The sequence below is a fragment of the Lithobates pipiens genome, unplaced genomic scaffold (assembly GCF_037356315.1).
Source record: "Lithobates pipiens isolate NorthernLeopardFrog02 unplaced genomic scaffold, aLitPip1_a1.2 Scaffold_13, whole genome shotgun sequence".
In the NCBI taxonomy this organism is placed as follows: Eukaryota; Metazoa; Chordata; class Amphibia; order Anura; family Ranidae; genus Lithobates; species Lithobates pipiens.
Genome location: NW_027507718.1, coordinates 268353183 through 268425271, shown reverse-complemented (window position 1 = coordinate 268425271; position 72089 = coordinate 268353183). Strand labels below are relative to the sequence as shown.

The 72089-nt window shown below is 39.9% G+C and overlaps 1 protein-coding gene across 1 annotated transcript; it reads left to right on the top strand.

Moving 5' to 3' along the window:
• The first annotated feature begins 32443 nt into the window (after nucleotides 1-32443).
• On the top strand, nucleotides 32444-66051 carry LOC143974840 (NADP-dependent alcohol dehydrogenase). Its single transcript, XM_077476594.1, has 9 exons — nucleotides 32444-32591; nucleotides 36764-36865; nucleotides 47644-47782; nucleotides 50203-50290; nucleotides 54835-55051; nucleotides 58943-59203; nucleotides 60586-60721; nucleotides 63278-63413; nucleotides 65141-66051. The coding sequence occupies exons 1-9, from the start codon at nucleotides 32574-32576 to the stop codon at nucleotides 65163-65165; spliced, it is 1122 nt and encodes a 373-aa protein (XP_077332720.1). The 5' UTR covers nucleotides 32444-32573; the 3' UTR covers nucleotides 65166-66051.
• Nucleotides 66052-72089: the final 6038 nt, after the last annotated feature.

Here is a 72089-nt window from a genome sequence, read left to right as displayed (position 1 = left end):
GCTAATTCCTGCAATAAAACTAGAGTATATGGCAGAGGTTGCAGTGTGGTGGCACCAGCACCAGTGCCTAAGGCCCAATTTTTCTGCCCCTGTTTAACAGGGGCGTTTAAGTACAATTTTTGATGCAATGCTTTGCAGCAGGGCTAATTCCTGCAATAAAACTAGAGTATATGGCAGAGGTTGCAGTGTGGTGGCACCAGCACCAGTGCCTAAGGCCCAATTTTTCTGCCCCTGTTTAACAGGGGCGTTTAATTACAATTTTTGATGCAATGCTTTGCAGCAGGGCTAATTCCTGCAATAAAACTAGAGTATATGGCAGAGGTTGCAGTGTGGTGGCACCAGCACCAGTGCCTAAGGCCCAATTTTTCTGCCCCTGTTTAACAGGGGCGTTTAAGTACAATTTTTGATGCAATGCTTTGCAGCAGGGCTAATTCCTGCAATAAAACTAGAGTATATGGGAGAGGTTGCAGTGTGGTGGCACCAGCAGCAGTGCCTAAGGCCAAATTTTTCTGCCCCTGTTTAACAGGGACATGTAATTACAATTCTTGATATAATATTTCACAGGAGGGCCCCTTCCTGTGCCCACCCAGAGTAACGGTGAGGACTTATAGTGTTGTGGCACCAGCACCACAACCACCAAAGGTAAATTTTTCTACCACTGTTCAACAATGGCATGTAATTACAATTCTTGATATAATCGTTCACAGCAGGGCGCTCCAGCGCCCACCAAGAGTCACTTTGAGGGCTTACAATGTTGTGGCAAAACCAACACCTTGTTCCGCCATTTCTGCAGAGCATATAGGGCAGGCCCCTACTTTCAAACATCCAATTTACAAACATCTCCTACTTGCAAACGGAAGGCGACAACAGCAAGTGAGATGAAAAAAGATGGACGACAAAACAAATTATACTGGGGTGATAACCCTTCCCTATGTTTTCCAAAAAGCTTAAAAATAGTTTTTTTTGACTGGAGCTACACTTTAAAAATGTACCAGTTGAAAATTACAAACAGATTCAACTTAACACAACAAACCTACACAGTCCCTGTCTTGTTTGCACCGCCTGTATACTGCTGTTCTGAGTATATAGGGCCTGGGGGCCACACGCATTTCCTTTTTTTAATATGGGTACAGGGTTCCCCTTAATATGCGTACAAGACCCAAATAGGCTGGTAATGGGCAGGGAGGGCTACCCATGCCATTTTTCTCAATGATTTTCAACCATATTGCAACCATATCGCAAGCAGTTTTAAATGGTGTTATTTCCGTTTAATGTCATTTTGTGCAGGGACTGTTCTAAACACGGGAAACACGTGGCACTTCACAGGCATACTACAGACACCCCCCAGGCACCATATTTAAAGGAATATTTCACTTTTTTTTCACTTTAATCGTCATTAAAATCAGTGCTCCCGCCAAAACGGCCATTTTTAAAAACATTTTAGGCATTGAACCATGTCCCCTGGGGCAAGAGCCAGGTCCCCAAACCTTTTTTAGGACAGTATCTTGCATATTAGCTGTTAAAATTAGCACTTTTCATTTCAAACGTTCGAGTCCCATAGACTTCAATGGGGTTCTAAAGTTCGTTCGAATTTGGGGTCCGTTCGAAAGTTCTGGTGCGAACCGAACCGGGGGGTGTTCGGCTCATCCCTATTTGTGTCTCTCTTTCTGGCATGCCTTGTTAAAGGCCTTTTTCAAAGTAGTTTTGGTGTAACCTATTTCTAGTAGTCTAGAGTTAAGTAGATTGGATTCCTTTTTAAAAATCTCTTCATCTATAGGTAAATATTGTGAATATGGTATACTTCTTATTAATGGTTGGGGTGGGCCCCGGATGGATGAAGTATAGTATTCCCTGAAGTAGGTTTACTATATAATGACGTTCTCAGTGTTCCACCCTTCTCTTTAAATATGATTAAATCAAGAAATGCTATTGATCTTAAATCATGTTCCTTAGTAAATCTAAAATTATATCTGTTAATTGCCAACCTATCCATAAAAGTTAGGAGTTTCCCTTCACTCGAGTGCCATACCATAAAGATATCATCTATGTACCTGTACCAGCAAAAAATGCTGGACAGGTACATAGATAAGGACTCATGCACGAACAATGCACGCTCCTAATCATTTACCCAGACTTGGTGACTCAGAGATATGACCTTTCAGGGTAGACTTGCCATCTCCTCACTCAACTTACAATACACATAAGTAGAAACACATCCCCCAATAGTTTGCTAGGAGACAAAGGTGTGTTAATAAGCACAATTGTCAGGAAAGGCTCCACCCACTAATGGCACTGTCTGACATGTGGCGTGCAGTACTTATGTCCACCAACGGGTGTCTCCTGGCAGTCTGGAACTGTCAGGGGAGCTTTCCCCTGCTGGTGGTAATATGTGATCTTTGGGCCGCAGTATTGGTGTCCACCAGCGGGTGGTTCCTGGCAGTGTGGAGCTGACATCATCTCCTGCGATCACGCATCACCTGAGCCTGATTGCAGGAGATGTGTATAAATACCCGGCAAGCACACACACACACCTTGCCTTGGTATCTTCCTTGTGCCCTGACCTGAACCTGAGAGCTCTGTACCTGTATCTGAACCTGATCCTGATCCTGTCTGTATACCTGAACCCTGCACCTGAACCTTGTCCCTCCTGTGATCCTGTTACCCTTGCCCTGCAGCCTTATCCATCCTCTCCTTGTCCTGTTTGTTCCCTGTCCCCATCTGCTGACCTCCCGTTGATGACCCTGGCTTGGCTACGTTTATGATTCCAGTATTCCCCATTTGTATATATGTATATATCAGTCTGATTATTATTATCATTTGTGGGTCTCTGTATTTGGTTGGTTGTGCACTGTTTTGTATTGGAGGAGGTTGTGTTTTTATGTTTCACTTATCTTAATAAATCATAATATTTTCCCTTACATACTTCTGGGTTCCTCTGTTGCTGTCCACGCAGTTCTGGTCACACCTGATACGTCTCAGGGCTGGGTTCAGCCCTTTCTTCTCTAAAAAGCTGGCCGCTCAGCTGTCAGCTAATTGCCAGCTCCCATCTCTATTCACAGTTACTCAGCTGTTGTTCATATACTGCTCGTCAGCCCTGTCTACTTAAGCTGTCCAGTTCAGAGGGTCTCTGTCAGGTCACCTGAGACCAGGTGACAGATGCACTCCATAGGAGTTGGAAGTGCACCGCTAGGTAGTGGACCTTAGGACTGACTGCTGTGGATTGTACCCAGGGAGATTCAGGACACAGGTCTACAGGATCACTAACACACATCCCAATGGGAGCTGGAGCATAGATTCCGCAGGGCACGGAGTCTAAGAGCCAGCGAGTGTTCGCCAGAGCCTCCAGTGGTAAGGATGGACTTCGCTGCAGTCTGGCTCCAGGTCGCGGCCCCTAGGGTCTCACAGCTCACTCTCACAGTAGACTATAGGAGAAGGAAGCAGCAGGCTGGAACGACAAGGATAGTAAGGGGATAAGGCCGAGGTCAGGGCAACTAGCAGACAGGAACAACAGAGTACACGTCAAAGGTTCAGGGTCACAGGCAGACAAGGATGGTCGGGAACATGCCAAAAGGTCAGGGTCACAAGCAGACAGGAATCGTTGAGAACACGCCAAGGTCGGTAACAGAGACAAACATAAAGCACATGGCAAGCGGGAACCAGGAAGCCAAACACACAATGAATACACAATGGATGATCAGCACCGCTGGCTTGCAGTGCACAGGTTAATATAGGGTTCCCTGATAGGGCCTGGGGTGGAGGCATGCTTAGAGGAGAGGTTATAAAAACCACCAGGTGGAAGTGGCTGGCCTCTTAGTCAGAACACATGAGGGGAGGTAAGCAGAGGAAGATCACTGCATAATCATGACAGTACCCTCCCTCTTACGAGGCCTCCCCCTCCCCCACCTGGGTCCAGGCTTAAAGGTAAACTCCAGATGGAACCTCCTCAACAGACGAGGAGCAAAGACCTCAGATGCAGTGATCCAAGACCTCTTCTCAGGGCCTAACCCTTTCCAATGTACGAGGTACTGAAGAATACCTTTATGGAGCCGGGAATCCAAAACTTGACTAACCTCATATTTTAGATTTTCCTCAGAGACCGGAACCGAGGTAGGGAGAGGACGAGAGGACTTGAGGACTAAAGGCTTTTTAGGAATGGGTAAGGGCATGAGACGATCAGGAGTCTGAGCAGGGTCCCCCAGACCCTTAAAGATGAGCTGGACATCCAGCACAGGACCACCAGACTGGGCAGAGGTCAGTGGATCCCTGAGGTCAGGTTGGTTAGAAGGTGGCATGTCACAAGAGTCAAGCTGGATAGCTGAAACACAAACAGAATGCAGAGAGCCCTGAGAAAAACATTGAAAACCCCACCTGGCTGAATGAGGCAGTCTATCCAAAGGATGGATTGAGCCTCTTAAACGGGTTTGAACGGACATAGTAGCAGTAGGGTGAGGCCAGGTTACAGACGGTCCTGTACAAGAAGCAGGAAGCTCATTGGGCATGGGCTGGACTGGCATAACTGGTGCAGAGGCCGACTGAATGGTATTGACAGGTGTAGCGACCATCTCAATCGCATCCCATGGAATAGCGACTGTGGAATTTGTAGACACGTTAGCCTGGCTGTGCGTCCAAGGGAGATTAGGGACAGGCAAAGGTAAATGGCCATGCAAACTGGAGTGAATGATCGACTCAGGTTCACAGGTGGGCCCCTCATCCAGAGTACCACATGACCCAAAGAGTGCACCAGTCCGACTATTGCAGGACACATCCCAGAGATCGCTATATACAGCGGGAAGAGCAGAAGATACGGGGATGGTGGCAACAGGAAGTTTCTCTTTTGGGGTGCCCTTGAGTAGGCAGGAAGAGGAACAGGAGGAACCCCAAGCTAGGATCTGTCCAGCAGACCAGTCAATGTGTGGAGAATGGAGCCGTAACCAAGGAAGACCTAATATGATAGGAGATGAAGCCTTAGGTAAGACAAGGAAGGATATCCACTCCTGGTGGAGTGTCCCTACTGACATCTTAACAGGAAGGGTCTGGAAGCGTACAGGGCCCCCTGGGAGAACAGTGCCATCAATCGCCAAGACCACCAATGGCGTTGTAAGGGGCAAAAGGGTAAGTCTCATGGAGGATGCAGTTTCCCAATCCATGAAATTGGCAGAGGCTCCGGAATCCAGATGTGCTGAGACCGAATGAGAGGAAGCACCGACATGAAGCAACACAGAAAGGAGAAGACGGGAAGGTGAAGGTGATATTTCAGGGTCCAATACTCCACCTTCCAGATGTATTATCCCTGAGCGTTTTTCCAGACGAAGAGAACAAGTGTCATGGAAATGACCTTTGGCCCCACAATAGAGGCATAGGCCCAGAGTTCTGCACCTAGCACGTTCTTTGGGAGATAAGTTTGTCCGGCCCAAATGCATAGGTTCCTCAGCAGGCAGGGAGTGCTCCTCGGATCGAAGAGAAGGGACTGGGAGCTCAGGCTGCCTAAAGAACAGGGAATGCTGGCGTCTTTTTTGCAGGGCCCCCTCCTGAAAGCGAATATCGATTTGGTTACACAAGGTGATGACACTGTCTAGATCAGCAGGAAGGGATCTTCCTGCTAATTCACCCTTCACTCTATCAGAGAGGCCATGTAAAAAGGTTGCAACCAAGTCCTCATTATTCCAGCTCAATTCAGCTGTGAGGATACGGAACTGAAGAGCATACTGTCCCACAGAAGCGGACTCTTGACAGAGACGTAAAAGGGCGCTAGCCATTGAGGAGACACGACACGGTTCCTTGAAGATATTCCGAAAAAGTTTCAAGAAATCAGACAGGCTAGAAACCACTGGATCATTCAGTTCCCACAGAGGGGCAGCCCAAGCTAGCGCCTCGCCGGACAGGAGGGATATAATATATGCCAATTTCACCCGATCGGACAGGAAGTTTTGGGGCTGAAGTTCAAAATATATTGTGCACTGGCTAAGGAATCTCCTGCAAGCCTTGGAGTCCCCAGAGAAACAGGCCAGAGCTGGTAGTTGTAATGAATGTGTGACTACGACTGATGCGATAGGTGCAGCAGCAGATAGCGGTGGAGGTTGTTGAACCGGGGGTCCTAATGAGGCCTAAACCTGTTCAAAATGGGATGCCAAATCCTGAAGGAATCACATCATCTGGGTCTGATGCGATTCTTGGGTCTCAAGTCTGCGAACTAAGCCCTGCAATGGATCATCTGCAGGTAGCGGCACATCAGCTGGGTCCATGGCTGACCAAACTGTCAGGTCTCCTGAGACCAGGTGACAGATGCACTCCGTAGGAGTCGGAAGTGCACCGCTAGGTAGTAGACCTTAGGAATGACTGCTGCGGATTGTACCCAGGGAGATTCAGAACACAGGTCTACAGGATCACTAACACACATCCCAATGGGAGCTGGAGCATAGATTCCCTAGGGCACGGAGTCTAAGAGCCAGCGAGTGTTCGCCAGAGCCTCCAGTGGTGAGGATGGACTTCGCTGCAGTCTGGCTCCAGGTCGCGGCCCCTAGGGTCTCACAGCTCATGCTCACAGTAGACTACAGGAGAAGGAAGCATCAGGCTGGAACGACAAGGATAGTAAGGGGATAAGGCCGAGGTCAGGGCAACTAGCAGACAGGAACAACAGAGTACACGTCAAAGGTTCAGGGTCACAGGCAGACAAGGATGGTCGGGGACATGCCAAAAGGTCAGGGTCACAAGCAGACAGATATCGTTGAGAACACGCCAAGGTCAGTAACAGAGACAAACATAGAGCACACGGCAAGCAGGAACCAGGAAGCCAAACACACAATGAATACACAATGGATGATAAGCATCGCTGGCTTGCAGTGCACAGGTTAATATAGGGTTCCCTGATAGGGCCTGGGGTGGAGCCATGCTTAGAGGAGATGTTATAAAAACCACCAGGTGGAAGTGGCTGGCCTCTTAGTCAGAACACATGAGGGGAGGTAAGCAAACAGAGGAAGATCACTGCATAACCATGACAGTCTCTGCCTTCGCCTTGGTCAACATCACAAGAAACATCTCCTGCATTTCTGTTTAAAGACTGGCTTTGCTGATATTCCTTCTGGCTCCAGATCCTGCTTGCTGTTCCACTACTTTGATCCCTGACTTCTTGCTTGGCTGACTATCCTTTCCAGTTACTGAACTCTGGCTATGTTTTGACTATGTTTGTTCTTTTTACTTTTATTATTAAAAAAGGGTGATTTAACTGTACTTCTGTCTCAGTCTGATTTCATGGTTTCTGACAGTAGGTGAAGGCCATGAATTTCTTTAATCCACCTGCCTCTTCTCTGCTGCCCAAAACAACCCCACATAAACTTCCCCTAGCCACTGTTACCTCTTCCCTGCTATATTCAACCCTCCTCTCCAGTCTGCTTCACCCCTTACCTAGAGTCCTGCAGCTATCTACAGAACTTCAGTAACTAAGCTGAAGAAGAAATGGAAGTTCCTTCCAACTCATTTGATCCTGCCAGTAACCCAACCTGGCTCCTCACCAGCCAATTTGCTCCAGCCTGCTTCTGCACTGACTGACCTGCTCCAGTCTACCTCTGATGATACTGAACCTAACCCTGACAACCTTCTGCCTTTGTCCTAGCCTGAAGTTCCGGTGCCAGTGTCCCAGCCTGAAGTTCTAGTGCCAGTATCCCAGCCTGAAGTTCCGGTGCCAGTGTCCCGGCTTGAAATTTCGGTGCCAGTGTCCCAGCATGAAGTTCCAGTGCCCGTTTCCCATACTGACATTCCAGTGCCCATGCCCCAGCCTGCTGGGCCGATGCCTGTTACCCGGTCTGTGGAGCCGGTGTCCGTTGCTCAGCCTGTGGGGCCGGAGCCCATTGCTCAGCCTGTGAGGCCGGTGCCCATTACTCAGCCTGTGGAGCTGGTGCCCGCTACCCATTCTGCTGAACTGGTGCCCGTCACCCAGTTTGTTAAACCAGTACCCGTCATCCAACTTGCTGAGCCGGTGCCCATCACCCAGCTTGCTGAGCCGGTGCTCGTTACCCAGCTTTTGGGGCCAGTTCCCATTACCCAGTCAGATGACCCTGAGCCTGCTGCCCTGCCAGATGACCCAGAGCCTGCTGCCCTGCCAGATGACCTGGAGCCTGCTACCCTGCAAGATGACCCAAAGCCTGCTGTCCTATCAGATGACCCAGAGCCTGCTGTCCTGCTAGATGACCCAGAGCCTGCTACCCAGCCTGATGTGCCCTTTGTCTGCTGCCCAGCCTGATGTGCCTCTATCTGCTGCCCAGCCTGATGTGCCTCTGCCTGCTGCCCAGGCTAATTTGCCTGCTGCCCAGTCTGATGAGCCCACTGATGTGCTTACTGCCCAGCCTAACGTGCCTCTGTCTGCTGTCCATTCTGACACACCTCTGTCTGCTGCCCAGCCTGACATGCCTCTGTCTTCTGCCCAGCCTGACGCGCCGCTGTCTGCTGCCCAGTCTGACATGCCTCTGTGTTCTGCCCAGCCCGACGTTCCTATGTCTGCTGCCCAGCCTGACGTGCCCCTGTCTGCTGCCCAGCCTAATGTGCCTGCTGCCCAGCCTGATGAGCCCACTGTCCAATTTGATGTGCTTACTGCCCAGCCTGACGTGCCTCTGTCTGCGGCCCAGTCTGACTCACCTCTATCTGCTGCCCAGCCTGATGTGCCTCTGCCTGCTGCCCAGGCTAATTTGCCTGCTGCCCAGTCTGATGAGCCCACTGATGTGCTTACTGCCCAGCCTAACGTGCCTCTGTCTGCTGCCCATTCTGACACACCTCTGTCTGCTGCCCAGCCTGACATGCCTCTGTCTTCTGCCCAGCCTGACGCGCCTCTGTCTGCTGCCCAGTCTGACATGCCTCTGTGTTCTGCCCAGCCCGACGTTCCTATGTCTGCTGCCCAGCCTGACGTGCCCCTGTCTGCTGCCCAGCCTAATGTGCCTGCTGCCCAGCCTGATGAGCCCACTGTCCAATTTGATGTGCTTACTGCCCAGCCTGACGTGCCTCTGTCTGCGGCCCAGTCTGACTCACCTCTGTCTGCTTCCCAGCCTGACATGCCTCTGTCTTCTTCCTAGCCTGATGTGCCTCTGTCTGCTGCCCAGCTTGACGTGCCTCTGTCTTCTGCCCAGCCTGACATGCCTCTATCTGCTGCCCAGCCTGACATGCCTCTGTCTGCTGCCCAGCCTGACGTGCCTCTGTCTGCTGCCCAGCCTGACGTGCCTCTCTCTAATGCCCAGGCTGATGTGCCTGCTGCCCAGCCTGATGTGCCTGCTGCCCAGTCTGATGTCCCTTCTGCCCAGCTCGATGTGCCCGTGCCTGTTGCCCAGCTTGACGTGTCTGTTACCCAATTCGATGTGCCTGCTGTCCAGCTCAATGTGCCTGTGCCTGCTGCCCAGCTTGATGTGTCTGCTGCCAGCTCGATGTGCTTGCTGCCCAGCTTGATGTGCCTATTATTTTGCAATTAATTTATTGGCTGTTGTTGCTCCAAAGTAATTTTCTTGTCACCTTGGGTGCCAAAGTTCAATTTCTTGACATCCGATGTGACTTGGGACAGAGACGTCCAAATATTGGAATTTGTCTTCAATGGGGGGGAAGTTTGTAGTTTTTTTCTGGAATTTAGGAGTCTCTAGAGGTGACTGTGCTCGAGGGGGGGCTATATCTGGGAGACCCCCCTTTGGCAGAGCCCCCCTCGAGGGCATTATTCTCATCAAGTAAATCCATAAGATCTTTCAGAGCCATGAAATCTCTTACTGTGAACCCTTTCCATTGTAAACGCTCTATAGTCTCTTGTGTTTTCTTCTTCCTTTCTTCATCATACATGTATTTGTAAGTTAATCCCCTGGCGAAGAGGTTGAGGGCCTTTACCACCTCAAAAGTATCAGCCCGTGCAACTGGGCAAAAACTCAGACCAAGGCCAAGGACCTCAATCTCCATCTGAGAAAGCATACGGGGGGATAAATTGATCACCTGCAACTGGATATCTACTTGCTTTTGTATGCATATCGGTCCAGATTGTGGGGGGCACCCTTGTTGGGTGGATCTTGAACCGGGGAAAACAATTGAAAATCCTTCTCTTTAGTGCTTTTAGGGATAGTCCCCAAATTAGAGGGGGTGTTAGGGTGTATCAATGCTAATGGCTCAGATCACATTTCTAGACCAAAGCTATTGGCTACTAGCCTGAACGTAGTCCCGTCCTAATGAAATAACTTCATCACGTTAGGTACTATCGGATTTTCTTACAACTTTGTCCGACCGTGTGTGCATGCAACAGTTTCAGACAAAATCTGTCGAACAAAATCCGTCCGAACAAAATCAGACGGATTTGGTTGTCAGAATGTCCGACCGTGTGTACAAGGGCAAAGACATGTTTTGTTTTTGAAATTCAATAATTTCATTATCGAGGTCCTTGATATCCCTGTTATAATGTTCAGAGAATTCATCATCTTTGCCGTACATTCCTGCAGATTAGCTTCCCACTGTAGTTTGAACTTGTTTTTAATCTCCCAGAGATTTGGTAATACCTGAATCTTCAGGTCCTGTGGATTCAGCTCTTCCTTGATATGCCTTTCCAAAAATTTGACCTGCCAAAATAAATTTGATTTTCATTCTAATGCCAGTCTGAGTTTGTGTATCAAGACCTCAATTTCGAATTCAATGCCATGATTATCCCCAATATTCTTTATGAATTTTGGACATTAGTCCACCTTATGTATTCTGATCCTGTATAGTCTGTCATATCATCCGAAATGTTAGAGTCAATAAAACCAAAAATCACTTATATCAATAATCAAACTAATTTATTATAATTTTGTCCCCAGCCTACCACCAAGCTTGATGGTGGGAGTTAAAGGGGCGTCTTCCATCTGATTAGGTACATATAAAGGAATGGAGTTGGCTATGGGGGTACCTCATCCTGTAACTTATATCATATACATTATAAAAAAAGTTGTGCTAAAAACACTAATTCTCGTAGACCCCTGTAGCACACTGCTCTGCGCTCCTGGGTGTCTAACTACAATATTAACTCAATGTGTCATCTTTCAAACAGCTGCTGCTTTAAAAAACAAGAATATATCATAAATACATAAAACATGAAACAAAAACTAGAAAGTCCACTTTTTATGTATAGCAGCGCATGCACATTTTTTTCAGAATATGCGTAAGAGTTCAGTTCAGTGTTCAGAAGATAGGGTGCTTTATTCAGTCGACTTGCGTTTGTGATTAAAACCCAGCTTCCACCATACAGATCACCACTTGTGGTACCAAGGACGACCCCTTATGGGAATGCACTCACCAAACGTATGAAACCAATAAGCCTTCAGAATGCCATTACAGCTCTCTCCTTTTACCACCAGTTATCTCCTTTGTGGGAAACGGCTTTCACATATAGGAAACAAAAATGCCCAGACATAGCATAATACTGTATAACAATATTTATTATGTAAAAGCAAAATCCATATATGCGTACCAAGTAAAAAACTGTTTAAGCGTTTAAAATACTGTGCCTTATTCCGCTGTGTTGAATCCGTCCGAGGAGAACCGACCGTTTATAACGTGCACCTAAAAGTATGTGCTTCCGTATTTCCTCGGATCGTTGGAACGCAGGGATTGAGGCGCACTTGTCACTTCCGATATAGTTACGCCCTGACGCGTTTCGTCATTTCCGACTTCATCTGAGGGCGTAGCTGTAGATACCGGAAGTGTTCTTTTATTACCATCACCAACCAATCAAAACTCAATGCAACATGATCTGCGGGGCACCACACCAATCGTCAGCCACCCATAGGATTTAACTATACCTCAGGTAGCCACGAACGGTGCAGACCCATCGCAGAATGCAGTAATCTGTAGACTCATCTGCATCGTGCTTAGAACAATATGCATAAAGTACAATGTTACAATAATAAATACACACTGCATAAAACATCGAATCACAAAACAATCGTGATCAAGGATAATTGAGAACTATTAATAAAGGTGCAATAAGTTACCGTATGCAGTTATCCATGTACCATTGTATATTTATCCCCATACAGATACAATCCGAACGGTTAATATAATAGATCATCTTCTGCGGGAACCGAAGACCATTCCCCAATCACTATTAAAATTCTCAACTAATTGTTACGCAAATATATTCCTATGTGTAAATCTTCAGGGCAAACATGAATCAAATTAGGTAGATCGATATTTTCGCGGTACCATACACGTCCGATCCGCACGAACGGATCCGATTTCTTTTTTTTCACTAATATTATTTCTTTATTTCAAAAGAAAAATTATGACACTTACTACTGATGATTGATCATCTAGAAGCTTAAGGATCCAATGTACGTTGCGAAAATATACATACACAAAATTATATATATTTTTATATATATTTTTTTTAAAAACTATATATATGTTTAAAAGATGTATACTTTTAGAAAAGATATTTTTATAAACGATATTTTTAAAAAAGATATTTAAAAAAAAAAAAAAAAAAAAAGGTATTTTTAAGAAAAGGTATTTTTAAAAAATTACACGAACAACTATGTCAGAGATCTGTATATATTTAGGCTTGACCAAAAAAGTAATAAATTATAAATTATATATATCTAAAAATTATAAAAGATGTGTATATTAAAAAATGTATCTATTAAAAAATATATATATATATAAAAAAATTCTCTACATATATATATAAAGTGTGTAAACAGCAGGCACCGACCGTGCATGCAGTTATTAATAAATATGGTCTTTGTAGCTTGTTTGAAATTAATTGGTACTAAGATGAAATGAGATAAAATGCGACTTCAATGTGTGATTTTAAGTATCACTTATAAAACAATTAATATCAAGTTCTATGTTTAAGCCTTTTGGACTGAGAGTGTCTGTGGAATATATCCAATGAGTTTCACGTTTGGATAATTCACGTACTAAATTCATACCCCTCCAGTGTGGTTTAACTTGTTCAAGTCCCCAAAATAGAAGGCCGGTAGCATCCCTATTATGTTTCAGCTTAAAATGTAATGAAACATTGTGATCCTTATAACCAATTTTTATATTGTATATGTGTTCTGCTATTCTAACTCTTAGTTTCCTTTTGGTTCTGCCGATGTATAATAAACCACATGGGCACATTAATGCATATACCACATGCGTACTATTACAAGTAATAAACTGCTTAATCGGGAAACTACGATTATTGGACGGTGAGCTAAAATTGTCCAAGGATCTAATTGGTTTTGCTACCTCACGACACGCCTTACATTTACGGCAAGCGAAAAAACCGTTTCTGTCCCAAAAAGTGGGAGGAGGTTTTGGAGGGTCAATGACTTTTTTTACGATTTTATCGCCAAAATTTGGAGCCTTTCTGTATAAAAACTGGGGATGATCGGGTAATACGGAATGCATTTTTTTAGGGAAGAAAGTTCTCACTAATAAGGAAGAAAAATATCTTCTTCCTGTGAGTAATAGGATACCTACATTATACACCCTGCCCAAAATACACAAAAATCCGATAAATCCACCAGCTAGGCCTATAGTAAATAGTATTGGCTCAGTGTCATCAAGACTGGGCCAATATTTAGACACGTTTTTACAAAAAAGCGTGGTGAGTACAAGATCATATTTGAGGGACACAAAAAGTTTTTTACATTTTTTACATAAAGTAGATTTGAAAGATAGAGGTGAAGTTTTAATGGTGACATCGGATGTAGCATCACTTTACTCAGTAATACAGCACGATGATGCTCTTTTAGCATTGAATTGGGCACTGAGTAAAAGGGAAGATCTTCCACATATTCAAAAAATATTTTTAAGGAATGTATTAGATTTTTGCCTAGGGCATAATTATTTTTGGTACGATGGAGTGTTTTATTTGCAGAAAAGAGGGGTTGCAATGGGAGCAAAATTTGCACCCAGTATTGCCAATCTATTCATGGCGGAATGGGAGGACAAAGTAATTTTTAATGACCCTCCGTCAGAATTAATCTTTTATAAAAGATTCATTGATGATTTGTTTTTAATTTGGGAGGGGAATGTTGAGCAATTAAATTTATTTATTAACAAGTTGAACAACAATAACCGTAACATTAGTTTGTCCTCAGAATGGAATAGGAATGAGATAAATTTTCTGGATGTAACAATCTACAGAAAAGGGGATAAATTGGAAACTAAAGTGTTTTTTAAAAATACAGATCGTAATAGCTATCTACCCATTTCCAGTGGCCACCATCCCCAGTGGCTACGTAACATACCAAAAGGACAAATAACTCGCGTACGGAGGAATTGCTCAGAATTTGAGAATTATATCAAGCAGGCCAATGTCTTAGCTGAAAGGTTTTCTATAAAGGGGTATGACTATCAGGAATTACAGAAAGTGATTCAGGAAGTCGGTAATATGCCCAGAGCACTTTGTTTGGTTGATAAAAGAAAGGAAGAATCGTGTGCAGATGGTGAGAGTATTACAAAGGTGAAATTTGACAAAGAATGGGGTTTTATTTCCAACTTTCACTCACAGTATAAAGAAGTAGAAACTATTTTCAAACGACATTGGCATGTTCTGTTATTAGATAAAAAAATGCATTCCGTATTACCCGATCATCCCCAGTTTTTATACAGAAAGGCTCCAAATTTTGGCGATAAAATCGTAAAAAAAGTCATTGACCCTCCAAAACCTCCTCCCACTTTTTGGGACAGAAACGGTTTTTTCGCTTGCCGTAAATGTAAGGCGTGTCGTGAGGTAGCAAAACCAATTAGATCCTTGGACAATTTTAGCTCACCGTCCAATAATCGTAGTTTCCCGATTAAGCAGTTTATTACTTGTAATAGTACGCATGTGGTATATGCATTAATGTGCCCATGTGGTTTATTATACATCGGCAGAACCAAAAGGAAACTAAGAGTTAGAATAGCAAAACACATATACAATATAAAAATTGGTTATAAGGATCACAATGTTTCATTTCATTTTAAGCTGAAACATAATAGGGATGCTACCGGCCTTCTATTTTGGGGACTTGAACAAGTTAAACCACACTGGAGGGGTATGAATTTAGTACGTGAATTATCCAAACGTGAAACTCATTGGATATATTCCACAGACACTCTCAGTCCAAAAGGCTTAAACATAGAACTTGATATTAATTGTTTTATAAGTGATACTTAAAATCACACATTGAAGTCGCATTTTATCTCATTTCATCTTAGTACCAATTAATTTCAAACAAGCTACAAAGACCATATTTATTAATAACTGCATGCACGGTCGGTGCCTGCTGTTTACACACTTTATATATATATGTAGAGAATTTTTTTATATATATATATATATATTTTTTAATAGATACATTTTTTAATATACACATCTTTTATAATTTTTATATATATATAATTTATAATTTATTACTTTTTTGGTCAAGCCTAAATATATACAGATCTCTGACATAGTTGTTCGTGTAATTTTTTTAAAATACCTTTTCTTAAAAATACCTTTTTTTTTTTTTTTTAATATCTTTTTTAAAAATACCGTTTATAAAAATATCTTTTCTAAAAGTATACATCTTTTAAACATATATATAGTTTTTAAAAAATATATATATAAAAATATATATAATTTTGTGTATGTATATTTTCGCAACGTACATTGGATCCTTAAGCTTCTAGATGATCAATCATCAGTAGTAAGTGTCATAATTTTTCTTTTGAAATAAAGAAATAATATTAGTGAAAAAAAAGAAATCGGATCCGTTCGTGCGGATCGGACGTGTATGGTACCGCGAAAATATCGATCTACCTAATTTGATTCATGTTTGCCCTGAAGATTTACACATAAGAATATATTTGCGTAACAATCAGTTGAGAATTTTAATAGTGATTGGGGAATGGTCTTCGGTTCCCGCAGAAGATGATCTATTATATTAACCGTTCGGATTGTATCTGTATGGGGATAAATATACAATGGTACATGGATAACTGCATACGGTAACTTATTGCACCTTTATTAATAGTTCTCAATTATCCTTGATCACGATCGTTTTGTGATTCGATGTTTTATGCAGTGTGTATTTATTATTGTAACATTGTACTTTATGCATATTGTTCTAAGCACGATGCAGATGAGTCTACAGATTACTGCATTCTGCGATGGGTCTGCACCGTTCGTGGCTACCTGAGGTATAGTTAAATCCTATGGGTGGCTGACGATTGGTGTGGTGCCCCGCAGATCATGTTGCATTGAGTTTTGATTGGTTGGTGATGGTAATAAAAGAACACTTCCGGTATCTACAGCTACGCCCTCAGATGAAGTCGGAAATGACGAAACGCGTCAGAGCGTAACTATACCGGAAGTGACAAGTGCGCCTCAATCCCTGCGTTCCAACGATCCGAGGAAATACGGAAGCACATACTTTTAGGTGCACGTTATAAACGGTCGGTTCTCCTCGGACGGATTCAACACAGCGGAATAAGGCACAGTATTTTAAACGCGTAAACAGTTTTTTACTTGGTACGCATATATGGATTTTGCTTTTACATAATAAATATTGTTATACAGTATTATGCTATGTCTGGGCATTTTTGTTTCCTATATGTGAAAGCCGTTTCCCACAAAGGAGATAACTGGTGGTAAAAGGAGAGAGCTGTAATGGCATTCTGAAGGCTTATTGGTTTCATACGTTTGGTGAGTGCATTCCCATAAGGGGTCCTCCTTGGTACCACAAGTGGTGATCTGTATGGTGGAAGCTGGGTTTTAATCACAAACGCAAGTCGACTGAATAAAGCACCCTATCTTCTGAACACTGAACTGAACTCTTACGCATATTCTGAAAAAAATGTGCATGCGCTGCTATACATAAAAAGTGGACTTTCTAGTTTTTGTTTCATGTTTTATGTATTTATGATATATTCTTGTTTTTTAAAGCAGCAGCTGTTTGAAAGATGACACATTGAGTTAATATTGTAGTTAGACACCCAGGAGCGCAGAGCAGTGTGCTACAGGGGTCGGCGAGAATTAGTGTTTTTAGCACAACTTTTTTTATATTGTTTTACTATTTTCTCTGCTGCTATGGATGTTATACAATTTTTAAGGAATAGGAGCATCGACATACAGTCTTTGTTCACTAGTTTAGAGCCAATAAGCACGGTAACCAATTATAATGGAGCAATGTCTGCACTGGGTAATATATTGGAAAAACAGGTACGCACCTGGTGGGATATTTGTATCCTTGAACAATATGCTAAAGAAAACATAATTTTAAGGAGTTTAAGGTGGGATGTAGCCCCACTGGATGGTCTAGTAGATATAGACTCCAATCAGGAGTGGCTAGACTTTTTTAACGGTGTTGGTTTTAAATTGCAACAGCTGGTTTTACAGCGTAAAAAGCGCAAAATGATAAATATTGAAAACAAAATTAGGGACTTACATGAACAATTAGAACCAATTAAAGATTCTCAGGAAATTAAGGATTTTAATGATAGAGTACAAACGAGATTAGAAAAGGTAGACAGAGATACACAAAAAAAGAAAATAAAAAAATATTATAGGGATTTAAATGATTTTAAGATAAATGTAATATACGCTTGGCAGCAACAAACTGATGGCTCTGACCGTGGATGTGAGGGAGTGGATTTGCCACCCCCTCTTCCACGACCAGGTAACCAGGCCAGCAGAGCAGGATTAATCAATTCACAAACTATTGTGAGGGACGTGAATGTTCGGAATGATTCATTTTTGAACTCTCCTGCTCATTCCTCTACGCCGTTTAAACAAACAAAGAAAAAGGCTAAGGGAAAAAGAGATGAAACTAACCAACGTTTTTTTGAAAATCCTCCTGGGGCAGTACCCCCGATATCTAATTATGGACCACATGGTGATACCCCATACGGATCCTACAATGTCCCCGTTTATAATAGATTCCAACCGCTTCAAACACATAATCAGGGAAACTTTCCCCCACAGCGCCCTTTTTTAGGGAGAGGGAGAGGGAGTCACTGGAGGGGTCGTGGGTTCCATCCGCACAGGGGAAAACCACCATACCATCAGTACACACACAACCATCAAAGTGGGATGGAATATTTGAGACCCCCGACTTATCACCCCCAGAAAGAGGACCCAATGCTAAACAGCAGAGGTCCACCTATGCGAAAGGAAGGAAATCTAGGGGTTGCAGGGCTGGTCACAGGGTCCAACAAAAGAAGGAGGGAGTCAGAGTAGAAGGTATCTTTAATCTAACACAAGTAGACTTGTCTCATAAGGAACGAAATATTTTAAATTTAGGCTTGAAATGTGGTATAAAAAAAACGATGAATAAATTTAATGTATTTGTGGACGTACACAAATACATTCGTAAATTAAACATAAAAAAACATTTTATAGGGAGCCAACCACGGGTAGGACCACCGGTTGCGTATATGAATAAACCAATTAATAGTGGTTTAAAAAATAAATCCCTTTTTAATCCCTCTAATTTATCTAATCACCACGTAGAGGTCTTTAAAGGTCTAGTCTTGAATGACCTGGAAAAGTTAAAACCAATTAGATTACCGCAACATCGTCATATAAGCGATGGCATTGAGATGTTGGAAAAACGGAAGGATATTATTATTCGTCCAGCGGATAAAGGGGGGGGTGTTGTTATTCTCACCAAAGAATTCTACCATAATCAGATCACAGAGATGTTGTCTGATGATCTAACATATGCAAAGTTAGATTCTGATCCAACAAGAGCTTATCAAAACCAGTTGGAAAATTTGGTTAGGTCTGCAGTAGGGAAGAAAGTTCTCACTAATAAGGAAGAAAAATATCTTCTTCCTGTGAGTAATAGGATACCTACATTATACACCCTGCCCAAAATACACAAAAATCCGATAAATCCACCAGCTAGGCCTATAGTAAATAGTATTGGCTCAGTGTCATCAAGACTGGGCCAATATTTAGACACGTTTTTACAAAAAAGCATGGTGAGTACAAGATCATATTTGAGGGACACAAAAAGTTTTTTAAATTTTTTACATAAAGTAGATTTGAAAGATAGAGGTGAAGTTTTAATGGTGACATCGGATGTAGCATCACTTTACTCAGTAATACAGCACGATGATGCTCTTTTAGCATTGAATTGGGCACTGAGTAAAAGGGAAGATCTTCCACATATTCAAAAAATATTTTTAAGGAATGTATTAGATTTTTGCCTAGGGCATAATTATTTTTGGTACGATGGAGTGTTTTATTTGCAGAAAAGAGGGGTTGCAATGGGAGCAAAATTTGCACCCAGTATTGCCAATCTATTCATGGCGGAATGGGAGGACAAAGTAATTTTTAATGACCCTCCGTCAGAATTAATCTTTTATAAAAGATTCATTGATGATTTGTTTTTAATTTGGGAGGGGAATGTTGAGCAATTAAATTTATTTATTAACAAGTTGAACAACAATAACCGTAACATTAGTTTGTCCTCAGAATGGAATAGGAATGAGATAAATTTTCTGGATGTAACAATCTACAGAAAAGGGGATAAATTGGAAACTAAAGTGTTTTTTAAAAATACAGATCGTAATAGCTATCTACCCATTTCCAGTGGCCACCATCCCCAGTGGCTACGTAACATACCAAAAGGACAAATAACTCGCGTACGGAGGAATTGCTCAGAATTTGAGAATTACATCAAGCAGGCCAATGTCTTAGCTGAAAGGTTTTCTATAAAGGGGTATGACTATCAGGAATTACAGAAAGTGATTCAGGAAGTCGGTAATATGCCCAGAGCACTTTGTTTGGTTGATAAAAAGAAAAGAAGAATCGTGTGCAGATGGTGAGAGTATTACAAAGGTGAAATTTGACAAAGAATGGGGTTTTATTTCCAACTTTCACTCACAGTATAAAGAAGTAGAAACTATTTTCAAACGACATTGGCATGTTCTGTTATTAGATAAAAAAATGCATTCCGTATTACCCGATCATCCCCAGTTTTTATACAGAAAGGCTCCAAATTTTGGCGATAAAATTGTAAAAAAAGTCATTGACCCTCCAAAACCTCCTCCCACTTTTTGGGACAGAAACGGTTTTTTCGCTTGCCGTAAATGTAAGGCGTGTCGTGAGGTAGCAAAACCAATTAGATCCTTGGACAATTTTAGCTCACCGTCCAATAATCGTAGTTTCCCGATTAAGCAGTTTATTACTTGTAATAGTACGCATGTGGTATATGCATTAATGTGCCCATGTGGTTTATTATACATCGGCAGAACCAAAAGGAAACTAAGAGTTAGAATAGCAGAACACATATACAATATAAAAATTGGTTATAAGGATCACAATGTTTCATTACATTTTAAGCTGAAACATAATAGGGATGCTACCGGCCTTCTATTTTGGGGACTTGAACAAGTTAAACCACACTGGAGGGGTATGAATTTAGTACGTGAATTATCCAAACGTGAAACTCATTGGATATATTCCACAGACACTCTCAGTCCAAAAGGCTTAAACATAGAACTTGATATTAATTGTTTTATAAGTGATACTTAAAATCACACATTGAAGTCGCATTTTATCTCATTTCATCTTAGTACCAATTAATTTCAAACAAGCTACAAAGACCATATTTATTAATAACTGCATGCACGGTCGGTGCCTGCTGTTTACACACTTTATATATATATGTAGAGAATTTTTTTATATATATATATATATATATTTTTTAATAGATACATTTTTTAATATACACATCTTTTATAATTTTTAGATATATATAATTTATAATTTATTACTTTTTTGGTCAAGCCTAAATATATACAGATCTCTGACATAGTTGTTCGTGTAATTTTTTAAAAATACCTTTTCTTAAAAATACCTTTTTTTTTTTTTTTTTTAATATCTTTTTTAAAAATATCGTTTTTATAAAAATATCTTTTCTAAAAGTATACATCTTTTAAACATATATATAGTTTTTAAAAAAAATATATATAAAAATATATATAATTTTGTGTATGTATATTTTCGCAACGTACATTGGATCCTTAAGCTTCTAGATGATCAATCATCAGTAGTAAGTGTCATAATTTTTCTTTTGAAATAAAGAAATAATATTAGTGAAAAAAAAGAAATCGGATCCGTTCGTGCGGATCGGACGTGTATGGTACCGCGAAAATATCGATCTACCTAATTTGATTCATGTTTGCCCTGAAGATTTACACATAAGAATATATTTGCGTAACAATCAGTTGAGAATTTTAATAGTGATTGGGGAATGGTCTTCGGTTCCCGCAGAAGATGATCTATTATATTAACCGTTCGGATTGTATCTGTATGGGGATAAATATACAATGGTACATGGATAACTGCATACGGTAACTTATTGCACCTTTATTAATAGTTCTCAATTATCCTTGATCACAATCGTTTTGTGATTCGATGTTTTATACAGTGTGTATTTATTATTGTAACATTGTACTTTATGCATATTGTTCTAAGCACGATGCAGATGAGTCTACAGATTACTGCATTCTGCGATGGGTCTGCACCGTTCGTGTCTACCTGAGGTATAGTTAAATCCTATGGGTGGCTGACGATTGGTGTGGTGCCCCGCAGATCATGTTGCATTGAGTTTTGATTGGTTGGTGATGGTAATAAAAGAACACTTCCGGTATCTACAGCTACGCCCTCAGATGAAGTCGGAAATGACGAAACGCGTCAGAGCGTAACTATACCGGAAGTGACAAGTGCGCCTCAATCCCTGCGTTCCAACGATCCGAGGAAATACGGAAGCACATACTTTTAGGTGCACGTTATAAACGGTCGGTTCTCCTCGGACGGATTCAACACAGCGGAATAAGGCACAGTATTTTAAACGCTTAAACGGTTTTTTACTTGGTACGCATATATGGATTTTGCTTTTACATAATAAATATTGTTATACAGTATTATGCTATGTCTGGGCATTTTTGTTTCCTATATGTGAAAGCCGTTTCCCACAAAGGAGATAACTGGTGGTAAAAGGAGAGAGCTGTAATGGCATTCTGAAGGCTTATTGGTTTCATACGTTTGGTGAGTGCATTCCCATAAGGGGTCGTCCTTGGTACCACAAGTGGTGATCTGTATGGTGGAAGCTGGGTTTTAATCACAAACGCAAGTCGACTGAATAAAGCACCCTATCTTCTGAACACTGAACTGAACTCTTACGCATATTCTGAAAAAAATGTGCATGCGCTGCTATACATAAAAAGTGGACTTTCTAGTTTTTGTTTCATGTTTTATGTATTTATGATATATCATATACATGTTTTTGTTTTTAAGTTCACCTTTCGGAACATGTAACAAGTTCCAGCTCCTGCAGCCTCTCCCCTTGATTCCTGCCTCAGTGTAACAGCGGTCAGGGGATTTTCTCCCCACACCTCAACAACGGTGCGACTGTACAGGACTATGCCCACACAGCTGCGTGATAGACTACAACTACCGTCATCCACCACAGCTGACAGCTTGTAGTTCTGAATGGACTGCGAGGGTGCTGATGAGTACTCTTGTAGGTCATTCATAAGTCCTGCAGTTTGTAAACCTGTATCTGAGGAACGTGCTGAAAGCCTTGAGGCTTATCTGCAGAAGCCTGCCATTTTACTTTTGATCCACTGATTATGGGTGCAGTGTTTCAAAGCTTCTGCAGGAAAAGTTAAAAATGCTAAAAAAAATTCTGCAAAAATATGTGCATTTCTTATTTTTTCATAAAAGGTGAACCTATCCTTTAATGAAATGCATTCAGTATTATCATCATTATCAATTATCAACATTCCAAAGTCCTCAGAGGTAGGGTTGGCTTGGCCTTAGTGTGTATTTTCCTGTATTATATGGCCAAACAATTGCATCATCTAGTATGTAGGTGAATTCCAGTGAACTCCCAAATGCCAATGCTCCTAAATTCCTAAATTAATCAACTATATCAACTGTTCAAAATTGGCTGGCTATATCTGTTTGGAATATCAAGACATCTCATATGAGTTTCCAATCTACAGTATCATCTTAATTAAATGACCACCAAAGCAGATGTTGTTCCATAGAAATTCCATGGTAATCATTTTGGAATGCGGTGTTATGTCTAACTGAACACATCTAAAGTTGTAACTGTAGTGCTGTGGGTGACAGAAAGGGAGATACATTGGGGGACATTGTTTTTTTATTTTTTTTAATAAGGTAGTTGTCAAAAACTGCCTCCTGTCTTTATTTTCAATTTTTTTTGGTGAATGGGTAGGGGTACAATGTATCCCATACCCATTTGTATAAGGAGGGGGGCGGGATCTGGGGATCCCCTGTTAAAGGAGGCTTCCAGATTCTGATAAGCCCCCTGTCCACAGACAACCACAACCACAGCCCAGGGTTGTTGGTGAGTTTCCCTTGTCCCCATCAACATGGGGACAAGGTGCTTTGGGGTGGGCAGAGCCCCCCCACCCCAAAGCACCCCCAAGGTATGGATGTTTTTTTTTTACATTTTTGTATTACTGGCAATGGTATTGTATTGCCTGCAATTTAAATGTTTTTTTTTTCTTTATAAATGTTAGTTTTGCTGCAGCAGGTTCTATACACAGGCAGACTAAGGGCACCACCCAAGCAATAAATGTAAAGAAATTTTTAATTTTTATTGTTTCAAACATTATTGAAAATCATTAATCCTGTGATGTTCGAAATAACTGGAGCAAACCATACCAGGGGGTGTTCGGCCCAACCCTAGATCTGACCAGGCTTGTAGTAATGGTTGGACAAAATTCAGTTTACACTTCCCTTCTTTCACTAGTGACTTCACTGCTTTACCACAATCCACTAGCACCTGTTGGAAACATGCTGAATATTGTCTACAGAAATAGGCTGAGTCATCCTCCAATAACCATACCATCACTACCTTTAGGAATACTGGACAAAGCCAACTCTGCACAAACTTGAATCAAGGGCTGAACATCACAAAACAACATCCTGCCTTGATCGACTGGGGAATGAGCAAGACAAACGCATTCGAATAGCTAATCTCTGGCCCACTTCTTCAGTGTTTGGTGGCAATATTCCCTTTCCTCTGTCACTAACAAAGAAAGCTTACTATACAATCTCCGCAGGATGCATCTTGTAGCAAATAATAGCAGAGCCAAGATGTCTTTCCTGTGCAGCAACTTTTGGTCTTTCCTGGCCTTGGTGTTATACCAAGGATACTGAGCGCTGGTATCCTGTGAAACAGGCATGACCAGAAATGTTTAGACTTGTACAGAGAACACCAGGTACACAGATAAAATACGTAAAATAAAATAATTTATTAAGAATAAAATAAATAACAAAAAATATAAACGTACTTCCAATACTACTAGAACTGCATAAACCAAAACCAAAGAATCTAATAAGTGAGTGAATAAACAATGAGCAACTACCATATGTGGACAGCGGGATATAAGAAGCATAGCCGGTGTCAGAGACAGGGTCATACACAGATCAGGCATAAAGAGCTGGGAGCAAACCAGGACAAGGAAAGAGTATACGGGAGTAGGAACAAGCAGGCAAGCAAGGAATCAGGATCAGGATGCAGGGTCGGGATGCAGATGAGTATGAATGGAACACAAGTCAGAGGCACATTGACAAACACCAAGGCAAAGGGGAATAGCACAGGCAGAGCTTAACCACTTGCTTACTGGGCACTTAAACCCCCCTCCTGTCCAGAACGATTTTCAGCTTTCAGCGCTGTCGCACTTTGAATAACAATTGCACACTCATACAGCACTGTACCCAAATTAAATTTTTATAATTTTTTCCCCACAAATAGAGCTTTCTTTTGGTGGTATTTGATCACCTCTGCGGTTTTTATGTTTTGTTAAAAAGACCGAATTAAAAAAATATATATTTTTTTTATATTTTGTTATAAAATTTTGCAAACAGGTAATTTTTCTCCTTCATTGATGTACGTTGATGAGGCTACACTGATGGGCACTGATGGACTGCACTGATGGGCACCGATAAGGTGGCACTGCTGAGCACCGATAAGGCAGCACTGGTGGGCACTGATAGGTGTCACTGGTGGACACTGATAGGCAGCACTGGTGTGCACTGAGAGGTGACACTGAGAGGTAGCACTGATGGGGGCACTGGTGGGCACTGAGAAGTGGCACTCATAGGCACTGAGAAGTGGCACTAATAGGTGGCACTGATAGTTGGCACTGATAGCTGGCAGTGATGGGCACTGATAGGTGGCAGTGAGGGGCACTGATGGGTGGCAATAGTGGTCACTGATCAGCACTGGTAGGTTACACTGAAAGGCAGCACTGCTAGGTGGCACTGATGAGGCACTGATTGGCACCACTGGTGGGCGTTGATAGGTTGCACTTGTGGGAATTGATAGGTGGCACTTGTGGGCATTGATAGGTGGCACTGATGGGTACTGTAGGCACTGGCAAGTGGCAATGGCAGATGGCACTGGCAGGGGGTACTGATTGGCACTGATGAGGCAGATGTGCCTCCTTCCTCTTCGGTACCGATGTCCCTTGCACATAAGCCGGTGATCGGCTTTTTTTTCTCCTCACGCTGTCAGCGTGAGGAAAGAAAAAAACAATTAGCGAGCTTTTGTTTACACATGTGATCAGCTGTCATTGGCTTGGATCTGTGATCACCCGAGTCTTGGTGACTCGGTGATCATAGCGTGTGCCTCCCGGAAATTCAGGTCCTCGCTGTAGCCGTCAGTCGGATATGGCCCGGACGTCAAGTTGTTAAATACTCTTTCCGCAATGAGCATCAGGTGATGACTGATTACCATGAGCTTTTGCCTGCTGAGGGACACCCGCTGGTGGACACTGGAACTGCAGCCTATATGTCTCGGGGCTGCAGTGCCACTAGCAGGTGAACCAAAATCCTGACACACTGCATTCACGAGATGTAGATAGCATGGGGGAAGTTGAGCGACAACATGCATTACATGGTGTTACTGGTAAATGGCTGTCAGTTTCCAAAGCTTTTTGCTGGACAACTGACGTGCAGACAGAAGTCAAATATGGTGCTATGGATGTTCTCAATATACTATACAATATATGAGTTATATGTTCATAGAGTAATTCTCGGGTGAATGTCCTCTCTAACAAACACCACTAGTCATATTCTTATAGAATTTTCCTCTGAAAGATGCCCTTTCTGGATTGAAAAGCTATATCTTTGTATATCTTTGAAATGTAGGAATCCGAATTACACAATTTGAATAAATGATATACAAAAAACAAAAATGCCACCCTAAGGCCGCGTACACACGCGCGGACTGTTCGCCCAACTTTGTCCGCTGAACAGTGTTTGGGCGGACAGTCCGCTCGTGTGTGGGCTTTCAGCGGACAGTTTCAGCGGACAGTTTGACGAACAAGGTTTTTCGGAAATTCCGTAAAACTGTCCGCTGAAACCTTGTTTGAGCGAACAGTCCGCCCGTGTGTAGGCTTGTTCGTCAAACTAAGTTCCGCGCATGCTCAGAAAGGATTTACACGCCGAAAGTTATAATGCAGTGTATAGGACGTCGTATTCTTCGTCCCGTCGTACGTGCCGTTCACGTCATCGCGCACGGTTTCAGCAGACTGTTCGTTCGTCGTGTGTGGCCATGTCCGTCCATGCTAATTTTGAGCGGACTGTTTGCCGAAACTGTTTGACGGACAAAGTTGGGCGAACAGTCCCCGCGTGTGTACGCGGCCTTAATTGAGTAATAGATATTTGGTGTGAATCCAATAATCCTGTATTATCTTTTTAGACAAATTTATAATTGAAAGCTCTGGGTGTATTTGACTGGGTTAAGGATATCTGCAGCTTATATTGTTAATGATGATGGTTTGTCTCTCTCTGAAGTACAACGGGATGATTGGGCTTATGTGTATATATTGTGCCTTTCATTTCACAATATTTAAATGTAATATGATACTGTATGTTGGCCATGCTGAGCTCATTGTTATTTACTTGCAACAAAATAAAAAGTTGTTATATATTTGATTGTCAAAATGTCAAAAAGACTGTATTTATAAAATATGCTCTAAAAAAAGTTAAAAAAATACATATTTCTAACGTATTTTCATTATTAACCTAAAAAGAAAGCAGATGCATAGCATATGCTGAACAACATAACAAATAGATTAATTATTATGCAGAGGCTTTCTATCATAATATAGACTGTAAGATATAACACAATGATTACAGGTGAATCACAAGTTAACACACCTTGAGAACACACAGGTGTGTGGGTAGCCCAACACTAATTAGGAAAAGACTGATCTAACTAAGCATGGAATGAAGCCGGGCACTTTGGAGTGGAAACTCCACCTAATGCAAAAATGTGAGAGAAAAGACACAGCACAATACCTGCATAGTGTAGTAAGTCAAATTTAGTTTAAAAAAACCCATAAGAAATGCACTCACGGGGGTTACAGTAACAGATAGATGGTAGATTAACGCTCTATGCAGGTTTTGCACTGTGTCTTTTTCTCTATCGTATTGACATTATGTAAACAGCTTTGTTGGGCCGCACTATAAATAAAAATTAGTGTATTTACTAAAAGACAATAGTCACAAATATTTTATAGACATTCTAAAAGCAGTTTGGTCATCATGCAAATAAAGACAGAAATAAAAGGCAAATATCATCTTGAAATAAACATTACAGTGTATTATCTGTGTGGCAATAGCCACGAATATTGTACAGTGGCTGGACAGTATATGAGCAGCTTTATTAGGCCAAAAATAAAGAGGGAGAGATGAGGCATGTTATATTTTAAAATACATTTACTTGACAGACAATACCTGCAAATTATTTACAGTGGCTGGACAATATTTAAGCAGCTTGGCTAGGCCACAAAATAAGGAGAGTCAAGGCAGGTTTTATCTTGAAATACACATTAGAGTGTATTATCCAAGAGACAATAGCCATAAATAGTTTATAGTGGCTAGACAATATATAACAGCTTCATTAGTCACAATTTAGGAGATAGAGACAAGGTGGGTTTTATCTTAAAATAAAAATTAGAGTGAAAAAATTAAAAGTTAGTGGCGCCACACTGTCAGGGGACACAGATTTGCTTCCTCAAAACAAAACCCCCTTTTGTGATTTAAAGGATATGTTCACCTTTTTATACCAAATAATAAATACACATCAGCTGATCGCAGGTACCATGCAGGACTCAACAGCGCCTTGGTAGTTCATTGAAAACTACAAGCTGACAGCCACAAAAATTATGTACATTTGGTGCCTAAAGTACGATTGTTGGCCAACCGATCGTCTGATTTTTGTCAAAAGGGCATGTGCCAGGATCTTGTCTTGCATACTAACGGTACACAATTGTGATGCCACAAACACAAACGTAGTGACATACTATGAGTAATTTCAGCTCTTGGGTGCCGTCCTCTGGGCCCCTTCTGCTAATTTCGTGTTTGGTGAGCATTGATTCCGAGCATGCGTGTTTGTACTTTCGACTTGTGTGTAATGGATTTGTGTACTGACCATACGAAAGTCTGATGTACAACTGTTGTTTGCCGAATATTTACTAGCTTGTCATCCAACATTTGTTGGCCTACAGTTGGAAACAATTGTTAAAAGGAGCCTACTAGCGATAAGATTTTAGGACAACAGTCTGTCAACAATCGCCTGACAAAAATCGTACCATTTGTATGAGGCTTAACACATCCCTTGGATAAAGAGTACACTTTTTATTCATCTCCCCATAATTTCTTTTCAAGGATTGATTATTTTTTCTGCTCTATATCCTCAGTGCCACTTGTCAAAGAAACAAATATGTATGACATATTAATATCAGACTATGGTCCAATAAGCTTAACTGTAACCAAAAAAAAAATTAAGATTGTGGAGGTTTCCCTCTTTTCTAGCAAAAAATAAAGATTTCCAGTCTTCCAGTGTCACATAAAAAAAACACTTGGGCTGAATTTGAACGAACTAATAGTGGCCACACACTAAAGCCTAATTTATATTGGGAAACAGCTAAAACCTTTATCAGAGGCAAAAAAATAGCCTATGGGGTTGATTTACTAAAGGTAAATAGTCTGTGCACTGCAAGTGCACCCAAAAGTGCACTGTAAGTGCAGTTGCTCTAGTGCTGAAGGGAACATGCAAGGAAAATAAAAAAACAAAATGTTTGCTTACACATGATTGAATGATAGAAAACAGCAGAGCTTCCCCTCATTTCAGAGCTTCCCCTCAGATCTAGAGCAACTGCACGTGCAGTGCACTGGAAGTGCACTTCCAAGCAGTGGCGGCCCGTCCTTAAGGGGTACAAGGGAGCCACACCCCCCCCCATCCACCCGGCCCCTTATCTACATGCTGGGCACCAGGCACATGGATTTCAATGTGTTTTTTTTCTCTTTTTTTAAGCACGATTAGAGCCTGAGGCTCTAAATGGCTTCAAAAAAGCGTGGGCTAGGGGCGCAGAGCACTGCGGTGTGAGTGGGGGGAGGGGTATAGCAATAAATCAGGAAGCTAGACTCAGTAAAAGCCCTTTCCAATCTACCCATATACACTGTATTCATGTTAAAAGATCCTAATTGAACCATAGTCAACACCCCAATTGAAGTGCTTAATTTAGTAAAAAGCTTCTATAAATATCTATATTTGGAAGAACCCTTAGATGCAACAATAACTTCACTACTGGATCAAATTAGCTCACCCAAATTGACATCTGCACAATTAGAAAATGTAAACGCACCTATTACTATTGAGGAAGTCCAATATAAAATTAAAAATCTTGCTAACAATAAATCGCCCCGTCCAGATGGATGCTTCTCCAAATTGTATAAAATAACACAAGACTATATATCCGATACCCTTCCAAAAACGTACACAATATGAGTGGGAGAGTCATATTTACCTACAGGGCTTCAAGCATATATAAAACAAATAGCAAAAACAGGTAAGAACTCTATATTGGCAATTTCTTGTAGGCCCATCTTATTTATTTAAAAAATAGTGGCCTCCTGCCTAGCAGAGAGTAGCAATATCCCAACTGATATCACCATTTCTTTATACTGAATGGTACATTAAAGTAAATCTAAATAATTCTCTAGAGTCTAGACAAACTAAAAATCCAACAAAGCAATACCTAATATCAACAATTTCATGTATCAAGTGTCTGGAGAAATTTTAAGAATCTCCAACATAGTGAACCACAATATTATTGACGGATAACAGTTACTTTATATTTTTTAGAAATATAAAGGATTTTCTTTAATTTATTTAATCTCTGTTCTCGTTTCTTGTTTTTTCTTTTAATCTTTATTTTAGTTTTTTCTCCAAATTCTATAGCAGATTTTCTCTATAGAGTAACCGAATATAACACTAGTTGAAAAGCTAATTGCTCATACATGCTTCTGCTATAGATTGAGTATTGGTAATAGTTACCTTTTTTGCAAATATGTTCATGTGATTAAAATGCAGGATGTTAGGTACTATGACATATAACCTCAGTTTAGCAAACTGAATCATTAAAAGTGGATAAGCCCTGTAAATATATCTTTTTTTTTATTTGGTTATACCATTATTTTGTTTTACTTAGTTTTTTTCTTTTTTGACATTATTTTTATTTAGAATTTTGTAAATTAAAAGAATCTTCAATAAAAATATTTGAAAAAAAATGTGTATTGCTACATACATTTTCAAATTGGATATAATAAACCTATTAAATAATTATACAATTAATTACAATCAAGTACAGTAAGTGTATGTAAAACCTGGCAATTAACCTAGTTGCTCATTCTTGGTCTGTTAAATAATACCATTGAAAGTATTTTATTACATCTGTTTGATAAGGCTAGGTTCACACTGGTACGATAAATGCTCTGATAATGGGAGCTCATGTCGCATGACGTGTGAAAATTAATGTTTCCCTATGGAGGCCATCTTAACTGGTCCGACACAAGTGGGTCCAACTTTGAAAATGCTCCCTGCACTACTTTGGTCCAAGTTTTATCATACTTCAGCCTATTGAATATCACAAGTCGGATAAAAGTCGCATCGTCGTCTTAACTGATCCAACTTTGGCACGTGACTTATGCTCTGATAATCTTCAAGGGGAACTCCAACCAAATGAAAAAAAAACGGCATGGGTTCCCCCTCCAAGAGTATACCAGGCCCTTCAGTCAGTATGGATTTTAAGGGGAACCCCCACAACGAAACAAATCGGTCCCCCCCAAATCCATTTGGTACCCCATTTGGGACCCCATTTGGTCCCCCAAAATCCAAACCAGACCCTTACCCAAGCACACAGCCCTCAACATGTGGTGCCTTGTGCCCCCCACCCCAAAGCACCTTGTCCCCAAGTTGATGAGAAAAGGGGCCTGTTCCTGGCAACCCTGGCCGTTGGTTGCCAGGGTCTGCAGGCGGGGAGCTTATCATAATTTGGAAGCCCCTTTTGACAAGGGGGCCCTAGATCCTGACACCCACCCTATGTGAATGAGTATGAGGTACATTGAACCACTACCCATTCACCTAAAAAAATAAATAAAAAATAAAACACATTACACATGTTTTTAAAGTTCTTCTCCCTTTGTCCGCTGTCTTCTGCATCTGCTGGGTCTTCTCTGCTTTCTTATCACTCTTTTGCCCGGTCATCTCCGCTGTCCTCTCCCTCTGTTCTTCTTCCAATGCTGACTTAATGCTCTCTCCCGCTCTAATGCCGGGTGCGCGGTGTGCCACTACTTATTTTGGCATGGGGCAGGTTAACTGGGTGATGTCATCCGAAGGCCTCGCTCCTTATGACGTCACCATCCAGAGCATGATGGGGCAATGACTTCATAAGGGGCAGCCTCTGGTCCACCCCCAGCCCCAAAGCATCCCCCCCTTGTTGAGGGCATGTGGCCTGGTATGGTTCCGGAGGGGGGAGCTCACTTGTCCCCACCCCCTTTCCTGACCTGCTAGCTGTGTGCTGAGATAAGGGTCTGGTATGGATTTTGGGGGGACCCAACTCCATTTTTTTCGCATAGGGGTTCCCCTGAAAATCCATACCAGACCAAAGGGCCTGATATGCTCTTAGAGGGGGAACCCATGCTGTTTTTTTTACATTATGCATGGAGTTCCCCCTAAAGATTCATACCAGACACAGTGCCTGGTATTGTCAGGGATCAAAGTCGGATACCTGTTCATTGAAGTCAGGCGCATGTCGGACTTTAAGTTGCAGGGCAAAGTTGAATCCAAAGTAGTACGACTGTCGTGTCGTACCAGTGTGAACCCCCCATAAGTGCAAATAAATGTCTGTTGATCCTGCTGAGAAAACTACTGGAGGGCCGATACAAGACCAATTCAACCTGTACGAAGAGAGAGAGAAGCAGTGACTGGTCTTTATGACAGGAATATCCTGCACAAAGGCAATATTTCATACTGGATTACAGCACAGAGTTGAAAGAAATACACATCAATTTGCAAGAAAAGCACACCAAGATGCATGTCAGATTACACATGCCTCAGGCATTAAGACAATATTTACGTATCCTGGAGTTCAGCTTTAAAGGGCTTGTCAAGAGAGGCTGAGGCTTTGTAAGGGAGTGTCACCATCTCACAATCTCTCCTGCCAGCAAAGGGAAACCTAAAGAGGGAAGAGAGTGTCTAAAGCCGGGAAAAAATACATCTTCCACCAACATGTGCACTGCTGGAAAAGTACTGTAGTTTGTATATAATTCTTTTTTGCTTTCTTGTTTGTTGTGAATAGTGTTGCAGACTTAATTAAGGTTTAGTTCTGCATCAGTGTTAGGTATCGCCTTGTAATAAATGCTTAATGGTTCATACAGATGATAGTCATGTTCTCATTTTAAAAGTTGTTGAATAATGTAGATTCCTCTGTTTACTGAATATCGTTATATTTAAAGTATAGCTAAAGGTAGAACTTTCTTTTAGTTTTGGGTAGAACAGTGAAACCACTATCAGGTTTAAATTCTGTCCCCATTAGGATCACTGTCAGGTTTTTATTGCTGTCTGTGTCCCCACTGGGATCATTCACTCTCTCTGATCACGGATGTGCATGTGAATGAAAGTGAGGGTGAATCCAAATTTTTGAGTCACCACCAGAATAGGAATAGAGGGGAAATCTTCCAATAGAGACACTTGTTTCCGTGACAACTATCCATAATTTCTCTCACATTGGAAAGATATCATCTCACTTCTTTTTAAGTGTACAGAACAGAAAGTGAAGAGAAATCTCCTTAATGAGACAAAGATGGCAAAAAACTGCCCCTATTCTATCCAAAATGAAAAAAAAAATGTTGTGGATTTAGATATATATCGTTTAAGTATTGCATTCCTATTGTGTTATAAAATCTATTAGTCATTATTTGGAATATTATATTATATTATATTTATGATATACCTATATTCGGCGCCTCACTAGAGGTGCAGAAAATAGTATTGTACTAAGCAGGATGTGGAATTTTCTTTTATCTATAGCAAACAATGTTGTATTTATTACTGAGTGTTATTTGTAGGATAAATGCAGTTCCAGGAATTAACAAAAGCAGATAAATTTAAAGAGCAGTCAAACTATTGCTTTATACACATGGCGCAGATTGTTTAATATAGATTGTGTGTTCTTCCTATTTGTTGTATTATATGTGTGTGATTTTCTTCAGTTTTTGTAACTAACGTCAAGGAATAATAATAAATGTTTTCATAGATATAATTACATAACGTCTTCCATCTAAAGCATGAAACTCATAATAGACAAGGAAGAAGTAGCTGTTTCAGAAAATAATCCTATAATTTTATTCATATATTATTATTATTATTATTATTATTATCTGCAGTAGTTTCCGGGGCATTACCATTAACTGCAGCATCATAAAAATTATCATTGTATTAATATTATTATTATTATTATTATTAGTAGTAGTAGTAGTATTAGTAGTAGTAGTAGTAGTAGTAGTAGTAGTAATGGGAGTAGTAGTATTGTTATTTTAATTACATTACTGATCTACATAAAGTGTCTTTGGTCTGGTGAGCCATTAGAAGATCTCATCTAAGATGTTAAAATTTTTTGCTTATGGTAACGTTTAAAGGAAACCTGTATTGAAATAAATGTGTAAGCTGACATTACCGACTTTCTTCTGAAGAAGCTGATTGTCAGGCATTCCATTGCTTCTATACTTTCTAAACACTGAACTAGAACAGGCATGTAGGCAGTGAAGTAACCGGAATTATAGCCAGATGATCAGCATGCTAGCCAAGCAACTGACATTTCAGAGCTTCGGATTTTAATGTTGTTTGTCCAGTGAAGAGAAACTTCAAATAAGCTCAATAGCTCAAAGGCTTCCCTCCAGGGACTGCCCTCCAGCTGACAGTACTTTGTATCTGTTATTAGACATAGGTAAAAAATAGCTGTAGTTGGAATTGCATTATACTACTTTAACCTGTATAGTGATCAATAAGTTCATCTTCTGTCTAGAGATGGGCCGAACACCCCTTTCCCGAACAGAGAAAAAGTTTTGACCGGAACAGCAAACCCCATTAAAGTCTATGGGACTCAAGCTGGAGAAATCAAAAGTGTGCATTTTGAAGGCTTATATGCAAGTTATTGGCCATAAAAAGGGTATGGAGGTCCGGGTACTGCCCTGGGGGACATGTATCAAAGCAAACAATAAAAAAGAAAAATTATACTGATGCCTAAAGTGAAACAATAAAAATGACAAATCCCTTACAATATAGTGCCTGGGGGTCCCCTTAGTCTGCCTGTAAAGTGGCACATCAGAACCGTGTATAGAACCTACTGCAGCAAAACTGACATTTATAAAGGAAAAAAATGTATGAAATTACATGTTCTGAACCATACCAGTCCACCTGCCCTCAACATGGGGTCATAATTTGGGATGGGGGTAGCTCTGCCTCCCCACCACAAAGCACCTTGTCCCCAGGGCTAGACCTTTTAGCGACTAGGCCTCAAGTCTTAGCCTATGCACTTACACAAACACTATTATTTTTTTTTCCTCTAACGTTTTTGTCACCTTGCACTTTTGTCTGTGTTTTTTACTTGGATGGAGGGTGTGGGTCCGTGGGCTGGCCCTGAAGTCTAGGGGTAGGATGTGGGGACATTAGGTTCCTCCCTCCCCTGACCATGAGGAGAGGGGCCTGTCAGGCCTTTTGACTAGGTAGACTATGTTTGAGCCTTGCCCCTGTCAGGAGCCTTGAGTCCTAGGAGGTCAGGGTAAGAGCCTACTCCTTTGGAGGATGGACAAAAGGCACACCCTTAAGTGCATATTTTTGTATGTTTCACATGCACTTTTTTGTACCCTTATGAGTTTTAGCTTTTACTCATCACTACAGAATAAAATAAAAGTAGATTTGGGGGAGGAAAGAAGGTCACATCCTGGGGATATTTGTCTATACTGGCAGGGAGAGGCATGTACTGGAGAGGAAAAATCTATTTGTAAATGAGAGCAAAGGTCTTTACTGGGCGAGAAAAGAGATCTGGGGGGGGGGGGGGGTTGTACTGGCAGGAAGGGGGTCATTTTTCAGTTCTACTGTGTACATTGGCCTGTACATTACATATTGTCAACACCTACACACAGTTCTATGCACTCTTAATCCCTGCACTCCATGCATTACAAACTTGTGTTCCCTGCACTCTGAGGGATTGATTTATTAAAACTGGAGAGTGCAAAATCTGGTGCAGATCTGCATAGAAACAGATAAACAGAGATTAGCTTTCGAGTTTTATTGGCAAAGCTTAATTGAACAAGCTGAATTTAAAAGCTGATGGCTACCATGCACAGCTGCAGAAATATTGCACTCTCCAGTTTTAGTAAATCAACCCATATACACTTCTGAGCTCTGCACACTGTTTATTGCACACTCATAATCTCTGCATCCTCCTGATACCTAGACTCTGTGTGTAACATTCTTCTAATTCCTGCACTCTGCATCATGTACTCCTGACCCTTGTGTCTTGTACCTTATACACTCTTGACCCCTGCAGTCTGTGAGTTACACACTCTAAAGCCTAGAACACACTGCGTGTTTTTTTTTTAGTTCCACCCAGCGGGCTGAATGAAAGAAAGTGAAGCGTTTAGAAGGAGATCCTATACTAACAATCCAATATTAGTATAGCAATCTCCCTGCTGAGCTATTGTGCTCTGACAGGGGAATGCCCCCCCGCCAGTATGTACTGCTTAGTGATCTCAGCCACTGGCTGAGAGCACTATTTAGATGGCAATCAGCAGACCTTTGTTGGTCATGCCCCTTTGACAGAAGACGGACGTTCACCCAGCTTCTGTCGGACTGGCTGCCATACACACGGGCTGAATGTCAGCCGGTTTCTATTGAATAGGCTGTTGCCACCCCATATATTCAGTCCGTGTGTACAGCCCTTTAGTCCATAACAGAGTAGGCTTACCCTTAACCATACCCTTTAAAGACATTCTACTTTTATTATAAATTGGTCACATCCACAGTAACTTGTGGCACACCCCAGCCCACATCATATCTCTACCCATAGTGTCCAAGGCATTTGTCTTTATAACTTAATTGTCTGCCTTTTTATTTTATTTTTCAAACATCTGTTTCAGAGCATGGACACAAAAAAATTCTGTTAATTCTGCTTTTATTATGGCTCACAGCCTTACTGAGGTAACCAAACAGATACTTGATATTTCAAGCTTACATGTCTACTCAATTTGCTCATGCATACATTCATTGCTGATCTAGTATTGATGGTATCTGATAAGCTGTATGGGAGAATCCGTTATACTCTGAATAAAAAGACTGAAATTTAAAAATGGGAGTATGGTTTAATTATATCTTGATTCTATGAATGCCAATCTAATATTATATGCTTTTCTTCATAGGATATTACATGTAAAGCAGCTGTTGCTTGGGAGCCTCATAAACCTCTGTCTATTGAAACAATTACTGTAGCTCCACCAAAAGCCCATGAAGTTAGAATTCAGGTAAGCCTTTGGCGAGGTAAATGAAATAGCCACTTAGTATGTATCATCAAAAAACAAACCAAAAAAAAAAAACTGCATTTGTGAACTTTGTATGCACATTCATAAGCCCTAGAGATAGTCTGTGCAGAAAAGACTTGACTATAGTATGGCTGATGCTGCGCTGTTATTCTAAATGCCCTCCTGCATACCATACCCGTTCCCATTAAAAGACCACACATGTTTTGGAGCAGTTAGTGGCCGTAGCAGCCCCTTTATTATCAAAATATAGTTAACATGTAAACCAAAACAACGATATAACCACATAATTTTAACTTAACACTGAGCACGTTGGTCTTCCACAGGACATTCCCCCTCCTCACCCATTATCATATTAATCAAACAGGCACTGCGGTGATATTACTGTAACTAGGCCTCAAGCTGACATGCTAGCTCAAAGACATCCCAACTCTTGACCGCAGTGCACCCCATTACCAGTTACCATATAGACCCTCGCTATATGGCATATCAGCAGCGAGCCCATATCTCCAATGGGTCCCGCATCAACAATTCTCTGTGGGGAGGGGTTATCTTCCTTTGCCTGCACCTACCAACATCCGCCACCGCTACGACATCCCGCACTAAGTCCTGCAAGGAAAATAAGTTAAAATCGGAACACCATATAAAAATACATCAAACCCAATGAAAACCACCGTGTATCCAAACATTGTGCACCCCTCCATGCCCCGCGATCACCACCTTGCGCTGACAACCCACCAACCAATAATTGCCTGAAAATATAAAACATAAAATGTAACTAAATAATGTAAGGGAGGGAGGGCGGGAATCTTCTTCTTTGCCGACTGACGCTGGGGCGTGGAGCGCGCTCTCCTGCACGCTCAGGCTCCGCCCCCTAAAATGGAACTGGCCAATCCTTGCCCAGCCCTCTGTCATGCCTTTTCTCCGCCTACCCTTCGGTCTGCTCCGTGCAGTTCTATACTTTTAACTTATTTAAATGTGTCTTCCTACTGCTCCAGTAAATTATATACTGGAGCTCATGCAAATGGTGCTGGGATATTTATCATCATTAAAAATGAAACAATTTCATTCAAGTCCTTTCTTGCAGATAGTTTGCTTCTCATCAAGGTGTGTAGATAAGGAATGATCCATTTGTTTACAGGGCCTCACCTGTGTACCTGAAAACTGGGAGGAGTCAACACAAATGGATACTTAACTGGTGCCGATTATACACTTCTTCAGGCAAAAGGGGTAGTGATTATCAACAAGGCACTTTCCAATAGCAATATAAAATGAGCTTACAGAGCACAGAATGCATAAGGAGCACTTCCTTTGAAGAGGCTATAGCATTACTGGGTCACAATGAAATTCCCAAACGTCCTTGCAGATATCTGGCTGCCGTTGGGAGACTCTCTAATGAAGACTGCAGGAGAGACAACCTGCAAGAGAAAACCTACTCTTCCCCTCTTCATCAGCTACCTCCCCCTATCATTGCTCCTATTCTCTCATGAACCAGCACAGCTCTGTCCCTAACCCACTCAGACTCTGCAGGTGAACTTAATGATTCAGAATCTCCTATATTAAACCCCAAGCAAACATTTAATATATTGCAGCTTACCAATTTTTAGATGTGATCATTGAATTTGTTTTCTCTTTTACGCTTTCTTTCCTTTATTATCACCTGGTGATCTGGTCAGTAAGTCTGTTGTTTTCCAACAGAACAAGCTCTCCTACGAATGTATCAGCTAACAGTGTTGAGACAAAATGTTTATCACTAACAGGGGTGCGTACAATGATCAGATTTTATTTATTCAAGGGCTGTTGCTAATTAAAATTTTCGTGTTTGATAAATCAATTTTTTGTTAACTCGATTAATCGACTAATTTTGATTAATTATAACACACATACAGATCCAACTACTTTTAGCTGATTTCCTTGCATTGCAACTCTGCATTAGTCAGTGGTAAATGTGGTATACACTATATACAATCACCCAACACTAGTTAGTTTCCACAATCCATGACTTAACTTCACAGTTCACACAAATACGTTTTAAATTCAAACTGTAGCACTGACTTAAGTAATTTTTTTTTACTAAACGTATCACTCTCACCTTATGGCATTAACCCCTGTGCATACAGGTGGTCATGCAAGCAGATATCAAAAGGGTTAACACAGACCATAAACTTCTCTCAAGTATAAGATTTAATTTTTGTGTTCAAACACAAACTAATCACATAAAAAGGATAAAAACACAGCATGTAAACCCGACAATCGTGTTAGTTCCATAGGGCAGCAGCGGGTGATGTCATTCGTAGCTCCTCCCCGTACACGTTATGTTCAATCAGAACTTTGATGTCACCCAACTCCTCCTCCCTTCCCTTCGTTAGCAGACAGAGGCACTTGGGGAAGGGGGGAGGAGTTCAGTGACGTTGATGCCAGTGACGTCACCAGATCTCTGACCGAACTCCTTGAAGACCCGGAAGCCGGCGGAGAGGTGAGTACCGATCAAAAGAATTTTTATCGATCAGAAAAATGAATCAATTAATCGAGGAGTTAATCTTTAATTTCCACAGCCCTAATTTATTCATGTAAAATCTTTACCCCCCACCTCCAAAACAATAACAAATACACAGGCTACTGCACGTGGTGTAAAGGAGCCTTGTTTTTTTTTTTTTTTTTTTTAATAACAAACATGTTATACCTACCTGCTCTGTGCAGTAGTTTTGCACACAGCAGACCCAATCCTCCTCTTCTCGGGTCCCACGCTGGCACTTCTGGCTCCTGCCGGGTGCCCCCAGAGCAAGCAGCTTGCTCTGGAGGCACCCAAGCAGGTGCACTCCCAACCCGCAGCTCTATGTGTCAATTAACACAAGGATCCATGGTTCAGCCCACCCCCTCCATCTCCCGATTGGCTCACTGGCTGGGATTGGCAAGAGCGGGAGACAATCGCCATTGCTGCCCCAAAAGCCAATCAGGAGTTTGAGACCTCTGAGAGGCAAGGCAAGGCTCCTGTGGACATTGCTGGATAGAAATGGGCACAGGTACGTATTAAGGGGGTCTGGGGGTGCTGGACACAGAAAGTTTTGTTATCTTCATGCATGGAATGCATGAAGGTAAAAAAAAACCTTGTGCCTCAATAACCACTTTAACCGCAGCATGAGCTAAAGTTTGGCTTCAATTTGTTGGTGTATATCTAACAGTACAGCATACCTGTAAACCAGTAAACAAGTGCTTTTTTTCTTTCTTTTACTAATATTCCTCTATGCTAGCTTTTTAACACTGGGAATTTTAGCACTGGGAAATACTTTTTGAAACATAAGGGACAAATGAGAAGGAAAGAGGGACATTGTTACAAATCAGGGACAGTTGGGAGCTATGGTACAGTATATCCAACACTTCCCAGATCATCAGATGAAAACAGAGGGAAAAAACCTAAAATAGAAAACTGATGCAACCACCATATCCACCATAACCACCATATCCAATGATTGGTAATCTGCAATAGACAGTATTACATGTTTGGTTTGGGTTTAATACTGCCTTAAGGACTTTTTTATCAAGATGGCTGCCCAATTCTTGTGGGATTTTGGTATTTAATAAACTATGCCGTCCTCCCCAAGATGGTTGCCTGAAGCCCATAGCAGGGAACAAATTAATCCTAAGTGGTTTCCTACCAGCCTGAAGAAATGGCACAGTGCCAACTCCAGTCCAGTAGATATATTGCAGCACAACACCTGTCTATACATGGTACCAAAATTTGTAGCATTTTTGAAATGTGTGCAATTGTTATCACATTAACAGACCTTCTGATAATCCCTAGCATCTGGAATGATCCAGAAATTTTTGTCCACCTTCTGCAGGGGTGAATTCTTTATCTTTTCCCCATAGAAAAATGAAGAAGGCAAGTACAGGTTGCAGTATATATGATGTAAGGTTAGGGAGATGGCAGAAAAGGGTGTTATGCCGCGTACACACGATCTGAATTTTCGGCCAGCTAAAGACCGATGAGAGCTTTTTATCAGAAAATGCGACTGTGTGTATGCTCCATCGGAATTTAACTGGCCGAATTCCCACCAGCAAAAATTTGAGAGCATGTTCTCAATTTTTGAGACAGAAAATTCTGATCGTGTGTGTGCAAAAACTCACTCATGATCAGATTCAACTACGAGATGGAAGCTAATGGCTACTGGGTATTGAACTTACTGTTTCTAGTCCCGTCGTACGTGGTGTACGGCACTGCATTCTTGACAGTCAGAATTTGGTATTACCGTGTGTATGCAAGACAGCTTGAGCGAAATCCCATCGGAGTTCCATCAGGAAAGCCATCAGAGCTGTTTCATACCAGAATTCTGATCGTGTGTACGGGCATTAGAGATGCAGGCGGGTGGCAGACTATAAGCACATACCTTTATTCACTATGTATATTTAAACCTCATGTAGCTGAAAATGTACAAACTCCATGTAGAACATTGTACAATATTCAACAAAAAATATATATTTTTATTGTTGGAGAACTTTGGTATGGAGAGGGGGATTTAGTAGGATACTCCAAGAATAGAACACAATTGAGGACTATCTGTTCTTTAGTTAAGCTTCAATTAAAATCATTGCTGAGAGCACATGGAAGACTTCTACTTGAAGCTAGTAGCGATAGTAGCAGTTAAGTTGAGCAAAGTCCCTAAGTAGCTGTGTAAGCTGGGCAGAGCTCTTTAGAATGCTAGCCAGTGTTCCCTCGGCTGAATCTTTAGCTGACTATAACACATCAGAGGGGGCTTAGCAGCAACAGTCTATGAGAACCTAAAGCATGTCTGTACTAACAAGACCCAAAAGAACAGCCTGTAGGCTCTTCTCTGTGATACCAGACCAGATCCTCGATAGACGCCCCCTAGCCAGCTCTGTGTAGAACTAGGGCCACTCTCCTTCTTACTTCAAGCCCTCACGTACCTGGGAGCACAGCATGTCCTCTCCTGGGCTGGTGCAATCCTCTCCAGGAAAGACCTCATGCTCAGTGTGTCCAAAGAATCAATACATTCTCCCAGCATTCTCCAGGACCACCCTCCCAGGAATTGGCTGGAGGGGCATTAATATTCATGCTGTGTTCTGCATAATGTCAACAAATGTATCCAGAAAGGGCTCATTCACTCAGACACAGAGCCCTGTAATATGTGAAAAGCCATTTGTTTATCTTTTTGTTCTAGTGTGTAGCTGGGTGCAGGCAGCCAAATTAAGTGAATGGATAGGCATCGGCTGTAGCAAAGTTTGACAAATATGCAGACATAGAGCCTCTTCCTTCTGGGGCTTTTAACCTGTCTCTGCATACCTGTCAAACTCATGGTGAGTCTGTACAACCAGTGCATATACATTCACTTTTATGAACTGATAGCACACAGCAAAGCACTACTCCAATAAGATAAACAAATTGCTCTTCATGTTGTACAGGGTTCTGTACCTGTGTGAATGAGCCCAAAAAAATTAAATGCTAGAATTTTGACCCTTCCAGGGACATGTCAATTCAAATAGAGTGACTGCGCATAAAAATGCAACGCAATGTACATGTAAATGCATGTTAATTGCACATCATAGAACATGCATTCGTGTTGATGTTTTGCGGTGAGTTATTATGAGCAGTATAGCGTGAAAGACCCCTTAAGTTTGCTGTTGAGGTCCTAGGATCTGTTTATTTGTTTTCAAACTTAAGATGTTAGAACTGTATTCATTTAGGAAAAAAAAGGAGGATTATTTTGATACTGTACACTGCTGTTTAGATCCATTAGCTCACAATCTATTCCCAAATTAAATGAATTGAAATTAAGTGAAAGGTTTATATTGAATACATATGCTGCCTCTTTCGGCCTTGTTCACATCAGTGTACTTATTCACAATCTTTGCAAAAGATTGTCTTTGCCTGCAGGGTATGCACTGGTGTTCCATGCATTCACATGCAGGCAGTCCCATTCATGTCTATTGGAATACAGTGGCTGCACATTCGTGGACACACACCTGCACAGCTGTCAAATTGGGACCAGCAGCTGTGTCCGTGCAGCCTCTGTTCTCCAATTGACATGAATGGGACTGCCTGCACATTGATGAATAAAACATTCAGGCAAAGACGGCCCTTCGCTTGGGTGTATAAATAAGTACACCAGCGTAAGGCTTAATTCATACTAGCTAAATCTCACCGCTCTTGCAAGACACGCATTGCTGGCGTTAATTCTCAATAGCACCCACATGCATCTCAGCCCTCAGCGTGATTGTGTGTGCGCAGGAAAACCTGGGACCGCGTTTTTAAAAAGGTGCATGTACCTTTTTTTCTCCGGTTCACGGAGCACAGCAAATCATTTGAATGAATAGACGGCCATGCCCGAGCAAATGCGGGCCACATGGCCCACACTAGTGTGAACCGAGCCTTAATGAGTCCTAAGGCCCTATTTTTATTCACAGTTAGTTAAGTGAAAGTTCTGCTTAGTTAGGTAAAACTATTGGTTTGTATTGACAAAATAGGTTGCTGTTTTCGACCCATGAGCTACACCTAAATCCAAAATCAGAACAGTAAAAGCTACATTAAAAAAATAGGTTTCTCCCATGAGCCCTAGTAACTACAAGACACCGTTGGGACATAGGGGAGGGGAAGCTACAGCACCTAGCATGTTGTGCATGTAAAAGAATTACCCAAAAGCTGAAGTGATGAAAAGGTTATGTGCTATATTCTTTACTTTTAGGGCCCATTCACACTTCTACGTGGTAGTAATGTGCTGCAAAACACAGATTTTTCTTTGTATTATATATGGTACCTCTGCGCTTAGCCCAATTTGTGCAATGTAAGGGGAAGATGGGATACTGCTGCATGCACTGGTTAAGGGAAAAGACTTGGACGTGACTTGGACATGACTTGGACGTGACTTGGACGTGACTTGGACGTGACTTGGACAGACTTGGACGCGGCTTACAACACTACTTTATGTCGCCCCAGGCCAGGCGACTTGCCGTGGCCAATCAGAGAATGAGCTCTTAGGGGGGAACTCCTTTTGAGAGCTGATAATTCTCTGAGAGTCGCCTCTGTATAGACGGAGATCCGACTTGGAAGCGACCTCCATTGAAATCAATGGGTACCAGTCGCCTACAAGTCAGATTGAAGTAGTACAGGAACCTTTTCTGAAGTCGGAGCGACTTCAGTAGCGTGCATTAAGACAGCTCTCATTCACTTACATTGATTTCTACATGTTGTGCAACCTGAGGTGACTTGGGGCGACTTGAAGTTGGATCTGAGTCGCCCCTGTGTGAACCGGCTCTTACCCTAATAAAAAATGGGGAAGGGGGAAATAAAAAAAAGGGGGAAATAAAAAAGGGGGGGCGGTAATATGGGGTAGGTGGGGGAATGCAAAATAAAGTGCTACACCATGAATTATAGCTAATATAGGTCCACTATATATACCCTATTAATAGCAATAATATTGATATAAAAAAAACAGTATTAGAAAATAAAATAATAACAATACAACTTGTCATATGTGGATCAAAGTGCAATTGTGCTAGACATGTAATAACACTATAAAATGAAGTGCCAAGTGTTAAAGCTTAAAAGTGAAAAAAATGAACAAATAAAGTGGCTGGTGCACACACCGTATATATGAAATAGTCAAACAAAATAATTAAACTCAGAATCAAATCCGTAAAAGTGAAGTGCTAAGTGCCAATAAGTCCAAGCAATTAATCACCAAATAAAATGAACTGAATGGTGAAATAAGTGCAACTGTTGCTGACGTAGCGTTCAGGCAAAAAGTATATCCACTTAATGTGCTGTGCAAATCATGCAGGCAATTCAGTGCCACACTCCTTCTTCCCCTCTGTGGGATAAATAGATGGGTGTCCCCTTACCTTACCGCTGTAAGGTTACAGCGCATAGCAACATATATTGGTCACAATGGGGGTTTCCTCACTCTTGTACCAGATGTCTTAAAGCAGGTAAACCTCATAAAATGCAAGAGATGGTACCAAATAGTGTAGTAATTTTGATGATTCAAATTTTATTTAGTAAAGTTGTCAGGTTACTCACATTTGGTAAGATAAAAACAGGCATCAAGTGTAAACAAACGGTGGACGGCGGGTTCGGACATCACTTCCGGTGTCTCTCTCTCTCTCTCTCTCTCTCTCTTTCCGACGCGTGTTAGTCACTGTCACGTGACTTCATCAGGGACCTCATTTTATGTGGTTTACCTGCTTTAAGACATCTGGTACAAGAGTGAGGAAACCCCCATTGTGACCAATATATGTTGCTATGCGCTGTAACCTTACAGCAGTAAGGTAAGGGGACACCCATCTATTTTGCCTGCATGATTTGCACAGCACATTAAGTGGATATACTTTTTGCCTGAACGCTACGTCAGCAACAGTTGCACTTATTTCACCATTCAGTTCATTTTATTTGGTGATTAATTGCTTGGACTTATTGGCACTTAGCACTTCACTTTTACGGATTTGATTCTGAGTTTAATTATTTTGTTTGATTATTTCATATATACGGTGTGTGCACCAGCCACTTTATTTGTTCATTTTTTTCACTTTTAAGCTTTAACACTTGGCGCTTCATTTTATAGTGTTGTTACATGTCTAGCACAATTGCACTTTGATCCACATATGACAAGTTGTATTGTTATTATTTTATTTTCTAATACTGGTTTTTGGTATCAATATTATTTCTGTTAATAGGGTATATATAGTGGACCTATATTAGCTATAATTCATGGTTTAGCACTTTATTTTGCATTCCCCCACCTACCCCATATTACCACCTCCCCCCCCCCTTTTTTATTTCCCCCTTTTTTTTATTTCCCCCTTTTCCTACATGGTGCAGCAATATCATACACATACAGATTTTTCTTTGCAACTGCAAGGCGTGGACCTTGATGTGTTGCAGTGCCATTTATTTTGTATGACACATAAAGGCTAGGTTCATAGGTTAGATTCCATTTAGGATCTCTTTTCAGAGGGCACCAGAATGGTGATTTCCAAGCATTTGGGAGGTAATACTGGTGCCTTCCGAATGCCTTTTTTTCTTGAGATTGGACACGGTACCGCCTGTCATGTTGACAAGCGTAGTTCAATTTGCCGCATTTGTACTATACCCTCTGACTGCCTCGTTGGGCTTTTGGTGGGCAGTTGGGGATAAGGCATTAAAAACACATTCTTACTGCCTGTCTGAACGAGGCCCAGCCCAGTATTATAGTACTGGCCAAGACACCTGCTCTGCAGAACGTATCTACTGTAGGTGGCAACTCAGGTGCCAATAGCTAGATATCTTGAGTATGTAAGCCATAAAATAATATAACGTAACAGTATGCAGTATTAAAAATTTATATCGACGTACAAATATAGCTTTGCCACACCTGTAGTGCCAGATGTCAGTACGCCAAGTAAACTATATGATCCTCCTATGCAGAAACCTGCACATGATGAAATTTTGGCTGGTTAATGAAAAATGTGGGTGTGCTATTATGCTATTTTAAAGAATTCTTATTCTTTATTCAAGAGCTTTATGACAAGGGCATGTTGACATGCCTTGTGTTTATGTGTAGGGCATGTAGACATGCCTCGTTTTTACCCAATAGATTACATGTCCTTAGAATTGTTAATTATAGTAAAACAAACAGACAGCACATGGCAGTGCCCTTTGGCTGCACATCATTGCTCTAAACCAGTGATTTTTTTGAGTCAAGGCACCCTTTCAGATTCTGCACAAACCCAAGGCACCCCATTCTAAAATGTAAAAAACAAAACTAATATTATATATATATATATATACAGTATATATATATATATATATATATATATCTATGAGTATATATATGGCAAAAATATCTACACATGCAGGACACCCAACGTTAGAGGGTGATTTATTCTTCCAAATCAAACACACTTTTTCACAATGTTTCTCTTCTCTCTGTCTGTCTGTCTGTCTCTCTCTCTCTCTCTCTCTCTCTCTCTCTCTCTCTCTCTCTCTCTCTCTCTCTCTCTCTCATTTAGTTAATGTGACCCCAGTGATGATAGAGAGGGGCAAAGAAGGGGTAAGCAAGCATGCTGTGAAGGCTCTTAATGTCCTCCTTATCAACTGATGACATTATTAGATGCTGGCAGCTAGAAGGTTGTAATGGTGTAAAAATGAAAACCTGTAGCTTTAATGACCTAAAAGGCAGGTTTGATCCACCCGCTGGCTTGTATACACTTTTTGGGATTTTTTTTTACATTTTGGCACACCTGAAAAAACGTAGGTGGTTGAAAAAGAATGCACTAAACCATCTTTATCATAAATGTGATAAATGCAGATAATGCTCGTACAATGTGTTGGAACTGCTGCCTGTAGTATCTGTCATGGGTGCTTCTGACAGAGTGACAATACAGAAGCACAATTAGGAGACAACTGGGAGATATCCTATAGCAAGAAGTGGCTGAACAAAGGACCTTCATGGCTGGATCATCAGCTATTATTTTATAACAACTTTTGGAAATACGTTAGCATGTTAAAGTTTATGCGAGATATTAGTGATTGCATTTTAGATATTGTAAGCATATAGAATTATTTCTGGAACATTTAGCCACTCTGTGCACACAAATTACCTAGAGTAGCTGCATGTTTAAACATCCCAATTCTTTGCTGAGCTCAGAACAAGACCAATTTCCCCCCTACCCCCCATTATTTCCACCAAAATTTCTAGGATCATTACAACCTCAAAAGATGTCATGATTATTGTATATCAAATTTGTTTATTTTCACCTATTTTTCCCAGATTCTTAGTTCTGGTATTTGTGGATCAGACAGCAGTGTACTGAAAGAAATTATTCCTTCCAAATTCCCAGTAATTTTGGGCCATGAAGCAGTTGGAGTTGTTGAAAGTATTGGGGCGGGAGTAACTTGTGTAAAACCAGGTGAGTTTAAAGTGACGCTATCACTTCATGAATTCTAAAAACTTCTGGCATGTATTAAGTATAGGCACTCAGTGGTGCTTGTCTATACCTACAACAGAATTAATTATTCTCTGTTTTCACTGGAATCCTGGGAAGTCCTGATTAGGCAATGCTCCAATACTTCCACATAGGGTTGGAGAAGTCCAACTTCTACATCAGACCAGGCCACCTTCTTCCATTTCTCCATGGTTCACGTGCCTATTGTATGCACTTTTAGAGGTGGACAGGGGTCAGCATGGGCACCCTGACTACCCTGCAGCTATGCAGCCCAATATTCAACAAATTATGATGCACTGTTGTGTTCTGGTACCTTTCTATCAGAATTAGCATTAACTTTTTTGAGCAATTTGAGCTACAGTTGCTCTTCTATTGTATCAGACTACATGGGCCATCCTTTGGGCCTCAATTGCATTAATGAGCTTTGGCCGCCCATGACCCTGTTGTCAGTTTGACAGTTTTCCTTCTTTGTACCACTATGCTATCAATCATGTTTTAACATGCAAGTGTGCTATGTTTAATAAATTGGAGTTATTGCAATTTCACTTACTCCAGCACACTGAATTTGCTGTTTTTCTCTGTCATTTGGAGATCCATCCCAGTTTCGCTCAAGATAAAAAGTATTTTTCTCTCTCAGCTGAGACTATTTATACTTTGTCCTGCAGAAATAGGGCATTCTTACATGGATCGGGATGCTATACAGCACTCTGCATTGATTAGATACTTGCCATTTTGTTCATAAGAATTTGCAGTTGTCAGAAGAAGGAGTCAGGGTTGTCCCCCATCCCCATTATTATTTGTTCTTGGAATTGAACAGCTAGCCCAAGCAATTCAACATCACCAAGATGCGACAGAGTCCAGTCCCAAGGCAGAGTTGTCCTCCATCCCCATTATTATTTGTTCTTGATTTGAACCCCTAGCCCAAGCAATCCAACAGCACCAAGATGTCACAGGGATCACCATCAAAGTTGCCTATTTGCAGTTGATACCTTATCTCCCTCTTGTCTTTTATGTTTACTTTTTGGTCAACTTTCTGGACTTTATATTAATGAATGTAAGTTGAAAGCTTTGCATTTCTATTTATCAAGGAAACATTCCATGCTCTTCAACTCTGCTTTGCATTTTCTTGGACCTTTTCATCCTTGCCCTACCTGGTAATTCATCTCACTCTGAATTATGATACAGTATATCAAACAAACTATCCAAAACTGTTTGTTCACTTGTTCTCGCTTCTCACCTCCTGGGAGAAACACAATATCTCCTGGTTGGAAAGGATCATGGCAGTGAAGATGACACTGTTGTGCAAAATTTTATATTTTTCTCAGGTATTACCTGTCCCTATCCTGCATCATCGATTTAATGCTATGCAAAAACATATCTTGCACTGCATTTAGAAAGATAATTTTCTTCCAACTTCCTTGACGCCTTTTGTATTCCATTGGTAAATCCAACCCAGTCCCCTTTGGAGGGTGCCAAGTACTTTGGGGGATGCCAAGAAGATGGCTCTTTCAAACACATTTGATGGGACTTCCCTAGACTGAAATGATTTTGGATCAGGGTTTTTCAGATGATCTCCAAGGTTACGAGTAAATCCTTTTCTATTGATCCCTACAATGTCCTATTGGGCAGACGATATGAGGAATGTACTGATACTCAATTCAAATTGGCGACACATATTCTCACAGCAGCAAAGAGGGTTATAGCGAAGTCAGTAGTAGTCAGAAGTATTGACTGCTTGTAAAACAGATAAAACTACAATATTTCATAAAATATGGGAGCCATGGATTGAATCCTACATATGGCCCTCCTTTAATTTTGACTCATTGCTTTTTTAGAGGTTGGAGGTGATAGGGTCATCAGCCTTCAGAGAACATACACCCCCTTCCTTTTTGCTTCTTTTTCACTTCTTTCTCCGGGGATGTGGAAGTAGGAGCTGTAATCAGAGCTTCCCTCCTCCCCATAATTACAACATTTATTTTACTCATTGCTTCCCTGTTTACAGTGCACACATGGATCTTGGATGTTATTTCTTGTCATGTTATTTTTAATCTAAGCCCAGATCTACTTGTAGACTGTGATATGTTTTACTGTACTGTTTCTCTATCCTTTTTGTACATGTTATTTTTTACCTTTCTGGTACTGTTTTTTCAAAATGTAAAAATCAATAAAAACATATTAAACAAAAAAAAAAAAAAAGATAAACGTGGATGATTTTAATGTACCAGTAGGAATACCATGTTCTTGTGTGTTTTTTTTTTTGTTAACAACATTGATGAGAAACGTTTTTTACAGTATATTGAGTAGTTAGTCTGTATGTCATGATGTTTTGGACCTCATTTTCTTTACAGATAAAATGTTTTCTAAATCCTCATTTCTGTTTGCAGGTGACAAAGTAATTCCGCTTTTTGTGCCCCAGTGTGGATCTTGCAGAGCCTGTAAAAGTTCAAATAGCAACTTCTGTGAAAAAAATGAGTAAGAACATAATTTTGCTTATAGTGCCTATTCTAACTGCAAGTTCTGAGAGCATAAAGCAAACTTTATATCCTTAACTGTTGAATTATAGTTTTAATGTTATCATGTCTATCTTTACAGGTATATAATAACAATGCTTGACTTCTATTAAGGGTGCCCTAAAGTCTAAAAGTGAATAGGCACAATTTCATGGATGGTTAACAACTGTTTAAAAATGTATTAGCCCTTGTACACACGGTTGGACATTCTGACAACCAAATCCGTTGGATATTGTCCGAGGGATTTTGTCCGAAACTGTTGCATACACACGGTCGGACAATCCGATCGTTCAGAATGTGATGACGTTATTTCATTACGATGGGACTACGTTCAGGCTACTAGCCAATAGCTTTGGCCTAGGAATTTGATCTGAGCATGCGTGGCACTTTGTCCGATCAGAATTCTCTACACACGATCGGACAAAGTTCGATCGGATCATGTTGTCGGAAAATTTTATAAGCCTGCTCGAAAATTTTGTTGGTCAGATATTCCGATGGAAACAGTCGGAATGTCCGACCGTGTGTACAAGGGCTTAGAATGTACACAGGAATCTAAAGATTTGTTGTTATTTTTTTGTTTTTGTTCAGCCAGTGGGCAACAGTTCACTGCCCTATAGAAAAATCTTGACTGATTGCAGTAACGTGTTAATGTAAGTTTTTGAGCGCAGTCTGCTGTATTTTGGCTAATGGGGCTAGGCATGGGACTGTGCATGTTTTCATTTGAAATTCAGATCCTATAAATGGAAAGGCAAAAATTTGCCTTTATTTCAGAATTCATAATAGCCTGAGTAAGTAAAACAACTTTTTTTTGTTGTTGTTGAATTCAGTGAATGAAGAATGGGAAGAGTTTAACAATTGCCATTTGATACGAACAAATGTTTGTGCAGCTGGATCTTTTCCAGATTTCACAAAAGACATATGTAGACAAGCAAGATTAGGCCATACTGACATCCTAGATGCTTGATGGTCATCCTGGAAAATTTACATACTTCAGTTTCCTGCCTTACAAAAATCTAATATATTATGGTAACAGGGATGAGCTTTATGTTCGAGTCAAACTCATGTTCGACTCGAACATTGGCAGTTCGGCAGCTTGTCGAAAGGGCGAACAATTTTGGGTGTTTGCAGAAAATTCGAAAGCTGTGGAACACCCTTTAAAAGTCTATGGGAGAAATCAAAAGTGCTAATTTTAAAGGCTTATATGCATGGTATTGTCATAAAAAGTGTTTGGGAACCTCGGTGTATCGATGCAAAAAAAAGTTTCAAAAACAGCCGTTTTTTCGGGAACAGTGATTTTAATAATGCTTAAAGTAAAACAATAAAAGTGTAATATTCTTTTAAATTTCGTACCTGGGGGGGGGGGGGCTTCTATAGTATGCCTGTAAAAGGGCGCATGTTTCCCGTGTTTAGAACAGTCTGACAGCAAAATGACATTTCTAAAGGAAAAAAAAGTAATTTAAAACTACTCACGGCTACAATGAATTGTCGGTCCGCAATACACATAAAAGTTCATTGATAAAAATGGCATGGGGATTTCCCCACAGGGGAAGCCTGAACCAAAATTTTTAAAAAAATGCGTGGGGGTCCCGTTAAATTTCATACCAAGCCCTTCAGGTCTGGTATGGGTATTAAGGGGACCCCTGCGCCAATTTAAAAAAAAATGGTGTGGGGGTTCCCCTCAAAATCCATACCAGACCCTTCAGGTCTGGTATGGATTTTAAGGGGAGCCCCGCACCAAAATAAAAAAAAATGGTGTGGGTCCCCCCAAAAATCCATACCAGACTCTGAGCTGAGCACGCAGCCTGGCAGGCTGCAGAAAAAGAGGGGGAAGAGAGAGCGCCTCCCCTCCTGAACCGTACCAGGCCACATGCCCTCAACATTAGGAGGGTTCTTTGAGGTAGCCCCTCAAAGCACCTTGTCCCCATGTTGATGGGGAGAAGGGCCTCATCCCCACAACCTTTGTCCGGTGGTTGTGGGGTTCTGTGGGTGGGGGATTATCGGAATATGAAAGCCCCCTTTAACAAGGGGACTCCCAGATCCCCCCCAGTGTGAATTGGTAATGTGGTACAAATGTACCCCTACCATTTCACAAAAAAAGTGACAAAAAGGTTCAAAAAGACAAAAGACAGTTTTTGACAAGTCCTTTATTAAATTCTTCTTCTTTGCGTTTCTTCTTTCTTCTGGTCTTCCTTCTGTGTTGCTCTTTTTCTTCATCTTCTTCTTCTCCATCTTTTTCTCCATCTTCTTTTTCGCCATCTTCTTCTTAATCTTCTTCTTCATATTCTTCTTCCTCCGCTCTTCTCGTCCCGCATCTTGCTCCGGCTTCTTCTCCTCGCCGTCCGCACGATCCGCCTCTGTGGGAGTCTTCAGCAGTGTGACGCTCCGCTTATTCTGACACTTAAATAATGGAAATGGCTTTCCCCATGATGTCAGAGGGGGGCGGGGTCACCGTTTACATAAAATGCCATTGTGTACTATTTCATATCATTCATAAAATATAAATGTCATATGTTCTCCGAAAATCAAATGTTCTGCACTCTAAAACAATCCATATGTAAAACAAATTCAAATATATAAATTACATATATAAATATTATAATAGTATTAGAGACTATATAGTATGTGAAGAAACTTGGTGCCTTCTATTTCCTTAGTAACATTACAGTGTCTATAGTGTTTTTTTCCCTGAATGCACCCGCAGCTATGCTGTTCATTATCCATACATTCAACAGAGACTCCCATCTGCCATTTTTTAAAACACTGCTAAAGCAAACCTATGAGGTATGGTTTTCAACAGATTTATCCTAGCTAAAATGAATGTACAAATAGAAAATTGTCAGTTATCAGAATTGCTTTAGTTGTATAAATAACTTGACAATTTGTTATTAATAAATTTACATTTGTCAACTTTAAATGTGCTTATTCAAAAAATATACCCGTTACCCATAAACTATATTTGAGATTTAATATCTCTCAGATATGATTTGGGTTAATGAGAGTTCTTTTACCATGAGTAAAAGCTTTAACACAATAACAAGAATTTATTGGTAAATAGTAAGGAGGCCTAGACTTATACACACAATCTATCTATTGTACAGGAAAAGGGTAAAAATCATGGATTACATGAAGGAATACAGAGTATATTCCTTAAAACATTAATCTGCAGACATTTCATAGTTACCAGGCTACTGCCCACAAAGGTTCCATTCAGTTGACTGCTCTACCAGAGATTGTGTACTCTTCCCCTCCCATCGAATCTGTGTGTATCATTACAGGTCAGTGCCTCATTGGTTGGCATGGTGTGGCTCTGATTGGTGGGCCTCCCTATTCCTGGTTAAGGTTTGGCTACATCTACAATCCCTGTCCTTTGCATAAGTCAGCCCCCTTTAATGCTAATTCTTGGCACAGACTATTTTAAGCGGGAGATTTAACTTGACCTTTCCAGAGAAGCTAAGTATTGATGACGGGCTGGCCACCTTCATTGCATATCTAAACGAGGGATCCTTTGAAGTGAATATTTGTAGAACAAAGAGGGTTGGGTTCCATTGTTTAGATACACAAGACTTCTGACTTCTTTCTAACACACTCACATTGATACAAACTTAAATGTACAAATCTAAATTAAACATATTCATAATTGCAATACTGTACAGCTTTTAATGGAGATTTTCGCATAAACTCATAAGGCAACAATGCTTATTAGGTACAAAACATTTTAGCTGCAAACTGCCAATGATATTGGACATACCACATTTTGTTAGCCAGTTAATAACTGCATCCTAAGAGTTGCCTTCCATTTTCATTAATATTTCATCTAGAGTGCTTGTAAACCTTAGACATAAAATATGAAAAAAGCATCTGCCTCTATAGTGTGTATTTGGCTCAATTCAGCGCACTGGAGTGTCATTTCTATCTGCTGCCTCGTTCCTCCGCTACCAGAATGAGTAACTTCTGACAAATTTTCCTGACACCAAAAGAAATAATGTGACAGGGGAGGGAGGTAGCTCCAGCACACAGTATGTGATTGACAGCCTCACTTCTGTTCCTGTGTGCTGTATGAAGGGGGGTGTGTTCCTTCCTTCCAATCAGATCTCAGAGCTCTCTTCACTAAGCTCTGCAGAGTGTAACTTCAGCTCCTCACACCCTGATTTCTGAAGCTCAGCCAAGCTGTATAAAGTCTGTACTTTGAAGCACTGTACAGAAGATGGCTGCAGAAAAACAGATAGAATGTATGTAGGAGGATTTTTTTCATCTCTGTGTTTCACCTGAGGCCAGTCACTTCACTGAGTATATGTAAAGGTTTACAGTCACTGTACATGATTTAACATGTACTATTCTAATACTGTTTTAAAGATCCATCTGTAATTAAAATATGAGTTAAGTGGAATAAACCTTTAACATCCAAGTCTTTTTTTTTTTTTAAGCTGAACAAAATCTTTACTGGCATTGCACTGATGTTTTAAAGCTCTTTTCATCTTATTATTCTAATATTGTTTTATTAAACAGCCTGGGTGCCAAAACAGGGCTGATGGCGGACATGACCAGCCGATTTACTTGTAGAGGCAAACCAATTTACAACTTAATGGGTACAAGCACTTTCACTGAATATACTGTTGTGGCTGATATAGCTGTTGCCAAAATAGACCCTAAAGCCCCTCTTGAAAGTTGCCTTATTGGCTGTGGATTTGCTACTGGATATGGTGCAGCAATAAACACTGCTAAGGTAATTATCATTTTCATTTTATTATGAAACCACGGGCAATAAAGGATTGTTTTCAATATTTTGGGTATATGTACATATCCATTACTTTGTTTTGCATTAATGTGGTTCAGAATTTATATATCTATCTGCATTCAGTTTGTGAATAAGTTTTCATTAGGCTGCATGCTGTATCTTGACTTCCCTACCTCTTGTTCCTTTGATTGGCTGTTATATTAAAGCCACAGTAGATTTTATATTAAAAGAAAGGAGAAGATGAGGAGTACTAATAAAACAATGTTGTAGATGCTATCAAGAATGGCTTGCTTCAAAACTTTTGTGAGCTGGGACAACAGCAAGTACTACCTGGATGAACAAACCCTGAACACTGGGTCTGTTATTAGACCTACTGTACATAGCATCAAATATGTTTTCATTATGTTAGGTACATATGTGCTAATTAATGCTTAGTGTAACACCAGAATTTATGGCCTCTAAAAGGGACCATGGGACTTCTCCTGACAAGACCTTAATTTCCATTTATTTCCAGAAATCTGGCCAATTTGTGATGAGGCATTATCCCGAGTCATAGTCTAAGACAGTGGTTCTCAACCTCAGTCCTCAAGTACCGCAACGAGTCATATTTGGGGAACATCCCTTAGATAAAATAGCTGTTATCAATACCATGTCATTGATATTGATTTAAAGCAGCTGTGCAAAGTAAAGTAAAACCTGAAAACATGGCACGTTGGGGGTACTTGAAGAATGAGGTTGAGAACCACTGGTCTAAGATATTGTACCAAGTATAATGCAAACATATGCATCCTGTTGATGTAGCATTTATATTCTTTCCTGTGTGTATGTACAGAGTCTCTGACACAGCTCAGCATCTGATGCTGTTTCTCTTACTGTGATCTCCTATAAAACTACAATGTACAGTATGATTATGTGATCATAATTTGAGATACTATGCAAATGCATTCCTCAAACATATTTTAGTGTAATCTAACCTAGAAACACTTGAATGGAGCTCATGGCCAGCTTTTAAATACAACTATATATATATATATATATATATATATATATATATATATATATATATATATATATATATACATATATATATATATATATATAATATACACATGTATAACACCTGATGCAGTATATTATTGGATGTCAGATTTTGTTTTGAACAGACTTAAGTAATTATAGGTCTAAGTTAAGAGATATGTGAACTATAAAGAGGATCCAATTCACATAATTTGTATTAGGTGCTGAGTCACACTAGTGCAACTTCAGATGCCTGATGCGCACAGAGTCACATGACAAGGGAAACATATTATATTCATTCAATGGCACCCATTCTCATTGATGCGACTCAGCACGGTGCTACTTTCGTGCAATTTAAAGTGTGATTTGGCCCCATAGAATATGCATAGTCACATCAAAGTTGCACTACATAATCACACTACAAAATCACGTCAAAATTGCTTCACAGCAGTGTGAACTGAGAATAGTCATTTTCAACCAATATTCTGAGGACGTGCAGCTAATTTATAATTTGCTCTTCATCCCTTTGTGATTATAAAATGTATAAGTCAGGAATTTCAACCGCGCTCACAATTACAAAAATCTAAAAAATATATCTAAAACCTATAACAGAATAATATGTATACACTATAACTAGTCAAAAATTATAATACAAAAACCCAACTAAGTGAATAATAAAAATATACTCTATAACTCATACAATAATCAAGTGTACAAAAAAATATATACATAAAGTGCTTCAAAAATTATATATAAGCAACAGTTCCTCATAAAAACGTAGTCATGAGCATACAGTGGTAAAGTGCACAGAATTTTTGTGAACAATCAGAAATATTATGAATAGAGTGCTCAAAAATTATATATAAGAAAACAGTTCTTCATCAAGATGTAATCGTGGGCATAACAGTCCAATAATCATAAGTGTTTCTTCTCAAGAAGACCTATGCGGGTGCAAGAGAGAGAATTTCCTTCACCAACACCGTGCTGATAAATGGTAAAAATGCGCGCTTACCAAATCCCAGAATCAGAAAGGCATTTGATATCAGAAATCTTAGGGGTCATCACACAGGGACATCACCTCGTTTTCACGTGGTTGGACCATTCATAAAAGGCACGAGGCTTGGTTCTAGTTTGTGTATATAAAACGTGATGCGTCAGCGCGTCGCCCATGCCCCAGACGATGCCACATATGGCGAAACGTACGTAGGGTGGTCTTGACGTGCTTGACGCAAATCATGTGACATTTGGGCGTTCGCTTTGCCGGCCGGCTTTTCTTAACGCTGATTTGACCTTTATGTTTGTAAGTATGTTTTTTATTATGGAATAAAAGATTTTGGTTTACGGTTTTACGCTATGGGAGTCTTTGGTTGCCTTTTATGAATGGTCCAACCACGTGAAAACGAGGTGATGTCCCTGTGTGATGACCCCTAAGATTTCTGATATCAAATGCCTTTCTGATTCTGGGATTTGGTAAGCGCGCATTTTTACCATTTATCAGCACGGTGTTGGTGAAGGAAATTCTCTCTCTTGCACCCGCATAGGATTTCTTGAGAAGAAACACTTATGATTATTGGACTGTTATGCCCACGATTACATCTTGATGAAGAACTGTTTTCTTATATATAATTTTTGAGCACTCTATTCATAATATTTCTGATTGTTCACAAAAATTCTGTGCACTTTACCACTGTATGCTCATGACTACGTTTTTATGAGGAACTGTTGCTTATATATAATTTTTGAAGCACTTTATATATATATTTTTTTGTACACTTGATTATTGTATGAGTTATAGAGTATATTTTTATTATTCACTTAGTTGGGTTTTTGTATTATAATTTTTGACTAGTTATAGTGTATACATATTATTCTGTTATAGGTTTTAGATATATTTTTTACATTTTTGTAATTGTGAGCGGGGTTGAAATTCCTGACTTATATGCTTTATAGGTGTGTATCACATCGTATCAATCGCAGCCTTTAGATACTTAAACTTATTGTTGAGAGATTTCTTTAGCGCAGTATTTTTTCCCAAATTTTTGATTATAAAATGTGTAAGTGATATGTTTTGTAAAAACAATGTTTTAAATTATAACATTGTTAGGAATGTAACTTTGTTCTTGGGTTGAAAACCGCTTATTTTACCATAAATGTGGTAATGGAGTGAACCCTCAAAAATCAATATCACTGTATCATATCATGCAAAAAAAAACAAAAAAAAACATTAAATGAATGCATGAAAAATAGATAAAACTGCCTATGCTTTTTCAAGCATGAAAGCACTGATACCACCATTAGGTTGTTTTAATAACTTTAAAGCTAAGTGTAGCTAGAACAAAAATCAGAAAAATCAGTACAAGCGACATAACTTATAGTTAGGAGGATTTGTGCCTTGTGCTGATTCCTCATTTGTTAGTAGTAATCTTCCTCTGTTCAAGACCCCCCACCCCTAAATGACAGGCTCTCACAGTGCCTGACTATGCCTGTCCTTTCTGCCTAGCTATTCATTCGAAGAAGCAGGACTACAGCTTCAATTATTGAAACAGGATCTAGAGTGGGGGACTGGTGAATGATTGAATGGAGGACTGGTGAATGATGATCTGCCTCCTCCATTCATAGATCCTGGTTCATAGAAATTATAGCATGACTTCTATGAATGGAGGATGTGGGAAGAAAAGATGGGCATAATCAGTCTCTCTTGATGAGAGTTTATAACAGCCCCTTAGTTGCACCAGAAGGTTATGGCGGTGAGGGTTGGGGGAGCATGAATGCAGGAAGATTTCTACTAACAGAAGAGGAACTGGCATAAGGTTTATTTTTATTTTAGCTACACTTAGGCTTTAAGCGTTTCTTTTCCTTCAGGTAACTCCAGGCTCTACCTGTGCTGTTTTCGGATTGGGAGGTGTTGGCTTCTCAGCCATAGTTGGATGCAAAGCTGCTGGAGCTTCACGTATTTTTGGTGTTGGAACCCATAAAGACAAATTTCCCAAAGCCATTGAACTGGGAGCCACAGAATGCCTAGACCCAAAAGATTATGATAAACCAATCTATGAGGTCATTTGTGAGAAGACTAATGGAGGTGTAGATTATGCCATTGAATGTGCTGGACGAATTGAAACTATGGTATGTAAAAATATGCTGATGTTATAATTTATTATATATTTAAATATACATACTAAACAATCTAGAATGTGACTTGCCAATTACAAATTTAAACTAGAACTAAATACAACTAAAAACCCTTCCAGTTTTTTACCATCTGTGCCCTACTGGGGAGATTTCCCTTCACTTCCCATCCTATAGCCAAAACAGAAAGTAAGAGGAAATCCTTCCAAAGTTAGGAAATCCCTGGTTCACCAGGGTCACCAGGACATGTGTCCGCATTGGAAGTTTTTCCCTCTAATACTGTTCTGGGGGCAACCCAAAATCTGGAATATTCTTTTACTTTAACTTTCGGTAATAATGGTCAACAGGACAAATAGAGGGTTATTCTCCATAACAGGGGCACAGGCAACAATAAAAACCCAACGGATGATCTAATCACCTCCACCCTATCCAAAACTAAAGAAAAAGTTTTGCCATTAATTACAGTGTAAAACGAAAGTTTATTTTTTCGTATATAGCATCAATTTTTAAGTTACATGTAATGGTATTTATCCTATTACCTGAAGGCAGATGCTTCTGATAAAAATCTTCCTTGCAGTGCCTTCTTCATAGCCTCCAGATACTGCCCAGAGTGACTATCTGTGGGAGATAACAGCAGCTGCTGTTACTGAGAAAAGTTGCGTAAATCACCCTTTTTTTCCTCCCCACCGTTCATATTGCTTGTATCACTACTCTCTCACAATGCATTGCATTTTATGAATGGGTAATGGAGACCTGTAATTCAATAACTCCTCCTCCATTCACAGAATGCAATACATTGAGGGAGAGTAGTAATACAAGCAATATGAATGGTCTACCAAAGGGTAAAAAACAAGATCGTAATAAACTCTATTAGCAGAGGAGGTAAACTGTAGTGAGCGCTGAAAATTGCATTACTTGTCATTTTCATTAGAGTAAGGGAGGGTTATGATCCCTACTAGTTTTTTTCTATCTGTGCCCATTGAGGAGATTTACTTTGACTTGCTGTCCCATAGCCAAACCAGTAAGTGAGAGGAAATCCTTCTAAAATTAGGAAATCTCTGGTTGTCCTCGGAGTCACCAGACTAATTGTCCTCATTGGAAGTTTTTCCAATGATCATAATAAACTTTAATTTGTAGAGCAAGTAAACTGTAGTGAGTCCTGTGAATTGAGAATGCATTTACTTTATATTCATGTCCATACCCAGATATACAGTTTAATCCTTATTAAATAATAGAATATATTTTATATAATGTATTAAAATCTTTACAAAGCCATTCATTTTTTTTCCTTGAATTACTAATTTCACATAATCAAGGTAAATGCCATGCAGTTCTTGGTGTGTATGCTTTTACATATGTGATAAAAAATAATTTTTCAGATGAATGCATTGCAATCCACTTACTGTGGTAGCGGAGTGACTGTAGTGCTTGGATTAGCATCTCCAAACGAGCGTTTTCCTCTTGACCCACTCTTACTACTGACAGGTCGGTCAATGAAAGGATCTATCTTTGGAGGTATGACTATATTTTACCTGTAAGATATCTGTAGCTTTAAGTGTACATATGTGTATGTATCGTTGCATGTTTGTATGTACAATATTTATGTAACTTTATCTCTAGCAAGGCTGTTGCTAGGATTCTAAAACCCTCGGGGACACCAAAAACTAAAAATTAGTGGCACACATGGGGCACCCTAGGGCACACAGAAAAGAGAATATGAATGACCATGAAACCAATTATGGCACAATACAACATTGAAGATCTGAAATGTGTCATGTTTCTTGTAAATTCAGAAAATATTTTTTTAAAATGATATACTGGTTAACTACAAATAATTCTATCATATTGCATAGAATAATACTAACATCAGGGACTCTTGTAGGGAAAGGGAAAGCTGGGGTGAGAATTTGTTCTATCTGTAGTGTAACAGCCCATCCATGTGGTTTACACCAGGGGAGTTCTTACAGCCTGAACTTAGAGAAAAAAGGAAAAAAAATAGGGGGTGTTTAAATAAACATTTAGCCCTTATTAACTAATTTTTACCTATAAATCATTAATTTTAATTTTTTTTATTAAAGAGGTAATCATCCTAAAAGCAAACATTCATTATATTGCAGCATACCATTTATTACATGCAATAGCTTCATTGATTTTCTTTTTTAATCTTTGTTTCTTCTATTTTCATCTGATGATCCAGGCAGTAAGTCAATTGTTTTTCATAATAACGAGCTCTCAAACAGAATGCATAAATGGCAGAGATGGACCATACCATTTAATACTAGCAATGGTGCTTAAAATGATCAACTTTTATTTATTTACCGTATTTATCAGCGTATAACACGCACAGACATATAACACGCACATTCATTTTAAGAGGGAAGTTTCAGGAAAAAACGTAACATTTTACATAAGGAACTTTGAAGAAAAATAAGGGTCGTTGCTCATCTGCAGCTTCACCATTGCCATCAATGCAGCCTGAACAATGCCCATCTGCAGCCTCACAAGTGCCATCAATGCAGCCTCATCAGTTCACATCAATGCAACAGCCTCACAAGTGCCATCAATGCAGCAGCCTCAAAAGTGCCATCAATGCAGCAGCCTCACCATTGCCATCAATGCAGCAGCCTCACTATTGCCTTTAATGCAGTTGCCATCAGTGCAGCCTGATTGATGCCCATCTGCAGCCTAGAGGGGACAGGGAGGAGGCGGGACGAGTGCCGACAGATTACATACAGTGAGGATCTCCTATGATAGACAGAACAGTGGTCCAATGGCGACCCAGGAGACGGGACTTCCTATTACAGAGGCCGCCAAGTAAACAGGATATTTTCACTGTATGTAATCTGAAGGCGCTCGTCCCGCCCCCTCACTGTTATACGCCAATACTTCATTTAGGCAGCTAAAATTGAAGTATTGGCATATAACACGCACACACTATTTGCACCCAATTTTCAGGGTGAAAAAGTGAGTGTTATACGCCAATAAATACAGTATGTAAAAACTTTATCCCAAAAGGAAAAAACTGTTAGCTGTAACTGCTGTATTAGCTGGAGTTTGGCTTCAATTCGCTAGTATATTTAAAACTGCTAATACATCTACCACTACCTTCCCCCCAAAACTGACAATGCAGATGTCCAAATGTGCCCCCTGTGCTTATTCACACAGAGTGGGGGTCAGAGCACCAGGTAAAAACAGAGGGGAAAAGCCTCATGCCGCGTACACACAATCGGAAATTCCAGCAAAACTCAGATGAGAGCTTTTTGTCAGAAAATGCAACCATGTGTATGCTCCATCGGTCTTTTGCTGGCGGAATTCCAGCCAGCAAAAGATTGAGAGCATTTTGTCTATTTTTCAGTCGGGAAAAGTTCCTATCTGAAAATGCGATCGTCTGTACAAATTCCAACGTGCAAAATTCCTACGCATTCTCGGAAACAATTCAACACATGCTTGGAAGCATTCAACTTAATTTTCTCGGCTCGTTGTAGTGTTGTACCTCACCGTGTTCTTGACGGTCGAAAGTTCAGAGGACTTTTGTGTGACTGTGTGTATGCAAGGCAAGCTTGAGCAGAATTCGCTCATGTGTACGGGGCATAAGAAAAGAAAACTGATGTAGCCATCAAATCTAGTGATTAGTAAGCTGCAATATATTACATTTTTGGCTTGAGGTTTAATACCGCATTAACTCCTGTATCTCTTCTCTCTCTTAGTTATCTTTTCAAGAAAATTTGTGTTTATTCTTTCATTAAAAAAGTAACTTTACAGTCTATATAAAAGGAACAATTCTCAAAATAAAATGTGCACTTTTATCTCCAAAAAGAAAGAATACATTTTGGTTATCATAATGTTAATGAAATTTTAGCTGTTTCCCAATCCTCAAAATACCTAAATCACACTAGCAACACTCCCACCCCATCCAGTTTGTTTTTTGATTGACAAAACATTATTGACCCCAGGGCTAGCTGACAGCAGCTGTCATTCCCGAACATTGGGGGGGGGGTCACATTTTGGCATCTACTCCTTGGGTGCCCATCCTTGTCTCAGAAGTGAATAAAATTAGATTTTATTTTGTAGGTTTTAAAGGAGAAGAAGTCACAAAGCTTGTAGATGATTACATGAAGAAAAAAATCAATGTTAACTACTTGGTGAGCACAAAATTGACACTGGATCAAATCAACAAGGCATTTGAGCTACTCTCCAGTGGACAAGGGTATGTATATAAAACTGAAAATTATTGCATACTTAGTATAAAACTAGATGAATAATAAGTTTTATGTTAAAAGGTATCCTATTATGATTTAAAAAAAAACAAAAAAAAATGTATATGAATATTCGATGGCTGACTTAACCTATGCCTCAGTCTTTCAAACAGAAGGATGTGCTGTTAATTTGCATAGCTCATTACATCTTAATACGATCAAAATATTAAAGCAATGTCCTTAAATCAATTTAACCGCTTAAGGACCGCCTCCTGCACATATACCTCCGCAGAATGGCATGGCTGGGCGAAAGCACTTATCTGTACGCAGCTCTTTAAGGGCCCAGCCGTGGATCGACGTGCTCCCGACCCGGTCCTGAGCTCCGTGACTGGTTGCCTCTGGTGTCCTGCGATCGGGTCACAGAGCTGAAGAACGAGGAGAGGTCTGTGTAAACCAGTGTTTCTCAATTCCAGTCCTCATGGCCCAATAACAGGTCATGTTTTCAGGATTTCCCTCAGATGAAACAGCTGGGGTAATTACTAAGGCAGTGAAACTGATCAAATCACCTGTGCAAAATAATGGAAAGCCTGAAAACATGACCTGTTAGGGGGCCATGAGGACTGGAATTCAGAAACACTGGTGTAAACAAACCTCTCCTCATGCTTCCTACTGAGCCTGTCACTGATCACCTGTTCCCTGTTATAGGGAAAGACGATCAATGACATCAGACTCCAAGCCTTGCCCCCTACAGTTAAAAAAAAAAACACACACACTTAACCCCTCCCCGCCCCCTAGTGGTTAACTCCTTCACTGCTAGTGTCATTTACACAGGAATCAGTGCATTTAAATAGCACTGATTGCTGTATAAATGACAATGGCCCCAAAAATGTGTCAAAAGTGTCCGATGTGTCCGCCATAATGTAGCAGTCACAATAAAAATCGCTGATCACAGCCATTACTAGTAAAAAAAAATATTAATAAAAATGCTATAAAACTATCCCCTATTTTGTAAACGCTATAACGTTTGTGCAAACCAATCAATAATCGATTTTTTTTACCAAAAATATGTAGAAGAATACGTATTGGCCTAAACTGAGGAAAAAAAAATGTATATATATTTTTTGGGGATATTTATTATAGCAAAAAGTAAAAAATATTGCATTTTTTTTCAAAATTGTCGCTCTATTTTTGTCTATAGCGGAAAAAATAAAAACCGCAGAGGTGATCAAATACCACCAAAAGAAATCTCTATTTGTTGGAAAAAAATAATGCCAATTTTGTTTGAGAGCCACGTCGCATGACCGTGCAATTGTCAGTTAAAACGACGCAGCGCCGAATAGCAAAAAGGGGCTTGGTCCTTTGGCTGCAATTTGATCCGGGGATTAAGTGGTTAACAGTTTCCAAAAACAGTTGCACTCAAGGCATGTCATGCATTAAAACTGTAACTTGTGCTCTTAAATGAACTGTCCAGCCATCAAATGGTTGGTGTCATTGCGGATCACATGTGCAGCACCATGGCATCTGCAGATCAAACAGAGGATAAGATGGCATCTTCCGTGGCTGTAAAGGATAGGAGGGTTTAGTTCCACTTTTGATAAAAGCTACAGCAATCAATAATATGCATAGTGAAATTAGGCAATGAAGACTTTTCTTTATAACATGCCCTCACTGTACTGAAAACATATAATGTCTAAATCTTAAATAATGCTAATAAAGTTTTCCCCATTTATGTCTTTAGGGTTCGGAGCATTATGGTATACTAAGCGGCAAATGGATCTACCAGCAAAGATTTCTTGTTGCACTTTTCAGTCTGTTTCACGCTTTTCTATTCAATAAAATGTTCACTCTTTCGTATTCAATAATATTTAACATGGACGTGTTTATTCTCTAATGAAAGGTGTATGTTACATTTGATTCAGAGTTTTAAGTTGTAATTATTCTTTAACACTGCATAGTATATTATTTGTGTACAATTTTTGCCTGAAATCTTAGCATATATAGAAAATAGGGTAGATCTAATAACAAATCAATAAACATGAGACTATTCACTAAAGCAGTTCAAAGTACATTGGCTATATGCAGAGCGCTGTAACCCATTGCAGCCAATCAGAATTAATCTCTTAAACTGACCTAGCTGCAGTTAAATGGCATATGATTGATAGCTTTATGTTCCCCATTGTAAATTGTGTTCTTACCACTCTGCACTTGAAGTTAGTTAGATTTAAAGTTAGATTAGCTTTGTTTCATAGCAGTGTTGGCCAAGCAATGGAGTTCATAGGAAAACATACTTATGCACCTTCTGACCACCAGTGTCTGTACCTGAAAGCTCTGTAGGGGTGAATCTGCCATTGATTCAGAAAAGCCCATCTCAATGCAGCAAGTGTCGATTATTAAGTTGCCCTTAGACCTTGGTTCTCAACTAAATAATTCCTTATGTATTATAATTGCAATTTGAACTTTGTTCCTGAATGAGCCCAAGGTGTGTATACCTGAGTGGCCAGTTACTAATCAGACCATGACTTTTAGTTCTATGTTATTACTATATCAAGATCTGTAAGAATCGTTTAATTAAGTTAAATTACAAGAAAGTGTGTTGATTTTTTGTATGCTGTCAAGCTAATAATAATAAAATTAATCTTATTTTCAACATTTTTGTGTGTTTTGTTTTTTTTTGATAATCTTTAAGCGTACATACAAGTCATCATGAAGTCATCTACAGTATGTACTATGTAGGATTGGTGCAACATATGATGGCTTGGATGTCAAACCTTTACACTTTTACACAAGGATTAATGAGACCCAGTCTTTATACTTCCCCTTCTCCAACAGAACGTGACAGGGTTTTCCCATGCCCCCCCTGATATCTATATTAACTTTAGAGCTCTTGGTATGTTATATAAGATTCAACTCACTGATACAAGGGCATAGCTCCCAACTGTCCCTAATTTCGAGGGACTTTTCCTGATTTGGAGCAATGTCCCTCTGTCCCTCTTTCCTCCTCATTTGTCCCTCATTTTGGTCTGATCTATATAGTTGTATATAAAATGCACTATTTATCTTTTAAAAAGTGTTTCTCAGCGCTAAACCTTTCATCCAATTTCTAAATTGTTACCTTTGTAAATTTCATAAGCCAATATCAAGAAATAGTAATGGTTAAAAAAAAAAAAAACACGTGTGGATTTAACAAATCTCTTTTTATGTATAATTCTCTATTAAAAGGTCATGTCAGGGGGTGTGTGTCCTATTCCTACATACTTTTGCTAATAGGTGTCCCTCATTCCCACCTCAAAAAGTTGGGAGGTATGCAAGGGTTGAGACTGTAACAGACGGAGCACAAAATAGCAGCCTACACTGGTGATCTCCATTTACTTATCACTAATCCGGGCTCTGCGCCTAAATCTCTTTTAGATCAGTCCAACAATACAGATATCTGTTCAACTTCAAAATAAACTATAACAAACCAGAGACCCTCAATGTTAACATCCCATAAAGTAGTGTGTGACAACATTGAAACAATTATATTCCTTTCACTGGTCCCATTCTTGCCTTAGGTAACTTATATAACTCTGGATCCCTCCAAACTATTTGAGGCTAATTTTAGCCCATTATTGTCGAAGAGCTGGGCCAACTTGTTTCAATGACAATTGCTATCCCTTAACTGGTTTAGGCTCTGTAACGCTATTAAGATTACAACATTATCACAAATTATACACCTTTCACAGGGACTATCTATCAAAATTCTATAATCATTTTTCTGTGCATATAAGCTCTATGCTATCCATTTACATCTGAAATAATAGACCTGCCTGATCATGTTTAGCCTTACTTGCTTTGACTAAACAATGTGACGGCATAGGGCTTCCCGACATAGTGCTATACTACAATCTGTCACACCTTTTATGAGTGGTAATTTGGTGTTCTAACCTTACACCTAAATTAGGGGTACAGATTGTGCAAGATGTGGCCCTGATTGTGCTGTCAGCTCCCCCCTGGATACCAATCCAATACCATAGATCCACTACACAACAGAGAAGAAAAAAATTGCAATACCTGGCTGCCATGGTGTGTGTTCAGCTGTTCCCTCAGTATATATCGTTGCTGGATCCTCTCTCCAGTGGTTCAGTGACCTGAGTCTTTGCCATCTGGATACAAATCCCTGTTACCTGAGTCAATTCTGCCCTGCTCTTGGGGCAAATCTGACTCTGACAGCCATACGCATCATGTCCCATTCCACCTTCCGACTTAATTTTTCCCTTTTTTTTCCAGACCCCATGCCCTTGACTTAAAAAAAATAAAAAAAGCACCCCATAGACTTTATTTGGGCTTATGGATATTGGGCAAAGTTGCAAAACTGTTCACAATTCAAACCTAGACAGATTCACTCTTTCTTTGTTATGATGTACTATTTTGTTTTATTAACCACTTGACCACTGGGCACTTAAGCCCCTTTACTAACCAGACCAATTTTCAGCTTTCGTTGCTCTCACATTTTGAATGACAATTACTCAGTCATGCAACATTGTACTCATATGAGATGTTTGTCCTTTTTTTCACACAAAAGAGCTTTCTTCTGGTGGTATTTAACCTCCCTGGCGGTATGATTATTTTGGATTTTAGGTGCTGAAAGCGGTACAATTATTTTGCATGAAAATTTGGCGTTTTATATTGTAGTCCTGTAATTCATAGGAATAACTCTCTTAAATCTGTCCAAACCAGAGTCTAGCAGACATCCCGGGTATGATAAATCATAAATTATAATATAATAAATAACTATAAATAATTATACCAAATAATAATATAACAATAATAAAAATTATTCAACAATGTAATCAAATCAAAAACACTGAAATTTGCTCAGTTGCAGAATTGTCACTGTCATTACTTTTCAATATTTGATGACGGATCTCCGCACAAATCGCTATCCCTCAATTCTGCGAGTGATTCCAATTTATTATCGCTGTTTTCTAGCTGGGAACGGAGATCGGCTCGTACAGCGGGGGGACATCGCTGGATCCAAGGGAGAAGGTAAGTAACCTCCTCCTGCATACAGCGATGCGGTCCCGAGTCTGGCTCAGGGTTACCGCTTTTGGTACAAAACTTCCACCCCGAGTCGGACTCGGGAACACCGCCAGGGGGGTTAATCACCAGATCTTTTATTTTTTGCACTATAAAAGAGAAAAGACTGAAAATTCTGTAAAAAAAATACATTTTTCTTCGTTTCTGTTATAAAATTTTACAAATGACGTTTGACATGAGGGAGGATTTTGAGCACCAACTACTGAGAGATGCTAGGCATACGGGTGGTGGCGCCACCCCCCCTCCCATTTTATGTTTTTTTTCACATCCCCACCAACCCAGGCTGGTTTGGTGTGATATATTATTTAGCACAGCCTTTCACCAAGGACAGTCTTCTTACACTAACACTATCACTTTTTATTGTTTTACAGTACATCCACTGGAACTGGCATATAAACTGCATCATTTAACCAATCACTGACAGGGAACAACATTTTCACTGGTGTTCCTCATGTGGCAGCCCTTGGCCTCGGTGTGACCATGTCTATGTGGCCTCAGCTACCGTGGGAGGTATGATCTCCCCATGGTGTCTTCAACTTCCAATAATATTACTCAATTACTTACCTTTACCTATAGGTAAGAGCATTTAGCAATAACCTTGCACCCTCGCTCCAATTTCCTCCAGCAATTGCTCATTTTGTAATCTTTTACTCTTTTATTATAGACAGTTGCACATGCAACTTCTCCTAATGAGTGGGAATCCCCATGAAAAGCGTAGAGCCCTAGCCTTATGCTACATAATCACGTAATCTTGAGATTCCACAATAAGTGATATTAACCTTATTATCAATGTTTACAAATTTAGTATCATTGACAGGGGGGGCAAGGGAGCGCGATTCTGGGAGCACGTCAATGCACACCCTCCCAGAGTTATCGAGCCGCGATGTAGCCGTCATTAGGTTATGGCGTGGTTGTTAAGTGGTTAAGCTTCTGTTTCACAAAAATAATTGGCCATTTATCAGCACCATCTTGATTAGCAAGACTTAAATCTGCAGCAATGTTCTAACAACAATTAACTGTGCTACCACACTGCCACTGGTCCACTTTGTTAATTATTTAAGATATGGTTCATATTTAACATGGGTTGGAGGCTAACCTTGCTTGTTTGCAAACCCATTTGGCCTAAGGGTCAATGAGGGGGATTTTCCTGGATAAGCCATTCATTCAAAAATGTATTTGAATTTAAAATGGAAACATATTGCAGAAAATTCAGTAAATAATAAAGGGGAAATAAGATGATGATTCCTGCTTAGTCAGTTTTTTAGAATAGAATAGAATTTGAATAGAATAGATATTAAAGAAATAGAATAAAACACAATACAATAGAATAAAATTGAATGGAATATGACAGAATAGATTAAAGCAGAATAGGAGTAGAAAAGAATAGAATAGAACTAATATAGTCATCTTACAAAATTTCAATCGATTGGAAAATAACAAAATCTGAACATAAGAAACAAATTTGAATATACAAAACCAATTCTGAAAATAAATAATTTTAACATAACGAGTATAATGAAACAAAATTATTAACTTAAGGAACAAATCTGAAACTAAACACATTTTTCCATTGTGCACATTTCTACTGCTAATATTATACACTTTTTATTACCTATTATTATTTCTTATAGTCTGGTATTGCTTGCTAATAACTGATTCAGTAGCAGACACAGGGTTTAGGCTACAGAGTGGTACACCTCTCTAGCTGATTCTAGTGTACATTGCCTCCTCTTCTTGTAGTTGGCAGCATAAACCCACATAATTAATGAATCTGGATATTTTTCCAAATTAATTCATAGAAAAGATTTTACGGTGAGTACAAATATTCAAATTATAAGTTAAAAAATTAACATTGAAGATAGTGCTTTAGTGCTAACCAAATGTCATCCAGTTTGAGTTAAAAGCTATTTTTAAGTGTCATCAGATTTGTCATTAGATTTGCTTGAGTCTCAAATCAATTTGCTCTTCTCTGGCAACAGCTATTTATTCTCCCGCTTGGGAGGATATCTCAATATTTATCTCCAACCCTTGGTTGCCAGGGTTAGATCTTATTTGAAAGATAGTTGTGAACTTATTAAATCACTTCAAAACATGGAGATTGATGAGCACACTATATTGGTAACTGTGGATATTGAATCGCTTTATACCAATATTAGACAGTTTGATGCTCTCTCAGCAGTTAAATTGGCCCTTATGGAGGAATCCGGAGTATATTACAAGTCAATTTTTTGGTTGAAGGATTACAACAAGCTATGGGCAACAATTATTTTTGGGCCCAGGACACCTATTTTAATCAAATTAGGGGGGTGGCGATGGGGGCCAGGTATGCCCCCAGCGTAGCCAACATATTGCTCAATAAGAGGGAATCTATATATAAAATACCTAACACATTTCTACTGTACTACAAAAGGTATATTGATGATATTATCCTCTTGTGGGGGGGTTCCCATAAGAAATTGGAATTATTTTTAGCATGCATGAACAACAACAAGTATGGCGTCAAATTTACAGTGGTTAGTAGTTTGTAAACCATCTCACTTTGACAAAAAACAAGAATAGAATTGGCACTAAGACACATTTTAAGGTGACAGATAGAAATGGGTTTGTGCCGATCCATAGTTGTCACCACCCCCACTGGCTGGGGGGGGTACCCAAAGGGCAACTTATGTGAGTTCAGCGCAATTGTGATAATCTTGCAGACTTTCACATACAAGCTGAGGTACTAATCATAGATTTCAGGAAAAGGGCTATTCTCAACAGTCCCCCATTACAACAAAAAATCAGGTGCTCCAAATGGATAGGGAACAACTATTAACTAATAACAAAAAAAACTTCTCACAAGGGTGTTTAGCTTTTGTCTCAAGGTTTCACAGACAATATAAAGATATTGAAAAGGTTTTTAAGAAACATTTGCCAATACTTATAAAGGCTAGGGATTTGAAAAATACTGTCAGAATGTTTATACTGAATATTAAAATAGAATTGTAATTATGAAAATATGAAAATCTTTGATTTGGGAGATTTACAATTTTCTAACAATTCAAACAAGAAATTTAAGTTTGTTTATCCGTGCTATTTTGAAGGCAAGTGCTACAAATGATGTTGCTTAAAAATATATATTTATTAACTAAAATACAGTGCAAAATAATATCAGGTATATTTTGTGATAAAACAAATAAAAGGATAGATATACATCTACATATCAGATAAATGATGATTGATAATATTATTCACATTTCTATTTTTTCAAGTTCTTATAAAAAAATACCACATTTAATTCTTGAATAACTGGGTATATTTGAGACTTGGTAACTCTTGTGAATCACTTGTGTGATCTCATGGATTTATGTAAACAATCTGTTCACCTTAAACTGTGTGATCCTTCTCAAACAAACAGATTTTGTCTTACACTCTTAAATGTGTACAGACAAAATGTCATATTGTACACAGCTTGATAATTTGATCAAAGCTTCTGTTAAATTTAAATTTATTTTACATAGATCTCGATAAAACCATTTTACAAATGTTGGCTTTTAGCTTTTTAAAGACAAATAAAAGTGTGTATGTCTTTAAATATTTGGAATTAATTATTTCATACTACAGTTAAAAAT

Coding starts and splice junctions, on each gene's coding strand:
- LOC143974840 (XM_077476594.1), top strand. Junction 47,783..50,202: donor AGTAACTTGTGTAAAACCAG/GTGAGTTTAAAG, acceptor TTCTGTTTGCAG/GTGACAAAGTAATTCCGCTT. Junction 55,052..58,942: donor CAGCAATAAACACTGCTAAG/GTAATTATCATT, acceptor CTTTTCCTTCAG/GTAACTCCAGGCTCTACCTG.